This window comes from Urocitellus parryii, unplaced genomic scaffold, assembly GCF_045843805.1.
Source record: "Urocitellus parryii isolate mUroPar1 unplaced genomic scaffold, mUroPar1.hap1 Scaffold_48, whole genome shotgun sequence".
Lineage (NCBI taxonomy): Eukaryota > Metazoa > Chordata > Mammalia > Rodentia > Sciuridae > Urocitellus > Urocitellus parryii.
The window spans coordinates 932,596-1,004,684 of record NW_027554049.1 but is presented as its reverse complement, the minus strand read 5'-3'; the positions used below and the strand labels follow the sequence as shown (position 1 = coordinate 1,004,684).

Here is a 72,089-nt window from a genome sequence, read left to right as displayed (position 1 = left end):
ATCGTCAAGTGTGACAACATAAATGAGCTCTTCCTGGAAAGTGTCCTCAACAGAAAGGTCAAGGCATGAGGTGTGCGAAAATGTTTCCTTATAGCTCAGCTTCATGTGCATTGTACAAATGTAGAGAATATGATGATATGCTCAAAGTAAATCAACTAATTGCTGAAGTTATTGCTTTGTTAAATAAGCCAACAAACACATCCCAACTCGTAACTTTTACTTAATGTTCACTGACCCAGTTCCAACAGAAGAATCTCAAAAAGTGTTTTAGTTGATAGCATTTCTGTCACCATGATGCACTTTAAAAATTTTTTTCAGTTGTAGATGGACACATCTACAACTTTATTTATCTTTATTTATTTTTATTTATCTTTATTTATCTTTATTTATCTATATTTATTTTTTATGTGATGTTGAAGATCAAACCCAGTGCCTCATACTTGCAAGGCAAGCACTCTAACACTGAGCTACAGCCCCAGCCCACCATGATGCTTAATATAAAATATATAATGTGCAATATGAAATTATTGATTTTGAACCAAGGTGCTGCAATATTTGAGATACCTGGTTTGTCAATACCAATTCTGAGGGGCATCACCAACAATTTGTCACAACTAATTTTTAAAGTACTTGAGTTATAAATAATTTGTTTTTAACATACTGGTCACATAAATCGCCATGTATGGGGGGCAGGTTCAAGATGATTGAAGATTATCCTTAATATACCATTACTCTCACATTTTGAATTGCTTTCTTGAGAGAGAAAGAGAGAAGTGAGAGGTTATAGTGGAGAAATAACTATTGAGTCAAACATAAGCAATGATTAATAATTATTGTAAATGCCTCAATAATTGTAATTCAATGAAATCTTTTGATTTCCCATTCCATTCCCATGGGGTCTCCACGGTGTTCCCAGCTGGTTTGCCTCTAAGGAAAGCCAGCTGCAGAGCTGTTCTTACAGCCCACTACATCTCAGAGAAGGACAGACCATGGCGTTGGGAACCTATGTCACAGCTGAGCAGATGGAAGGGTGAGAAGCCCACCAGGAAGCCAGACAGCGACAGCGGTCCATGAAATTATTGTCAGAGACTATGCTGTCTTCCAAAAACCAAACAACCTACAATTTAATTTTATGGATATGAACACAAAATATCTGAGTAATCTAAATAATTGGCTTCCTGCAAAACTAAATTAAAACATAAAAGGACAGAGCTTCTAAAATATATTCCAGGTGGAATCCTCAATGAGGTTGGAGAATGAACAAGACCAGCAAAGGAACACGATGAGAACAGGAGAGAATGCTTGGGAATAAAAAATAAAATAAGAGACAGATGATGTAATCTTTCCACTTAGAAAACTCCAAAAGGATTAGCTGAAAATTTTTTATAAACATTTGGTAAGTTGCTATACAACTTTACACATTTTATACAATTTTTTAAATTTAAGAGTGTTTTTAATTTAAGAGTTTTTTTAATCTTTATGAATTCTCCTGAAAAGACAGGAAGTGGAATCTATATAAAAAATAAAGATAACATCATCTACAACAAAATGAGATGAGATGATATTTCTAAGGTCATCAAACAGGAAAAGGTGAGTATAAATACAAACATCACAAGATCCATTGAATTAGGAACCTGCAGGCGGAAATAAAGGAAGATAGTAGGGCCATAGTTGTTGGCCTTGAAACTAGAACAGCCCCATGATCACCAAGGTCTCCACCTTCAGCCAAACTGACCTGTAAACATATCGTCTGCAGAGACGCCATCATCAACATGCAAGAACTCAGGGAATATGGCACGGGTCCTTCCTGGAAATCCACAGGAGCATGAACTACTGTCACCCAAGCTGACGAGAGAGGACTTAGAAAGATTGGAAGGCAAACAGGCAACAGAGGAATGTGTTAAATGACACCATGGGGCTTCAAGCAGGAAAAAAAACATCAGAAGGTAGGGAACAACAGAGTGAAAGAACTGAATTCTTCAACAACAACAAGTAAAAATCAGGGAAGGAAGGAATCTATAGAAGATATTTATAAGGCATCAAATAATTACCATGCATGGAATTTTTTTATATTGAGATTCAAAAGAACTTTTTTAAATGCTTTAAACTATGAACCCGCGATGTATTTAGTGTCATTAGAGATTGTTTTTACTGTTAGACATGATAATGGCATGGTAGTTATGCTTTTCTGAGAAAGAGTCCATTGGATCTTTTAGAAATGCATAACAAAATATGATATTTGGAAATGGTTTCAAAATAACACAGGGTTGGCAGAGAATATGCACAGGGTATGGAAGTGTGGGATTGGATATGAGGTGATGTCTGTTTGGCTGATCAAGAGAATAGAGAATTATATTTATTTTAGTTCTGTTGACATTTGGAAATTTCTACAATAAAAGCTAAAGCAAACAAAAGCAGGTGAATTTATAAAAAACTACTTATAATAAACTATTCCACAAATAACCAGCAAGGTGACATAATGAAGAAAGAAAGGTACATCATTAATGAAAACAAAAATGCATAAGATATAACTAGAAATTAACTTAATCAATGCAAAAGCCTATGGGAGGAAAATGAAATTACAAAATTTGACTGGAAGACATAGAAGAACTTAATCAACAAAGAGACAGTTTATGCTCCAAATGGAAAGCCAACATTAGACTAAGTCATCTCTCCTCAAGTTTAATCCATGAATTTATGGCAACTCTCACATCTTCATGAAAGATTTCTGAACTTGACTAATGAATTATAAAGTTCACTCATAAAATATTAGATAATAGTGATGAAATTTTGAAGATAATAAAGAAGAAAGGGTATTTTTCTTACCCACTAGGAAAACACAACACTGGAGAAATTAAGCTATTACAGTGCTCTTCTGGCCAGACGAATCAATCAGTGAAATAGGATGGAGATTTTCTCTTTGAAACAGACACGGATGTTTATAAGAATTTATTATTGGGTAACATGGCATTTAAAATAAATGAGAAAAAGATGGATTATTCTATAAACACTGTTGGGACAACTGGCTCTCCACTTAAATATTTTTAAAAAGTTAGAGTCAAGTCTCAGGAAAATACTTCACAGACTGATTAAATTTATCAGTGTAAAACTTAAAACTATCAAAATATAAGAAATATGAGAAATAATTTTTGTGATTTTGAAAGGCGAAAAGCTTTCTTATCAAGACCTTCCAGAGCTCTAAGGAGAATACTAAAGCCCAAAAAGCTCTGGTATAGAAAATCACCACAATATACCATTAAATAAAGAAGAAGGTGCGAAAATAGAGCATATATATAATTTCCTATGTTTATGTATATAAAAGGGGGAAATAAACATCATATTTGCTTCTAGACACACAAATAAACTCTAGAAAAATACACTAGGCACTAAAAAATTAGTTGTATCTGTCATGGCTGGTTGGGAGTTAGAGCAATTAAAATTTTTCACTCTACAACTTTGTTTCATCTTTTTGTTTTTTGATTATGTGACTGTATTGGGCATCTTTAAACTTAGAGAAATTTTATTTGACAATGAAAATATTTTATTGTAACATATGCAAACAGATTGAACTGAACAGACAAATGAGACTAGAAGGAAACTGCATGACTATAATGTACATAAAGCTCTAAACTAAAGAAAGGACAAAATAAATGAGTAGAAAAATATATAAACAAACAATTCACAACCACTGCTCTAGTTTGAATGTGGGCCCCAGAGATCCATGTGTCGAAGGCTTAGTTCCCAGCTTGACACTCTTAGGAGAGGGTGAAACCTTTAAGTGGGAAATTGTTAAGTCACTGGGGATGTGCCCTTAAAGGGAACTGTGGGACTCCATCCTCTTCTTCTTCCTCTCTTTTTCCCATGAGGTGAGCAGCTTTGCTTCATCACATACACCTTGCCATGATTGACTGCCTCACCTCAGGCCCAAAAGCAATGAGGCCAGCTGACCATTGACTGAAATCTCCAAAACTGTGAGCTCAAATAAATCTTCCCACTTTGTAAGTTGATATCTCAGGTATTTTGTTACAGGAATGGAAAACTGACTGATACATCCCCCACAAATAAATCAGCCCCCTGAAAAATACTCAAAGACTTAGATAAATTCAAATATTAGATCTTTGTGCCTTTTAAATCCAGGAGATCGACAGTATCTAATGTTGGTGAGTGAAACAGTACTTAACACAATTGTTGGTCATGGTATAAATTGGTACAATCCACTCCAACTTACTTTTAACCTCATCTTTTGGACTAAGCTGCTCCTGCTAAAATTACTACATGACTAAATCCAGGACCATTTTTCAGTATGTGTCCTTGTCACATATTTCTCACTTTGGCTTACATGATTCCATAGTTCCATTCATTTATTCATTAAAAATATTTATGTCTTCTAATCTGGGTATGGTGGCATGCAACTATAGTCATATAGTCATATAGAGGCTGAGGCAGGGGGATTGCTTGAGTCCAGAAGTTGGAAGCCAGCCTGTGCAACATAGTGAGACCTGGTCCCCAAAACAGGTAAAAAAGGAAGGAAGGAAGAGTAGAAGAAAGAAAAGAGAGAAGGAAGGAGGTAGGAAACTTACGTATTCCAAGAATCATGTTGAGTCTTAGAGATGAAACAGTGAAACAAAACTGGGCACTCACTGCGGGGAGCTTGCAGCCCACAGACTCTGCCTCTCTGGTGTCTGCTCCAGCCTTGAAGTCCTGGGGTCCCTCCAGACTCAAGACTCCTCCTCTCCCATGCAGTGTCTCTGCCAGAGGACCCACTTCCTCACCTGTTACCAGTGGACATGGAATGCCCCACTCATCTGTGCTCCAGGGAGCCGGTGATCACTTGGGTGTTCCACAGCTGATGCAAATCCAGCTCAGTCAAGATGAACCATGATGTTACCACCTCCTTCAGTCTTCCCCACTGGGCAGCAGCTCCCCCGCCGCCCTCAGCCAACCTTGATGCCAGAGACCCCTGACCAGTGAGCCACACCTTTCTTTTCCTCAAGCTTCCTGTGTGCACAACCAGTCAGCAGACAGGTTGTCTCTGCTCTGCCTTTTGACCACAGCCTGACATCACCACTTCTCTCCCCCTGGACCACCACGCCCTGGTCTGGGTCACCATCATGTCTGTGATGGCAATGACCACAGGCCCATGTTGTTCCCCCAATTTGTTCTCACCCTCTTCCCATCCATTCTTCACCCTGGAGCCACACAGGGGCCTTTTCCAATGACAATTTGACCATGTCACTCCTCTGGTGAAAGTCCTCCAGGGGATTCCCCGTGCTCTTAGGATGAAGTCCAAGCCCATTAGAAGGCCCCACACGAGTTGGCTCCTGCCTGCCCTGGTGGCCTCCTTACTGTCACTCCTGCGCTGACAGTGCTGAAAGGGGGCAGTGACCCACGGCAGGTCTGCGTGTACTGACATGAGAGTGATCCATGCTATATTAATACGTTTTAAAGTAGGTTACAGGATGTTCCTGTTTTCTAAACAGTAAATAAATAAACGTAACTGTGGTTTGATTTACATGTTTTTCAACTCTGTCGTGTTGTGAAAATGCTATGCATTGAGTAGAATTTTGTGCTTTTGTTCTTTTCCTGGGCTAGTGACATGGGGTTCCACCCTCCCAGAGACTGGACAAAGGCAGTGAGCTATGTCTCCCAGAGAGCCACCTGATTACCAGGAAAAACACAGATACTCTGATGTGCTGTGCTGCTAAGCTAGGATGTGCAATAGATATGTGGATGAAATGCATTTTTGACTTACAATATTTTTAACTGATAATGGGTTTATTAGTACGTAACCCCTCTGCAAACTGAGGAGCATCTATTTAAATGTACACATATATAAAATTTTATATGTAAATATAAAATTTGTATACAAATTTTTATATGTTTCTATACATATGTATGGAATAGATTTGGAATGAGCACCTCCAAAATGTTAATTATGTTTTATATGAAGGGTGTGATTATGTAGGGGGAAGCCAACTTTCTATATAGAATCCTTCTGCTTTAGATTATATGATATGTATGTAGAATTTTTATAATAAAAACAACAAAAACATTTAATTCCATTTAAAGTTTTTCTTTGAAAATTGTGTATGTTTGTTTCTGAGTTATGGTTTTATGGTTAATTCCATTTAATCTTTTGGTTCACCAATAAGTCAGTAAACATGGCTATGAGATCCCTTTCCTCGCACAAGTTTTGCTGGCTGATAAGATGCATTCATATATTTAGGGATCACAAGAAGGGTACTACAAATGTACTGGTTGGTCACATCTCAACTTCCATTTCAAAATCAAAGCTAGACAAAATGATGTGCACATGAAATCAACAATATTACTCATATTAATAAGAGTATGTTGAAAGTCAATAAATCTGCATATTATAATTTTGACAGGAAGTAATTCTTATTTGTGCTTATTCCTTAATGGCACATGCTTTAAAACATATTAATATGACTTATGGGGTGGCAGTCTAGAAGCATCAAGTCTATTTTTATGCATTCAATCATTTTTCCAAAATTGGATAGGCCATATTTTCTTTGTTAAAGGACAAGTTTTGAGATGTCTAAAAGGCTGATTCCTTATTCACATGCTTATAAAATATATTTATGAATGGCATAAAGATTGCAATGTCATTTGCTTTACTTCCCTGCAAGATTTTGTGGAGATTCATAAAGATTCAGAAATAGGCCTGGTAATACATGAATATTACCATGAGTGTCAACCATCATGTGTACAGAAACAGAAGGGAGGGGAGGGGTGAAAACAGCTGGTGCTCTAACACAAAGAGGCCAGAGCCATAAGATTGACATCACAACCTCAGTACCCATTCTATGGCTGAGATCTGTAACACTGAAATTCTCCAGGTCCTTTCTGTCCATTAGAATCTAATGTCAACATTGCAAGATCAAAGATGGTACTTCAAAGTCCTCAAACAGAAGATGACACAATTTGTCACTCCATAGATAGGAGGGTCTAGCTTTCGACCTGACCTTAGTCAGGAATCTGGTGATAGAGAGCTCCCTACCTGTCTTCTGCAAAAGGCACCACAGATATTTCAAGGTCCAAATTAATACCAGCTGTCACCTGTCTGAATGCCTACAGTGATGTTGTGATCCTGGTTCGTAATTACTACGAATAATCAGCAACACAACTCCAGAGTTTAGGAGGAACACAGAGACATTTTTTTAAAAAAAATTGCTGGCTGCTAAAATTAAAAGTAAGTTTATAAGGTAAATGTGAAGTGTTGGGCATTGTGTTTTCTCACAGCTCTATCATTGTTCAGCCAATATTCCATTCCTTCTGGAAATATCATGGACAATCATTTTGTTACCAACACAATCTCTTTTCCATCTCCTCCAGCTGCTTATAACTCAGAGGAAATGGCATAGGGAGACCATATTTTTGACTTGTTTTTATTTCTATTTATGAATTTTTAAAAATGAGGCCATTTGAGTAGGGCAAGGGTGCATGCCCCCCAGAGATCTAGAGGCTGAGGCAGGAGGGTCACTAATTCAAGGCCAGACTCAGCAACTCAGTGAGGCCCTAAGCAATTTAGCAAAAACTTGTCTCAAAAAATAAAAAGGGTTAGGGATGTGGCTCAGTGGTTGAGCACCCAAGTTTAAAATCCAGTACCACACCAAAAAAATGGGGGCCATTTCAAGTGATAACAGTGGGGGAATTTGGGGAATTTGAACACATCTATTTATATGTTCCTTTGACCCCTTCTCTAGGATCCCTTTCCTCGCACAAGTTTTGCTGGTACTGAACAGCTCATCTCTGTGGTTAGCTCAGCTCTACTGTTCTCTGGGCTTGGTCAGTAGAACCCTCACCACAAGTACAAACAGGAGACCTCCAGATTTAGGAGTCTGCCTACACACTGACCCCTGGGAACTCATTCTCCTCGCCCTTACGCCACTCTCCTGCCTGGCTCTGCCTACTCTCTTTTAATGGTCTCTAAATACTCCAAAATACCTTAGTCATAGATATGGATTGAGAGTAAACAGGCCCCAGGTGGCACAGAATGAGCTACACTACGTGCTCCAGCCTCCTGCATGCTCTGGACCCACCTAGGTCATATGAATCCCAGCCAACTTCAGTCCCCATGTCCTTCAGCCAGTCTGTCTGGGCATCCACCCAGAGTCACTTTAAGATATCCATTCTTGTGGATGGACCCATCACAAGCCAGACTCTGAAGTGCTTTCGTGAGCCCTTATGTCTAAAATACATCAGGCTCCCCCAGGATTGGAAAGGAGAAAAATCTAACAGCAACACAGTACCCCCCCACAACCACCACCTCACAGGTGTTGGTGGCAGATCCCAAAACACGCACCACTTTCCAACTATGTTTAGTGTTGATCAGCCACATGGACTCCTATCAGCACCGGGGTTGGTGTAGATGATCCTAGGATTTCTAGAACCAGCCCAAGGTACAGCAGATCAAGTCACCAGGTGCTTCCGGCTCCTCCCTGGGGCCATGACATTACAGAACAATTGCTCCCTTCAACTATGGAGAGCAGAGAACACGCGTCCTTCCCACACCTCCCACCTGTGCTATGACACTGGCTTATTCCTGCCCTGACCAAAGCAGGAGGACCTGACAAGAGCCAGTGCGAGCCTCTCCATCTCAAGGCCACAGTGAAAGGAGCTATTACACATTTTTTAAAAAATTATAGCTTGATTCACTCTCTCTCCCAGTCCTCAGTTTCCCCACCTGGGAATTCAAACAGAGGAAGTAGAGAAAATGGTCTCTATTTTCATTTCCATCACGGGCCACACAGATGGGACCTGGGTGATGGATCTGGGTGTGATGTTCTGGGTGGTGACAGGATCCACTTCTGGAAACCCACCAGCCGTTGTGCAAATTGACCTGCTCAACTGAATTCATGCACTAACTTCCACTGTCTTTGTTACAACTCTCTGTCACAAGTGAACAACCTCTAATATTAGAAAAACCTTTGCTACATAGCTCTAGTGTTTACAGATGTTCGTTATTCACTACTTAAAGCACTGCAAAATGTCGATATGATGGGTGCAAAATAACACATTCAGTTTAGTTTTGACAGACTTTAATGGAGTCTTTGGAAGATGGGTTATGTTATCTCTCTCTCTTCTTATATTCTAACCATTCTGAAGAACAGATTACCACAAATAAGTTAACCTGGGCTCTGTCCTTGACACAAATTAGAACATTCTGGCACTCTGGCCTTATGGTTTTTAAGACTACATTTTGTTAATATTCTTTTCCTCAGTTAAATGTAAAGAATTATCAAATATTCATAAGACACTGATTTTGATCCTTTGCTATAAAGTGTTAAGTCTACATAAGTCCAATAACCTTCAAATCTGAAATACTAAAATATGACCTATTCTTTCCAAATGTGAACAAAGTACAAAAACAGGAGGAAAACTGCCAAATTTACAATGGGTTTGAAGACTCAGGTCAAATGGAGCCTTCATATGGCCTATAGAAAAGCCTCAATTTTGTGCCCTATGTGTATGGTGACTAGAGACTGAGCCACATAATCCCATTGCTGACACCTCTTGATGAACCAGGTCCACAATACTATCAGTCTGATTTGGTTTTAGTGTTAGTATGGGCCCAGGATAGCTGGGCTTTCGTACTCTTGTATCAGTCAGCAATTGGCCGCCTGTCACTGGGGGGGTTCCCTGGCAGAGAGGGTGGGTATAATCTCCCAACGCCTGTGGACAAGAGGCTCCTGTTAGCAGAGGGTATATTTCCAAAACTCAGCAGCAATGACCTTCTAGCTAATCAACACTCAGCAGGACGTACCACCCAGGAAAGGTGAAGTGGGCCAGGAGCCAACAGCCTCTCCTCCACAGCTATGGACCACCTCTGGTGCCAGGGTAGAGAGACAGCTGTCCCCAAATCCAAATCAAGCATTATTACTCATGTCAACGGGAGACCCTGAACATTTCATAATCTAGGATTTTTAGAGAGTACTTTTTGAGTGTAGGAAGAGAAAATAACTATAAATCATCACCCTTGGAAACTGCCAAATTTACCTATTGATTTATTGAGTCAGAAAATAGGTATTGGGTGCCTCATCTTTGCTAAGTTCAGCTTTGGAGCTAAGGGAGATAAACCTTGACCTTGCCTTTAAGTTGCTCATCTAGAGATGAGGACAGGCACTTGAACAGGTGAAGATGGCTGCGCTGTGGGTTGTCTGATGTTAGAAATATGGAAATATCTACAAAGGAGAATTGCTGCCTTAATTTGAGTTACTCTACTCTGGGTGCCAGATAGATAAATAGATTGATAGACAGACAGACAAGTAAATGTGAAGGATAAACAAAATCTCATTTTAGTGCCACAAAGACTTATTCGGGTAAGGTCTATTATCCCTACAAAGCATAGTAGGCAAATGAGGCCCAGAAAGATTAGGTAACTTGTCTGAGGTCACAGAGATGGTAAGGGACAGGTCCTATTTTCCTCCTCATGACTGACTCCCAAGCAGATGTTTTTGACTACCCCTGCTATTGCATAGTAAGCTTATTAGTGGAAAAAAGAATAGAAAAAGAACATGTTAATTATTGAACCTGTAAATCCCAAGTGTGGGGTTAACTGGAAAAAGAAAATAGGATTGTTACGGGGATTCAGGGCAGCAAACATTACATTTTGTCTGTGTCTGTGTGTGTGTGTGTGCGCGCGCACGCGTGCATGCACCCTAAACAACCAGCAGATTTGGTGAGTGGTCTTATGAACTGCTATACTGTAGTTTTTTAAAAAAGGAAGAAAAATAAGGTCATGTGCCAAACTGCTATGTGTTATCTGTTAATTCAAGGTAAAGCTCTTATATACAGTTTTTTTTCTCTAAAATAAGGACTATATTTTATCAATGTGGGTATCAATGTGTCCATGAGTACATAATGGTTTGTTATTTATACAGGAACATAAATGCACTTGGCAATTTACCCTGTGGAACAAACAATTCCCCCAAAGATCTGAGAAGAACAGAATATATAACAATATAATACAGGGGTAAAAAACATAATTAGGCAAATAGAAGGTAGTTTGTGGTCTTTATGGCTGGAAAGTTTCATACTATAGATATCATTCTCTCTTTAAAGTATTCAAAGCTGAGACTTTATACACAGTATTCAAAAAATACAGACTCATCTAATCTGATCTATCATTTTTATGTCTTCAGGAAACCAATGAAATGGTGTTTCAAAATCATCTCTTTGGAATCCAAGTTGAAGAAAGGGCAGCAGTTTAGAAAATGCACTGAGAAGTGTTTGGAAAAGACAAAATGGGACACAGAAATGAATATAGATCTGGTCATGGTTTCAAAAGATTTTTGCATGAAAAGTTTTAATCTTTAGGGATTCTAATCTTAAAGAGCTGTTTACTTTAGAGAAATGTTAATAGTCAATACAGTGGACCTGAGATGGTCAACAAGATCTTTATTCTTAACAGTAGCCATAGATTCCATCTCCATGGCCTACATAAGCAAGTCAGAAATGTTGCTTGTGGATCACAAGACGTGGCCCAACATGCAGCTTGAATGAAAGAAATTATCTCTGTTTGGGACAAGTTACGCAAATGTGCTTTTGTGATGATGGTCAAGTGGGTACCACTGGTGAGGTAGGTGTTTTGTTTTTGTTTTAGTTTGGGTTTTTGTGGTGCTAGAGATCTAACCTAGGGCCTTGCACATTGGAATGAGCTACATTCCCATCCCTGAGAAGCTGTTTTTAGCTGGTATCACTTACATTACAGCTATTCTTTAAACCTGTGTAAATGTATCATCAATACACCTCTGGGCTGACCAACAGTAGGGTAGCCATATAATCTGTCTATACAAGGACACTTTTAGTGGTAAAAGGAGGCACTACTATTAGTCATCCCAACACAATATGGGCCAACCATGCCAGTCACAAGCAAACCTGGACATGGGGCCACCCTAATTATTCATGTGTTGCAAACAAAATGAGGAAGTCTGCCAGGTTACGGGGAGAACAATGTGTGAAACCTGAATCCTCCTGATGCATCCTCAGCCTTCAAGGATGAGTAGGATGAGTACCAGACTGCACTCCACAGAGGCTCCTGGCTAGCAGCCAGAATGAGTTTTTAAACCTCATGGAGAGGGTGAGTGTGTCTGGATTGCCTACTGCATTTCTTCACCAGTTTTATTAACTTCAAAGAAACTTTGAAGTAAAAAGAAGGATCTTTATTTGTGTGAAAACCACAATGTAAAGGCAGATTCAGCAGAATTTCTGGCTTTTAGCTTAGGAAAACACTACGAGGTGAATGTGAGCCGACATTTATCTATCCAGTGGCTCTTTTCACTCCCCCATAGAAGACGATAATGGACTTAAGAGTAGACCAGCATTTCTTAACCTCACCACTATCAACGTATGGGGCTGGCTAACCCTTTGCTGGGGGTGGGGGTGGGGCTGTCCTTGCAGTGTAGGACACTTAGCAGATCCTTGACTTCTACTCACCAGATGCCAACAGCACTTTCTCCCAAGTTGTAACAACCAAAAAATGTCCCCAGACATTGTCAAGTATTCCCTGAGGAGCAAAAATACCCTCAGTTGAGAGTCTGGAATATACCATGATTCTCTTTTGGCATTCCAATCACTATCCACTACCCAAACACATGGCCTGAACTTTTCCAAGTCCTGCCATCTTTCAATTAGAAGGTTATCTCAGAAGACATGAATTCTCTCTTCCATGTATTTATTAAAGCGTCTGTAACATCCCTAGCAGGTGATCATCCAGATTCTGTTGGGTTCTCCCAACACAAGGGAGCGCATTTTCATGAGAGAATCTGCATCTCATTTTGAATATGAGAAGGTTTGTTAATGCTGAGCTGCAGTCAGCTTCCCTGTGATCCCCTCTCTCATCCTAACTTCCCAGGGGAGCTTTTAGTAGGTGTCCCCTCCCTCTCTGACCATACATCCCTTCTAACATTTGCAGTCTCCTTTCTTCCCGACAGAGCTTCTCTCTGTCTTTCCATAATACTTTCCTTAAATAAGCTACCAGTTTATCTTTCTGTCTCAGGACTTCCCCAGGATGAAAATGATACTGGTGATGGTGGAGGGTGGTAATAGTGGTGCCGATGGTGGTGCTGATGATGGTGATGGTGATGGTGATGGTGGAGGGTGGTGATGGTGGAGGGTGGTGATGGTGGAGGGTGGTGATGGTGGAGGGTGGTGATGGTGGTGCTAATGGTGGTACTGCTGATGGTAATGGTGAAGAGTGGTAATGGTGGTGCTGACAGTGGTGCTGATGATGGTGATGGTGATGGTGATAGTGATGATGGTAATGGTGATAGTGATGGTGGTAATGGTGATAGTGATGGTGGAGAGTGGTGATGGTGGTGCTGCTGATGGTAATGGTGATTGATAGTGATGGTGGAGGGTGGTGATAGTGGTGGCGATGATGGTGATGGTGAAGGTGATGGTGGTAATGATGGTGATGATAATGGTGGTAGTGGTGGTGGTAGCAGAGGTGGTGATGTTAGCCATTTATGGAGTTGTGATATGTTCTCACCCATCATAATGTTATCCAATATATCAATTAACTACCCAAAAGTTGGCCAATTTAATCTATCTAAAAATACTCTTCTGCCACTTCATGAGGCTACCCTGACTCTCTACTAGACTCCCTCTTTTAGGTTTTCAGAACCCTTCTGGAGTGGACTCCACTTTCAGAAGCCAACAAATGACCTCTACTCTTAGGCCACTATTAAGTGGAGAATATATTCTCCACATTTCCCCACCAAGAATCTCCAGTTGCCATGTCTCTAGTCCCTTTCCATCCTCCACCCTCATCCCCCTTCTACTTGTAATGGTTTGGATTCATATCCAAACCATGGTGTCCCCCCAAAGTACATGTAAGACAATGCAAGAAAGTTTAGAGGTGAAATGATTGGGTTATGAGAGTCTTGACCTAATCTATGCATTAATCCCCTCATAGGGATTACCTGTGTGGTAATGGTACACAGGGAGGGTATGGCTAGAGGACATGGGTCACAGGGGGCATACCTTTGAGGTTTATACTTTGTCCCTGGTGAATGGTGCTCTTTCTGCTTCCTGGTGGCCATGTCCAGCTGCTCCCCTCTACCATGCCCTCCTGCCTTGATGTTCTGCCTCATCTTGGGGCCAGAGCTATGGAGTGGGCTCTCTCTGAAACCATGAGCCAAAATAAACTTTTCCTCCTCTAACTGTTCTTTTGAGGTCTTTTGGTCACAGCAAAGAAAAGCTGACTCAAACACCATCACAGACAAACAAGCCTTCAACTACACCACATTGATACTTCTTTCCCAGGAGTGCCCTCCGACCACCCCTACACATTCAAATCTTGCTCCTCCTTGAAAGCCAAGTCAAAGTCCTCCTTACTTCACTTCCATTCATTCACCTTTTCTAGTCTGCCAAGCACCGTGCTGCACACTGAGATACAGACACTCAGCTGAGTCCCCAGGTGACAGAGAGTTCCCCAGCCACTTGGAACCGTTTTGTCTAGCCAATTAAGATGATTTTGTTCCCTCACCCTCTCGATCCAGGCTGGTTTGTAAAGCAGAGTTAAGAGAATGTCTAGAGGAAAGAGGAGTCACATAGACACAGAGGACTTAAGAGAAGCAAATGAGACAAAAGATGTGGGTTGGGTGTCGGGAAAGAGGGGTGTCATGTTTGAAAGTCTTTCCAACAGCCATAGTTCTCAGAGACACTTGGGAAAAAAGAATAGACTTCAGAAAAGCATCATTGTAGATTATACATTAGATAACCTTTAATGTTCTTGCTGAGCCGTGAAAATCACCCCAAATTACTTTTGGTCACTAGATTGCACTTATTTACGTGCAACAGCATAGGAAACCTGGGCTCTCTGGTTCTCAGTTTATGCTTGTTTTATATTTATCATTTCTGCTGGGACATTTTTGAGAGTCAAGGGGGAAGCCATTTATAATGATCCTGGGATAACAATTATAAACCAGACCTGTGATAGGCGAACCAAGATGCCTGGTCACCTGAGTTATAATCACAATAAAATGCAGCAAGTAAAGAAATGAGCAGCCCAGGGAATAAGCAGGTGGAAAAAGAGAGGGGGGGGGAAATTCTTTCCAACCACATGGGCCTACGGTGAACTTTCTCTTTTCCAGATTAAACAAACTATATCCCCTTTTTTAAAAAATAAATTACTGGGAGGCTGAGGTAGGAGGATTGCAAGTTCAAGGCCAGCCTGAGCAACGTAGTAAGACCCTATTTCAGAATAAAAAATAAAAATAAAAAGTGTTGGGGATGTAGCTCAGTGGTTGAACACCCTGGGTTCATTCCTTGTTATATCAAGATGTAACCTATATCCTCTCCCATTTATTTGCTAATTTTTTTCAGAGTGTTGACAAAAATCAAAACAGTGGAAAATATCAATACTTTATATCATCAAAGGGAAAGATCATCAGTCTTTTATAGTCTCTCAATACTGGACTGTGTGGGAGATACAAAAAAAGAAAAAGAAAAAGAAGAAAAAAAGCACAATAGATACACATTGTTTGAGCAATCTGGTTCCCTAGACCAGTAGCACCCATTTTCCAATTATTTCATAATGGCCTTTGAGCCATGCTCAATAGTGGGGCAATGGAACGATGTGAATACTTTCGGGGAAGCAGGCAAAGCATTTCTATTTTTGATTAATGGAGAGGAAAATGAACTAGAGACTCATTTGCCAGGCTTTCCCAACATCCCCAAACATCAGTTAACAATGCAACACATTCACACACCTACATTGCCAAGTGGAGGTAAATGCTATTTGTCTTCAGCTGTGAGAAAGAAAAATGCTCATTTCACTCTCCATCACTTTCCTCCCTCCTCCCCAATCCGCTGTTCCGATGTTACCTAGTTGGCGTGAGTAAAGAATTTCCAACTCTATTCTCTAACCAGCGGGGAGGGTCCCAGAGAAAATCAATGATATTTCTTGTTCAGTTAAGTTCATGGTGATGCAGAATCCCAGACAGAAGGAAATCTATCCTTTTATCCAGGACTTAGCAGCTCACTTGGGCAGAGATATTTTTGGTTGGGAGGAGAATTTTGCTGCAAATCAGTTCCTTGGGCCCTGGGGGGCAAGCACAGAGGAAGTGGTGCAAATTGGGAAATACCAACAAAATGTGCTGAGAAAAAATCTAAACTTCAGACAGGAATACCACCAGCAGGGAAGTAAACCTGCCATGATGATCCCAAGTGGGTCTCTTGATTTAGATGTCAGGTTGACCCTGGCTCCTTGCCGATGAAGATGTCCTTGCACCCTGACAAATCTTAGGTGCAACCTTCCCTGTAGTTGCCCCATGATACAATCGATCCTTGAGCACTCAATGTTATGACAGATGAATGACCCCACCCAAACTCCTGTTGACATTTTATCCCCATGGAGAAGTCTAGAGAAGTAGGATCAGATGGGAGCTTCCTGGGACATTTGGGTTGTGAGGGCTCTGCCTTATGAATGGAGAGATCCACTCATGGATTAATGGATTATCTTGAGAGTGGGTTTGCTGCAAAAGCCAATCTGGCTCTGTCTCTGGTATGTACCTCTTTAGCCAAGTGGTGCCCTGGGCTGCCTCAGGACTGTGCAGAGTCTCCACCAGCAGTAATGTCCCTCCCCAGATGTGGCTCTTTGACCTTGGACTTCCCAGCCTCCAAAACCTTGAGCTAAATAAACTTTTATCCTTGATAAATCACCTAGTGTGTGGTGTTCAGTTATAGCCACAGAAAGCAGAATAAGACATTGTTCAAGACATATTTCTGGGTTGTAACCAGTTTTCCTGATGGCTGATATGTTTATTTATTTATGTATATATATTTACTTAGTATAATTAAGATTTTTTTTTTGGTGGTGCTGGGGACTGAATCTAGGGCCTTGTACACGTGATGCAAGCACTCTACCAACTGAGCTATATCCCCAGCCCATTATATTTACTTAGTATAAAAAGACTTGAACATTACATTAAAGAAAGGAAGAAAGGAAAGCTGTTTCATTGTGACCAAGGTCAGGCTGAAAGACCATTGGCAACAGTTTATTGGATTCCACAGAATGACAGAAGCTTGGATAAACCAGCAGTCAAATCATATCATCCCCACATTCTCTCCAGCACCAAGAGTATTGAGTTCTACTTCAAAAGAAAAGTGAATCTTATACACAAATAAAGCTACCTTCCTGCTTCTCCATCCGAGTGTCATTGTCACCACCATAGAAGGGAACCATAAATGTCACCCCAACGTTGGGCTTAATTTGAGGACACAAATTACAACTAGGAACAACTTGCCACAAGTTTGCAGTACATTTTATCCTGTTTTGTGGCTTAACACCAAATGATTAGGTTCAAGGGTACAGGGAGTAAACCCAATGAGGTTCTGGGAGACCAGAAGTAATCTGTCCTTTTATTTTGCTCCACTAAATATTTTATTTTTGTTTAGAAGATGCATAAGTGAAAATAGCAATTTCCTTCCTGTGACTAGCCTGAGTACTTTTCCAGGAGCAAAAACAGAGTTTTCTTTTAGCTGCAGGTCAGCAAATAAAAACTTGCTTAGATATGCAACAGTGTGGTTGTATAAAGCCAGGTTGGAGATTATTTCACTTTCTTATTTCACTTTGTCATATATCTAAAGAAATAAGGATTAGACTTCAGACAGTCTTTACCTAGGAGACGTTTATTCCCATAGCTGAGCAGATTTTTTTGTTTTTGTTTTTGTTTTTTGTTTTGGGGTTAGTTTTGGGGAAGAGGTTGGTTTTGCAATTTGCGTTGTTCATGGTTTCCTAATTTAGGGATCAGTTCATAGAGAAAAGATCCAAATCAATTTTTAAGGCACTTTCAATTACTGAAAGGCCTTGCCTTTCCATCATACTAGGAAATACCTAGTTTTTTTACAAAGATTCAAACTCCTTGAACAGTGGAGTTTAATACAGCTTTATTTGGGGGGATGTCATCATGTTTTTGAGAATCCCCCAAAAATACATCCTACATTTGCCTACTTTCTTAAACAGACTAGAAGGTGCACATAATACTATCCTCAGTTATTAGAAAGGTGGCCTGTAGAAGTTTGAGGGGGAAGGACTGAAAAGAAGCAAGAGACGTATTGAATTCAATATTTGACCTCTTCCATGGGGATCACATAGACTACCTTTGGGATGTGCTGTTGTATTCCTTCCAATTCCAGTTTAGAAAGCCTCTGGAGAGAAAGACATTGACTCTGAGTCTCAAATACTCAAGGATCCATCCACAGCCACAAGGGCTCACAAAGGAATGAGCAGAGGATTCACACAAAAGGAAACCAACTCAGGTCATCATAATAAGCAGAGGAGCAAACCCAAGTAGTCAAGATAAAATAAATCAGGTAAGCTCTTGGGTGCAGGGCAAGAGGGAGGGGTACAGACTGCTACCAACAGGGGAGTGTGTTCTATATAGAAGGGAGGAAAGTGCCACTTGACTACTGCTAGTTGGAGCCAAGCAAGATTGCAGTCCTTGCTATTGCCAGCTTCTCCAACTTTGTAAAAGTGGCTAGGAAACTTGGGGTTTTGTTGTTGTTGTTGTTGTTTATGTGACCTGTCCCTGTTATTAAAATACAGCACAAAATGAACTAAAGCTGTCTCCTTTGAGTCAAAGGTCAACTGAGGGCAATTTTGGTCCATATCTAGTAAAAGACTTTGGACTCCAACACTGATATAGCTATTACTGATTCCTGTAGGTGAAACTATTCAGTGGACTCAAACCACATGTGAGCTCTAGAACTTCCATTTGGGCTTCCAGAACTGTATTAGAAATAAATCATCTCAAAGCAGTCCTTTTGATTGAGTCTCCTAATATCTCAGAAATCATCCATTTCTCTCCATATCTGTGGCCACCAATATTATATATAGGTACCTGCCATCTCAATAGCTTCCTGCAGGGACATCCTGCTTCTGCATCCCCAGTCCCATGGCCCCACCCAGTCTTTGCTCCAAGGAGCTTTTAATTACTCCATCTCTGCTCTCAGGTGACCCTGCCTTCTTTTGAATCCCTCCGATGGTTTTTCTTCCTCTTAGAATAAACTCCAAACTCTTGAGGTGGTGTACAAGACCCTGCCCCAGTCCCACTCTCTCCCTTACTTCCCTCCACCTTCGCTGGCTGGGCTGTTTCAGAGCTCACACAAGCAAAGCTCCTTTCGACCATCATCTCTGCTACACATTTTATTTTTTTCTGGAATCTTCTTCCCCTTGGTCTTCAGCCAGTTGTCCCTATTCTCCTAACAGATCTCAAACTAAATTTCACCTCCTCAAGGAAAACATTCCTGACCTCTGTAGTGGGTTGAGTTGAGTCTCCCAAAGGACATGTGAAAGTCCTAACCCCAGATACCTGGGAATGTCACTTTATTGGGAAATAGAGTTAAGGGGTCTTCTCAGGTTAAGAAGTCATGATGGAACAGGGTATGGCCTAACCCCAATGACTCATGTCCTTAAAGGAAAGGAAGATCTGGAGACCCATAGACACCTACAGACGACCACATAAAGACAGAGGTAGAAATTGGAGTGACACAGGATTGTCAGCAACCACCCACACCTAGGAGATAGACAAGGAAGGGTTATTCTCAAGACCTTCAGAGGGAGCAAGGTCCTGCCACTGCATTAATTTCAGGCTTCTGGACTCCAGAAATTGAGAAATAATACATTTCCACTGTTCTGAGCCACACAGTTGTTGATAATTTGTTAAGGCAAGCCTTAGAATCAGACACAATCACCTAAGAAAAAGTAGGTGCCTCCTGCTGACTTGCTTTGATAGAGTGTGAGCACCTTCCACAGTGTGTAGTTATTCATTGGTGAGTTTATCTGGGTCGATATGTCTCTCCTACTAGACCATTAGAGACATTAGACCAGAAACCCTAGCCATTCTCTTCACCTCCATATGCCTAGGAAGCACCTGTCTTACAGAGGATGCTCAGAAAAGGCGGGTTCCATTCTATGAATTGTGCCTTAATTTGGGATCTTGAGATGTGTTGAGTGGTGGATCCTAAAGCTAAATAGTCTCAGGTTGCTGGCCTGATACTTAACCAGTACTTTTGCCTTCCCAGAGTCATGGAATTACAGTGCTGGAGAGAATCTTAGAAATCTCCCAGTTCCCTATGACTAGCTCCCAGTGGCTTTTCAGAAGAGAAAAATGTGCCTTCTCCATATGCTACCCGCTGTCACTTCTTACAGCTGTCAGTATTGCTTCCTTCTGAACAATAGCCCTGTGTCAGTGTGGTTGCCTAGCCTGAGGGTCCAGAGTTGGCTTTCCTTCCCCTGCAGATGAAAGCACATGACTTTGACAGTTATTCACGGCTCAGTGTCATTCTTATTAATTGTAATGATAGAATTTTAACCCTGCAAATGTCCTCAGACATCATCTGAGCGATCCCATCTCTTCATTTAATTGAGTTAGAAGTCACGAGTCACATACACTTTAAGTGTAGCAAGATGGATTGTTGGAAATCACCCAATTAACCACTTCCAAGGAATTCCTCAAATATATTTCTGAGCATGTCCCTAAGGTCCACCTCCAGAGATCCGGAATCTGACCCTAGACTCTTCTGTTCACAGTGTGTGTGTGTGTGTGTGTGTGTGTGTGTGTGTGCGCACACACACACATGCAAAACATGCAATCCTGGGTGAATCTGAACCCTGTGGGTCTGGCTGAGCTTTTGATGGCCCTAATACAGCCTTGCCCTTATGCCCCTTCTGGTGCTTTCTATTGACTTCTCATCTACTTCAACCCAGAGGAAGAGCATCATTCCTCACAATACAGCAGATACAGAGATACAAACTTTTATTGAGACCTTCTTGAAGGTTCAGGAAGGGAGACACAGCACAGAAAAAAATACAGATGGTCTTCCACTTACAATGGTTCAACCTAGGATTTTTTAGCTTTTCCATGGTGCATAAGTAATATGCATTCAGCAGAAACAATACTTAGAATTTAAAATTTTGATCTTTTCCCAGACTAGCAATATATGGATTTTTATACTCTCTCCCAAAGCTCAAGAGTAGGCTAATGCCGGTCTTCTGAGCACGTATAATACAGGCTAGGCTAAGCTGAGATGTTCAGGAGGTTAGGTCTGTTAAACACATTCTTGACTTAAGGATGTTTTCAACTTGAGATGAGTTTACTAAATGTAACCCCATCATAAGTCAAAGTGGGTCTCTAAATGACTATTGCCCTCACCTACAAAATACCCAAGGCTCTGCCCAGCCTTCCTGTGGTTGCAGAATTTTGCAGGGCAACACCCCAAGTAGGAGCACTTCAGGTTTCCCTGGGCCACAGAGAAGGCAGGAACCTTCTTATAGCTCAGTCTAAAGCTCACCTCACTTTCTGGTCCAAGACTAAAGTTCCCTAGGAATTCCATTCCTTTTAAGGAAGTCCCACACCCTCCGCCATCACTATCCTCTGTAATCATCTGTGAGGGCTGCCATAATAAAGTGACAAGAAACGTGTGGTTTAAAAAACAGAATTGTGTTGCCTCGTGTACAAGGCTAAAAGTACAAGACCAAGGTACTTACTTGTAAGGTCGAATCTTTCTGAGAGCCGTGAGAGACAGCCTTGTCCTGGCCAATATCCTAGATGCTGGTGGGTACCAGCAGTCTTTGGTGTTCCTTGACTTGTGAATGCATTACACCAAATTTTACTCCATTGACACACAGATGTCTTTAATCATATTTATTTTGTACATGTCTGTCTGCATTTCCAAATTTCCTCTTCTTATAAGGAAACCAGTGAGTCAGACTGTATCAGGGTCCACTGTGATGTCTTCATTTTAACTTGGCCACCTCTGTAAAAACGCTATTTCTAAACAAGGTTTAGAAATAGTGTGAAGTCCTGGAGGTTAGGACTTCAACCTATCTTTTCAATGGAGATATAACTGAACACCTACTACCTATAATCCCAGCAAAACAAAACAATCAGACCACAGTCTAGCATCAATCTATTTCTCAAAGTTTGAGTTATTCATTTTGAAATAGTGTCTCATCAATAACCGAATTCTAGCTCATTATTTCAAACTCATTCAAATTCCTCATTCAGTTCTCCCTCAATAAGCCTTGGGGTTTGGATTCACCCAGGATTACATGTTTTACACACACACACACACACACACACACACACACACACACACACATACACACACACACACACACATATTATTTCAGCAGTATGTTTTATGTATTAAGAGCTTTGAGCTGTTCTCATACCTTCCATTATTCAAGGTCTGAACATCAGAGCATATGCTGAAGCATAAAACTGAATGGGAAACAAAGAAGAATTTCATTGTTCAAGGAAAAACACTCTCACCTCACAGAAAACAACTTAATAAAGACTGGAGAGAGAGAAGGCATAAGCTTCAGGCCTAAGGGAGTGCTTTGTCCATTTTGAGTTGCTATAACCAAATACTTGAGGCTGAGTTATTTACAAGAGATTTAAAAATATGGGATCAGCACTGGTTTCTGGTGAGAACCTCATGGCAGATGGCACCATGTGGCAACAGTGCATGCAAAGAGAAAGGTCACGTGGGAAGGCAAGAAGCAAGAGAGTAGGGAGGGGTAAGGCTCACTCTCCTGTGACAATCCATTCTTACATGAATCAATCTACTTCTATGAGATCAATCTCACTTGATGACATGAGTGTTAATCCATTCATGAAGGTGAAGCCCCCAACAGAAATCACCTCCCTTTCACCAGGCCCACCTCTTAAATGTTCCAACCACGTCATCACTGCCACACTGGTGACCAAGCTTCCAGCAGGTGACCCTTTGGGAGTAAATCCCATCAAAGCCATAGGAGTGGGTTTCTCACTTCTCATTCCAAATTTAAATCTTGGGGTTAACCTAGATACTCCCTATCTCTAGAAAGAGAGAGGGAAGCTAACTGTAGGGTAGACTCCACGTTCAGGTGCACAGCAAGCCATCCACAGATGGACACAGGCCAACCTCAGGAGCTTCCCAGAAACACAAAAGGACCATTTGCCATCATGAGATTTGATTGACAGCACAGTGACCTGACTCACTTGGGAGAGTGAGTACCAGGATCTCGGGAACCAACAGGGAGTTGTGTGGCAGAGAGACCACAGTGTTGCACCGTGGCTCCCCCGAGGGAGGAGAACTCATGGTGGTCGGAAAACAGATGCCTGAGCAGGCAAAGGAGGGTCCCTCTCTCCTCAGTTCCACCCCCTCCAGTGACCTCTTCTGATCCACTCTCACACCTCCCTTCTCCACAGCCCCCCCTTAGTAAGGAGACTGAAGCCCAGGGCCATGAATGATGAGAGCCTGTGTTTCTGAGAACATGGAGGGAGGAAGCCAGAGCTCCATCCCACGTGGGTCGGCCTGACTCCAGGCTGCAACCTGTGAGGTGCCGCTTTCCATTTGGTATTGATCAATTTCTCATGATGATCAGGAAGGTCTTGGTGGTGACGGGTGGGGTTCGATGGAGTGTCTCCACAGGGTTAGACAGGTTGACTTCCAAAAGTTTATGACCAGGAGCTTCTTCCTACCCACAGACAGAGAGGGAGCTTGTCCAAAAATGTTTCCATCAGGGTTGTGTGGGAGCTCAGCCTCACGTCGGGGACAGAGCAGGAAGCCAGCATGCCCCTGTGGTGGCTGTGTGGCTGCCAGCTGGGCTCTCTTCCCTCCTCTTCACAGAATAATCTTTGGCATTTGTGAATGTCCTTGTCTTGCTGTCTGAGCAGCACAGGTTCTAGAAGACAGAATCGCATTTCTTAGAATTACAGCTCCTGGAAATAATCATATGATAAAAGCACATTTCAGACAAATGGATCTGTTGGATTTAATTTTAAAAAATCATGAAATTCTTGAAGAGCAGGAAAGACATCTGACGCCAAGCCGGCTCTGTTAGGAGCCCTTACTCTTTCCTTTGGGTGATCTGGATGAGCAGGTGATGCTTACAGTGCGTTGTGACAAACAGCCACATGACCCATGACATTCTTCAACCTTCCTCTAGTTGGATTTCATCTTTCCAGGAAACTACTACTTTGCTACTTTTAATAAATACCCTGAAAACAGCTAATAAGGTCATTCAGCAGGTAAAATAACAAAGAAAGAGGAATGTTGACACCTCCAGGCTCTCATCTCTACATATGAGATGGCCTCCTGCAAGCTGTGCGCTCAGCCACCTGCAACGAGACGGTGGGAAACCATTGAGCTGAGTGAGCCACAGTGATCCAAATCTGAGAATGAGAACAGTCTCACAATACACCTGTACTGGGCGAGGTCTTTGGAGGGATTCCAAAATTTTTGAAGGCTTTTTTCTCCCTGCATGGAGATGCTTCAGTAGGCTTGGAGAGTTCCGTCCTCTCAAGCAAATATTATCCGGCTCATCCACCCCAGTGTCTTCATCCTGACATGAGAAAATTACTCTTTCCTTAACAAAGCCCTAACCTGAAACCGAGCAAGCCAATAAATTCATTCTGTTAGCTCTAATACCTTAAAATTAAATCCCGATTCTCATTTTCATCATAGTATAAAATAAGACTCCTGAACATAAGGGTCTCTTTAAATCTTTAAAACTAACTGTCCCAATAAGGTGGCCCCCAGACAATGTGTCTGTCTAAGGAGAACTTGAATTGTGGCTATCCTGAGCTGAGCTTTGTTATTAGTGTGCAATACAAACTGATTTTGAAAACTTATTACAAATAAAGTAACTAGCTTACTAATCAGTTTTTATACATTAAGTATATTAAATAATACTTTTCTTTATTGGGTTAAGTAAAATATATTATTGACACTAATGTCACCTGTATCTTTTTTACATTTTAATCTACATTTTAATTTGTATAGAACATAAAAAAAATTACATACGTGCTTTGCAGTATTTTTGCATGAAACAGCACCGTTTTTATTGCTTGCATAAAGGATTTCTGGTTTTCACCGTGGGCCTCAAGTTGAGAGTTGTCTGAGGTGGTTGTTCTCTTTTCTCAAGGATTCTGAAGCTGTACAGAAGTCAGTCAATTCCAGTCTGCGTTTGTCTAAATGAATTCTACAGCACAAAGAATGAACTTTAATGTGTACAAAAATTGTTTTAAATCATTACAGAGGTCAAGGAAACCCAGGATGGAAAGAAGAATAGGTCAAAAGAGCCTAAATATATGACTGATGTATGAAACAATATCATCAAAAGGGGTGACAGGAAGAGATGCTGACCCAAGTAACTTTGACCTGAGTGGAATCTCTAAGATGAACAGCAAGAAGAACTGTACATAAGCACTATCCTCTGGTCGAAAGTTGTTTCTCAGGGAGGTTCAGGTCAACCATTCTCAAACCACTCCATATGCTCACTAGAACTGGACAATTAGGTAAATGGGTGACAGGCAGTTGGGGTCAAATGTCTCACTGTTGGAATAGGAGGTGACAGAAATCCAAGGGGAGGAGGCTAGAAAAATCTATATGGTGGTAGTTTAGATTTGGAGACAGCATACAAACTCATGTTTAACTTAACATAGATATACATGGTCACCCAGCAAAATATATATGAACAGGTATAGACACACATTTTGAAATACATTTCTCAGTCATCTGAGAGTGCTAGAAGCAATGACACACCTCAGTAGCAACATGCACACCTACTGCCAAGAGTTTGGTTTCTAATAACATTGTCTAGTAATAGGAACCATAGATCCTTGGAGACATTGCTGGTTCTATAACTGGGATGGAGGTACTGTGAATCTCATTTACCTTTGTGTATCTGATTTCTAATTATCACTGCAAAGTGACAGTTGGCAAGCTGTGGAGGAATCAGAAGACTGTAATGTTTTATTAAAGTTTCAAAATATGAGAAAAAAAGATGAACCTGGAAAAATTCTTAGGCATTGAGGCAAGGAAATGTTCCTTCCAGTAAAGAGAAAAAAGGTCCACAATTATGGAGTATGTCCGTGGGAGGCACAGTCAGATGAAAACTCTCCCAGTGATCAAAGCTGGAGCAATTTGAGCAATAAAGTAGAGTAGTGTTGGGTTATAACCCAAAACATAAAGTAAATGCCAGTAAGTCCATATTGATGTAAATAAATGACTGAATAAATAAATAAATGAGGGAGAAGAGACAAACATCCTGCATAAAAGAAATTCTCCCCAAGTTACTTTCAAGGATGGGAAGCCTAACTTCCCACTCCATGTGTGGGCCATGCATAGCATCTTCTCTCCAAAGAATACAGGATGGAAGGAGAGACCAAAATATGTAACTGTGCAGTGCAGAAATGGAATGAACACTTACCTGTCCAGGTGATCAAAGTTAACATAAGCAGTGATAACTCATTCCTTAGCTCAGGCTGCAATAACAAAACACCACATAGACTGGGTGGTTGGAACAATATTCTCAGTCTTCCAGGTGGTAAGCTCAAGATCAAGGTGCCTGCAAGGTAGGATTCATTCTGGGGCTTCTCCTCTTGTCTTACTGGCCCCTTCCCTTACCCTTTCTTTGTTTGTGCACAGGAAGAGAGAACAGGAGAACTCACAGAAGTCAATCAATTCCAATCTGCGTTTGTCTAAATGCATGGATGCTATAGCACAAAGAATGAACTTTAATGTTTACAAATTAGGGAGGGACCTCCTTCATGACCACATCTAATTCGAATGGTTAGATGAGTGTCAAGTGCCAGGTCACAAAGGCACCATCTCCAAATATGACCACGTTGGGGTTTGGGCTCAAAATATGAATTTCAGGAGGTCACAAATATTTGGTACATTATGGTCACTATTGATAGTATTCCCTTGGTGTGATGTGATGAGAATGGCCCTTTGCCTCCACAATCTACTTCCCCAAACTCAGAGCATCAGTCTAGTCATGAGAATAACATATGATGAATCTCAACTGAAAGGTCCCAATGGAGAGAGCTGAGCAGTGCTCCTCAAAACTCCAAGATGATGATAAACAATGAAAACCTGAGACTTAACCAGAGCCAAGAGGACCTAAGGGGACATGACTACAAAATGTTATGTGCTATCCTGGATGATCCTACACAGAAAAAGGACATGAGGTCAAAGCAAAGGAAATCCAGATAAAGAACGAACTTTAGTAATTATAACAAATACAACATATGAATATGATATATTAACTAAAGGATAAACTGAGTGAGGAATATCTGTTGATTCTTTGCACTCAATTCACAAATTTCCTATAAACTTTTCCAAAACTGAAACTGTTCTAAAATAAAAGGTTTATTTTTTTTAAAGAGATAAATAGAAATTCTTACAAAATTATCATCCAGAATAATGGGTGAAATAAAAACTTAGTAGATTCATTGAACAACAATGAAGGCACAGATAAAGAGAATTTATAAAATGGAAAATTGATAAAAAATACACAGAATAAGACATAGTAAAACAGAGAGATGGGAAATACGAAAGTGGGGGGATATATAGAATATACACTGAGCAAGAATCACAAAATGCCCAGAATAGCCAAAACAAACTTGAACGAGAAGAACTGGACATATCACATGATCTGATTAAAAAACATACCACAAACAGAGCAATACTGCATAAAAAGATACATAACCAAACACTGCCCAAAATAAGTCCGTGAATTTACTGTCAACTGATCTTTGACCAAGGTGCCATGAAGGAGGAAAAAATTAGTCTCTTTTATAAACAATATTAGGAAAATTGCATATACACATGCAGAAGAATAAAATTAGAACTTTATCTCACACCATCCATAAAAGTCATCATAAAATGGACTAAAGATGTAAATATAAAACCTGAAACTGGAAATCTAGCAAAATAAATAAAGAAAAAGCTTTTAGGTTTGTTGTTTTGTTTTGTTTTTGTACCAGGGTTTAAATTCGGAGGCACTTAATCATTTGTATTTTATTTAGAGATAGGGTCTCACTGAGTTGCTTAGGGCCTCACTAAGTTGCTGGAACTGCCTTTGAGCTTGTAATCCTCCTGTTTCAGCTTCCTAAGCTGCTGGGATGACAGGCATGCACCTGGTCAGACATAGCTTTTTGACATTTTAGATATGACCTTAAAAACACAAAAAAAATGAAAGCAAAAATGAGACAAAGAGTGTTGCATAAAGTTAACAAGCTGAGTATTGAAACGGCCTACAGAATGGGAGAAAAATATGTACAAGCCATACATCTGATAAGGGGTTAATATAAAAAATAAGTAACACAAAAACTCAACAGCAAGAAAAGAAACAATCCTATTAAAAAATGGTCACAGTTCTGTTGGGCTTGGGGGCACACACCTGTAATCCCAGAGGCTCAGGAGGCTGAGGCAGGACTATCACAAGTTCAAAGCCAGAATCAGTAATTGAAAAAGATGAGATGCTGTCTCAAAATTTAAAAAATAAAATAAAATAAACTAGGCTGGGTATGTGGCTCAGTGGAAAAGTGCCCCTGGGTTCAACAGTACCAAAAACAAAACATGAAACCCTAAGTAGGTATGTATCAAAAGAAAATATACGACTGCCATAAGTATAGGCAAAATATGTTCAATATCAGTAGCCCCCAGGAAAATGCAATCAAGACCATAATGAGGAGCCTCACATGTCACACATAAGAATTAATAATATAGTCTCATGCAAAGTAAAAGATGACAAAAATAATAGGAAAAGATAGAGAAAACCAAAAAACAAAGTCATCACAATATATTAACAACAAATCTCTCAGTAACTGGTCAAGTTAACATACAAAATGTTACAGTTTAAAGAGGGAATATTTGATCAACACAATCAGAAAAATTTACCTTGTAGATGGATATTCATAAAACACTAAAAACAGAAATTATAAAATACACATTCTTTTAAAGCACACACAGAAAATTTTGCAAAAAAAAAAGTTGAAAGCTTGCAACATATGGTCTCTAAATATATTTCAGTTTGGCTGTAAATAAATACCAAAAAGACAACCAAAATATGCTGATCCCGAATAAGCAAAGCTTATGGCTCCCAAACCCAAGGCCAACCCTGAAGAAATTAGAGAGAAAACTATGCAAATTCTTGAGATTAGAAGAGTTGTTTAGATGTGTGACAACTGGGTGGTGTTTGGGGCCAGTGAACAAGAAACACTGAAAAGTCTGGTACAATGAAACCGAAAAGTTTTGCTCTTGCTTCTCTCTTGCCCTTTCCTTGTACAAACATAGCTTCCCCCTCACCTGCTGTGATTCGGAATTCTGGTTCAAGTGTCCACTGGAGTAAAATAAGGGCATCACTGAAGGTGATGCTAGTCAGGAACTGAGAAAAACATGTGGGGACTAATTTGCCTAGGATATTCATTTTCCCATCCCCTGCCTACAAATCTCCAAAGGTGTTCAACTAAAACTCTAAAAATAATCTCCTCCACATCCAGTTAATAGGAGTTCTAAACGAAAGAGCTATTTTAATGGAGAGAAGAAAATGGAGATAAACTTCCCAGAAATAAAAGCCCCCAAAATAAAGACTCGGATTGAAAATTCCAAGGATTCCAACAAGAAACATTAAAACAGTCGCCAACTAGACTCATTTTAGTGAAATTTAAGAAAGATAAAGAAAAATATTTCAAGAATGCATGCAGATTACAGAAGGCTATCTACAAAGGAACAGAAGGTGGATGGACACCAGATTTTCCAACAGTAACACTAAATTGAAGAGGACAATGGACTCACATTTTTCAAGTGTGGAAGGAAAGGCCAAGCTATAATTTTAATACAATAAAAAATACACTGAGAAAGCGTCACAAGCTTTTGCCATTAAAACACATAATGGAAATAGTCTTAGATGAATAATTTGAAGGAAGTATCATCGTGATTCTTGGTTCTTAGTACAGAGCACTGAGACCCTTGGACTCTCCAGAAAGATGAGACTGTCTCTTGCATGCCAGTAACTGACTGGTGGCTGGAAGACTCTAGATGGCTTCAGGACAGAGGTCAGCCCCCCAAAAGATCCAGGAATAAATAAAGGCTTGACACTTTCGATTGCTCAACCCATGGAGGTGACTGAAGGGTGGCAGATAGAAAGCACAGAAGCTTCTCATCCCTTTCCATACAACGAGCTCTATGCATCTCTTTCCTATATCATTTATAACAGATAAACACAAGTAAGTGTTCTCCCGAGTTCTATGAGCCATTCTTGCAAATTAACAAATCCCAGAAGGTGTTTGATTAATTTATAGCAAGTTGGTCAGGCATATAGGTGACAGCATACCTCTTACTACTGATATTTGAAGTGGGGGCAGTCTTGTGGAACTGAGCCCTTAACTTATGGATTTGATATTATCTCTGGCAGATAGCGTCAGAACTGAATTAAATTATAGGACATTGAGTTGGGGTCCAGGGGAGAATTGCTTGATGGGTTGGGGTGAGGGGGGACCTTATATATCTGCTCCCAGAAGTGTTACACTGAGTAACTCTGTCAGAGACTAGGAACAACAATGTGGTTTTTCTTATCTCTAATAATCATTCAAGAAATGCTGAAAATACAGAAAAATTAAAGGTAATTAAATACCTTACTGAAGTGTTTTATTTTAAAATAGATTAATAAAAATAGAGCTAAGATCAAAGTAAGAGAACAATAACATCCATGATAGCCAAAACTAAAATTCTAAATCTTAAAAGGTTATATAATATGTGAATGTAATACTATAAAATTTTAGAAGAGAATGTAGGAGAAATTCTTTTTGTCCCAGGATGAGGTGAAGACTTCTTAGACATAATATCAAAAGCATGAAACATAAAAGGAGAAAACAGACAAATTGCCTCTCATGAAAATTAAAACTTTTGTTCTACAAAAGACTATGCAGAGAAAAAGAAAAGAAAAAAAAGAAGTCACCAATTAAAAGAAAATATTTGCCAATCATATATTCAACAAGGGATTCACAGCTGAAATCTACAAACAACTTTCTAAACTCAGTAGTAAGAAAACAATTAAATCAGAAAATATTATGGGACAGGCTACATGGACTCCATCTTGCCCTGAGACTCCACATCATGTAAGAAATGCTTCTCCCAGGGAAAGCCCGGCCTCTGTACCCACCAACAATTACTTAGCAGAGCATGCCTGGCAACACAAAATGGCAATTCTTATACAATGTAAAAGTGTTCTCTCTTTGATTCCCATTTTTCTTGGACAATGAACCCTGTCAGAGATTGATTGTCTAGATGTTGTAACCATTCTTTAACTTGTACACAACAAGGGATGTTTTGGCCTACTCTCTTTTCTGCTTTTGATTTTAGATCTCATCACGTTTGTTTATGGTTTTGAACCATAGCAACAGCCATTTATGCTTTGTTATGGTTTTGGACTATAAAAGGTGAACTCAAACCCTGGAGGGAGGACAAAGGGTGTGGGCTTGCAGCCTGCCCCTTGGCCCGCCAGCTGGTGGATCCAGATGCCCAACTGGTGAATAAAGTTCCCTGCTTTAAGATTGACTCTGTGATTTATTGCAATCTCATCTTAACAAAAATAGGAAAAATTTTAAGCAGATATTTCACTAAAGAAGATAGAAGAATAGCCAATAAGTACACAAAAACATGTTCAACATTACTAGACATTAGGAAAAAGCAAACGGAAACCTAGTGAGATATCATTACATATCTGTTAGAACAACTAAAATCTAAAAATGGTGATAATACCAAATGCAAAGGAACTGGCTCTCTTGTATATGGTATATAACCCAGCAATCATATACCTGGTATTTTTCTAGGTCTAGAGAAATGAAAATTGTGTTTACCTGAAAACCTATATAGACAAGGTTCATAACAGATATATTTACAAAAGCCAAAACTGGGAACACCCCACATCTCCTTCAATAAATACTTAAACTAATTTTGGTACATCCATACCACAAAATACTATACAACAGTAAAACAATGAGCTATTGATGCTTTCAACAACGTGGATGGCAGAATGGAAAAGTCAATCTTAAAGGTGATACTCTGTATGATTGCATCAACATAACATTCTCAAAATGAGAAAACTATATTTATTTATGGAAAATAAATGTGTGATTGCCAAAGGTTAGGTAAAGAGAGGTGGAGTGCAGCAGAGTGTGACTATAAAAGGGGAATTCCTTCAGGGTGACAGAAAATTGTGTACCTGGATTGGATGTGGTTATTTAATTGATACATGTGACCAAATGTTATACAATTAAATACACATATACATCCAAATTTCATGTGTGGAAAAAAGGAAAAAAAAGGCTGGTGAAATCTCAGTGAGTTCTGTAGTCTAGTTAATTATATCACATTTTCTGATTTTGATAATGTGCTATGATTATGTAAGATATCACCACTAGGTACACGTGACTTCTTTGTATTAATTCTTGCCACTTCTTGTGAGCCTGAAATTACTTCAAAAATAAAACATTTTTTTAAAAACCTACATAAGATAAATATGGCAATATTGGCAGTAGAAACCCAGGGAGGGGAGAATGTACTGGATGTCGTGTTTTATTGGTGGAATATGTCTGTATCTATTCAAAATATTTTTAAATATTTGAAAATGTATAACTTAAAAGTATGATAAGCCAAAATATAAATAAGTCAGTAGAACCAAGTCTATCGATAATTACAACAAATGTAAATGGATTAAACACACCAATTGAAATACAAATATTGTTAAATTGAGCTTTTAAAAATCTTTATATGTTACTTACAAGAGATGCATCTAAAGTATAAGGATAAGGCCAAGATTAAAACCATAAAGAAAAAAAAGACATATTAGGTATATAAACATCAGGGAGAACCCCAAAATATCTGGCCTAATTAATTTAATATTGCATAAAATACACTTTAGCAAAAGCATTATTAGATATGAAAAAGATTGCTATCTAATGATTAAAAACATTCATTCCACTGTAAAGGACACAGAGATCAGCTTGAAGGGACTTCCCTCACTGAATAGAGGAACATGAGCATCCAAATAAAGATAAAAATGGATTACAGCACATTAATACAATAGGAACACATGAGTCCAGGCAAATGAAAGAAGGAATAAGAAAGGAAACTTATTTCCTGTAGTAGAATGCCAAGTAATAAGTTAGAAGAAATAATAAAAATAGAAAATCACCTTTTCTTAACCACTCCAGATGTGGTGATTTCAGACAGGAGCAGTGAATAGAGGTGAAAATGCTGTTGGGAGGAAGACAGAATACTTCCCCACAAAGGACTCATCAGTTACAAAGGGGGAAACAGTGAATTTAAGAGAAACCTGGCAGATATCACGATAAGTTAACATCACCAATGGGTGACATTATTCATCCCAATGAGTTGGACAGAGAACACAGCTTCCTCTCAGAGGTGATCCCACCACACATGAGTGGTCAATGCCTAAAACTTAAAACTTCAGACAGATCACAGGGAGGTCATCCTATATAAGTCCAGTCATCGTGAAAACCATCCAGGACCTGGGGTTGAGGTTGTGGCTCAGCAGTAGAGCGCTCTCCTAGCATATGTGAGGCTCAGGGTTCAATCCTCATCACCACATAAAAATAAAAAAAATTAAATAAAGGTATTGTGTCCAACTAAAACTAAAAAAATAAATATTTAAAAAACAAAAATTCAGGACCTAAAGGACACAGGAATTAAGATTTTTTTTTAATGTTAAAACATTTTAACTGCATCCCTAAAATAAACTACATAGGCTTTCTTTTCTGAGAAATTTATTTGTGTGTGTGTGTGTGTGTGTGTGAATGTGCCTATGTGTGTACACATGCTTTTTAAATATTGATTTACAAAGTGCTTAAGTTCTTATACCAATTTTTGTGACAGTTGGTAATTTTCTTTTTTATTTTCTTTAAGATGTAAATTGACGATATAATAAAGTTTATCAGTCTTTTTCAGTTCACAGTTTTATGCTTGTTTAAGGTTTTAAAATCTTTATATGTTTCACTTAGTATTTGAAAGCTTTGTTTTGATCAGTTTGGTCTTTGTATTAGACTGTTTTGCATTGCTATAACAAAATGTCTGAGTATAACTTCATTAGTAAAGGGTTTCTTTTGGATCATGGTTCTTGATGTCCAATGTTGAGGGGCTACATGGGGGAGGGTGGCCTTTCTGCTGGCAGAGTCCTGGTGTAGCAAAGGGCATCACACAGAAAGACACAGGGAGTATGTGTCTTCCAGTATAGCCACCAATATTCAGTCACAGAAGCTCCACCCTAATGACCTTGTCTAATCCTATCACTTCCCAAGGGCCTCTCATCTGAACATCACAATCAGAGGGAGCTACCACCTTCTCAATATCTCACAATGGGGATTCAGTTTAGATACATGAACCCATTGAGGGACACAGCAAACCATATACAAACCATAGCAAAGTCTTAAATGCACCTGGAGATGATTTTTTTAAAAACAATTAATTATGAAATGACTTGGAACTTAAAAAAATTCCAAAACAATACAAAGAATTCAAGTGCCCCTTCCCTTAGAGATTCCCCAGCTATTAACCTTTGACTGTTTGTTCCATTGTGGTCTATTTATTTATCACCAGTATAACTATTCCTTTTCTGAATCCTTTAAAGCAAGCAACAGATGTTTCATCATCCCTAAATACTCCAATATGTATCACTCCCAAACAAAGACACAGTCCTGTATAATTAGCATGCAGCCCTCCACTGGGATACAGATACTGGTACAAAACTACTGCCTAATTCACAGACCTCATCCAAGGTTTTCCATCTGTCACAACAATCTCTCTGCCCATTCTGCACATGGACCTGTGTGGGAATACAGGTCACATATAGTTGCTAAATTCTCTTCCGATTGTTTCAGTGTGAGTAGGGACTACAGAAATGTTCACTTTGTGATAAATCCACAGGCTGTACATCCTAACCTTGTACATTATTCTGTGTGTATGTTCCATTAAAAAATGTTTATTTTTAAGAAGAAAGCTAATTCCTCACATACATTTGAAACACAGCATTTGCTTCAAGAATTCAAATTTCTATGTTAAAATCAGGTTTCTTCAATCAACCATAGATATCAAGCCTAGATGTTTCAACTAATTTTGGAGTCTCACGACTAAAGAATGAAAAATATCACTTTATCAAGTAGCACATGCAAAGGTACACACAGGCCTTCCAAAGTGGATTTTTAATGTGATCCTTACCAACATATTTCCATAAAAATTTCACTCCCTTCTTAATTTAGATGATTGCTAAAATATAACATAGTTTTCTCAACTGGAAAGGCTATACACATTTACATTCATATTTTGATTAAAGATTTTAATTGAAAGTTTAAAAAAATGAGCAAATGAATTTTTGAGGGAGACATATTGCTAGACCCATCTATTCTAATATTGCAGAGGATTTTTTCTGACCCAGAAGACAGAGATGGAATTTCCTAGTGGCCCTGGCAATTGCTCTTGCAAATAAGTTCAAGGTGATATCTTTGAGATGGCAGTTTCTGGGAAGTCTGTTTGTGATGGATTGATGGACCAAATTGAGGAATCAACCATATACTTACTTCTCAGCCAAAACTGGGGCTGGTAAAAACCCGAACTGGAGAAAGGAAATTTAGTGCCAACCAGGCTTAGAATTAAGCATGGTCTCTTCCTAGTAGCTTTAAAGATAAAGAGTTTTGCATATGTATGCCTTAATTATGCAGACCTACTTTAGGGGGTTCCTTTCCCTCAGTTCAACATGCAGGACCAAACAGCACCAAAGTTTGCTTTTTCTTTCTTCCTTCCTTTCTTCCTCTTTTTCTTTGTTGAACAATATATCCATCTACCTAGAAAAGCTCTGGTTCGCGAAATTTCGAAGTTGAAAACAGCCTATGAGATTGCATCAATAGTCAGATTAGGTAACTGCAGCCCTGAGAAGTGTGGGAGACACCAAAGATCATCTGAATCTTGACCAAGACCTGAGTTTCTCTGTCCTTCACTGGTCTCTGAAATGTGTCTCTCACCTCAAATGTGATATGGGATGAGTTTTTCAAATTGATAAGAGTCCATGTTCTCCATGGCCATGTTTAACTAGGGATGTTACCCCAATGCTTCAGAATAGCCATCCTGAGTTGGCAACCAGGGATTGCTTTAAGCTTTAAAGAAGTCGAAAGAACCAAGTCTGCATGGAGCCTCCACTGCTAACAAAAAAAAAAAAAAAAAAAAAAAAAAAAAAAAAAAAAAAACCGTTAGCTTCTGCTTTCAACTATTCATCCCCCAAACCGTTGATGGACAGTACTAACTCTGCTGGTCTCTCACTCCATCACTTTTACGAAGACCCATATCAGCAAGGGGAGGCTAGGGTGCAGGGGAGGTAAGTCAGGAGGGAAAAGCCTGCTCAGGATCCAGCGGCATCGCGGCGCCTTGGCCCCAGCTGCACTACAGAGGACCCCCACACACACCCAGCCCTAGGTGTGCGGGGACTGTGAGCAAGCGCGGGTCACCTCGGGCAGCAGTTCTCCAGCACCCTGCTTCTCTCAGCTTTACTTAGATTTTCATTGCTGCTTCCTCCCACACCCTTAAAGACTCAAGTTCAGGGTAACAGAGATGGGCCAGGGAGAATCCCGGGGCATCCCCAGAAAACGTTTTGGAAGATCGCCGGTGGAAGACAAGGTCATTGAAGGCAAAAAAAAAAAAAAAAAAAAAAAAAAAAGAAGAAGAAGAAGAAAGAAAATAAAGAAATCTTAAGCCGCCCTAAGTCTCAGCTCTGTAAAGGTCTGACTACGTTGGGGGAGACTCAGCTTCCAACCAGCGAGGAAAGAGCAGAGCGGGCCAGGAGCGCCAGACCCCGAGGGGCGGGGCTGCAAAACCCCTGGAGGCCCCACCCCCCCGGGCAACCTGCCTCTCTACCATTGGAAGAAGTCTGGGGCGGGTCCCAGAGACGGCCCCCTCTCGCCACCAGTCCGCGGCCCGCCCCCTACACGCCCATTTCTTTTTTTTTTTTTTTCCAGCTCTTCCCGGAGCCTTGGAGCAAGCTGGGAAAGGAAACACCGGTGCCACCATGGCGCCCTGGGACGCCAGAAAGGCGAGCCCCCCTGCCGCCCCGCCCGCCGGCCGGTGACATCAGCAGGGGCGGGGCAATGTATCCTTGGCTCCACCCCCAGGGCCAGGGCTGCTACCTAGGGGTCTGTGGTTTTCCCCGCACGCGGGAAGCCACCAACCAGAGCAGGCGCTCGGCTGAACAAAGTGCTGCAATCAGACTCCCTGTGGCTCTCGCGTCAGCCCCTCACCCTTCACAGCCTGTCCCACCGCCCCCTCTCCTTATTTTGCACCTTTTCCTCCCTTTCTCTGTCTGTGCATCTCCAAATGACTGTGTATGGGGAAGCTAAGATGGGCATGCAAGTGGCACACTGACTGGAGAGACAAATTTCATGCCATATCCCCTTAATCCGTTTGCATTTCTACCTTATTTCATAGCTTGACATTCTCTCATATGCAAAATGTGGGAGAATCGTTTTCTCCCCCCCCCCCCCAGGCTTAGGGGAAAAGTTATTCCATGCCTTCTGTAGTATTTCATTAAAGAAATTAGAATTTTAAGCTTTGGTGAAGGAATTGGGAGTGGGAGACAGCGTAGAAAAGTAAAAAGAAACCCAAAGCTTAACAGCGTTTAGAAAGGAAATAACTATTTTTCATTCTCGACTGAGTGTGTCTTCTGCAGCATTTTGCACAAATGCAACTGCAGAACCATTTCGTTGCAGATTAAGTAGGCTGCGTCTGCACAGGGTCTGTGCGGGATCTTCAAAAGACAGTGCAGGTGTATACGGGTCCGGGTGTGCGTGTGCGTACGTGATGTACGTGTGTGCGTGTGTGTACGTGTGAGTGGGACCCAACCCCAAGAAACGCGTCAAGATCAGGAACAGGAATGCACACTGGCGCTTGCCTTGGAAATTTCCTAAAGCGCTTAGAGTTTGTAAATCACTAGTATCCGAAAAATTGTCAGCAGAGGCTCTCTCCCGGTGCCCTGCCCCCCCCCCCCAAATATAGGTGTCCGCGGTGTCTTGTGAAGCAGCCTTTGGCCCAGGCGGGTCTTGTGAGTGGTGAAATCCACAGAGGGCACGCTGTGTATATTTTGGGGGTCCCACGTGTGCGGCCCAAACCCCTGGGGCCTGGGCGTGTGCTCGCGTGTAGTGTGTGTGGGCGTATGTGTGTGAGTGTATGCTTGTGCCGGGGGCCGAGCTGAGTGCTCAAGCGCTCCAAGCTGCGCCCAGAGCTCAGCTGTAGGGTTGGAGAAAAAAGGGGGTAGGCAAGTTCGGGGGGGGGGGCGGGGGGCGGGAGGCTGATTGGAGCTTTTGAATTGATGGAGTTGGCTTAGCCGCTTTTCCCTCTCCGGCTTGAGCTCCTTTAAACCTCGCTGCTGCTTCGTAGGAAGGGGGCTGGATTCACTGTAGCTGCTGCAGGAGGGGGAGCAGGTTGAAACAATCGAGTAGGCGCGCCAGGACTCCCCGGCTCCAGGCGGGGAGGGGAGAGGGAGCCCCCATTCTGCGCAGGGAGGGGGCGGGGTTGGAGGGACCCAGCAAACCAGGAGGAGGCGGGGGCGGTCGCTGGGATGGGGGAAGCGGTCACCCCCAGGAGACAAGATTTCGTTCGGATCCCACATTAATTGGAGATATCTGATTAATTTGAGCTTCTGATGACTATAAATGGCGATTCTCTACTAAGGTGTCTATATTAAAAAAAAAAATCGTTCCGTGTCATCCCCCATGTCAGGCCTGCTCGTGGGCGTGAGGCTGTACTTCCTCCGCCCCCTCCTAATGGAGTGAACCATTCCCAGCTCTTCCTCTCTCTCTCTCTCTCTCTCTCTCTCTCTCTCTCTCTCTCTCTCTCTCTCTTACTCTCTCTCTTACTCTCTCCCTCTCTCTCTCTCCACCTCTCTCTCTTTCGGTCTCTTCCTCGCTCCCTCTCTTTCTCTCCTCCCTCTGCCTTCCCGGCGCATAAAGTCTCCGTCGGAACTTGTTGGCAATGCCTATTTTCCAGCTTTCCCCCAAGTTCTCTAAACTAACTATTTAAAGGTCTGCGGTCGCAAATGGTTTGACTAAACGTAGGATGGGACTTCAGTTGAATGGCAGATACATTTCACTGATCCTCGCGGTGCGAATAGGTAAGTGGTCGCCCAGACTGGCTCTCTCAACCAGTCCCTGCCAGAGGGGCAGACGCTCGGACCAGCTGGGCCTGCAGCCACCTCGGGGTGCAGAGAAACCTGCAGAACCCCGAGGGGGTGACGTTGGCTCCTGAGGACTTGGGCGTCCCGGGTTGAATTTTTCTAAAGAAAAAGAGACTCCAAACGTTCTCCAGGAAAATTGTGCGCCGGCGGGCGGTGGTTTTTCCAGAGGAGGTCCACCGTCCCCCTCGCCGTTTTCCTCCAAAGCGCCCATCAATTTTTGCTTTCCTATCTGGGGTTAGACCCGGTTCGGTGCGCTCTGGGGCAATGCATCGGCTCCTGCGATACTGCAAGATACTATTTTTGAAGGGTCGAAAGGTGAATTCAGGAAAAAGATGGCTAGCCAGATAGGACTGGAAAGTTTTATGTGCAGAAAGCGAAGATATTCCAGGGCTCCGCTCAAACTGCTGCATTTAGAACTTTGTCATTTTCCCTCCCCCTCCCCCCATATCCTAGCTGCAGCATTTACACCGGGCACCGCAGACTCGGTTCAGAAGCAAATCGAGAACGACCAGGAACTCTAGATCACATATTTTTTTATGCTTACCATTGAGGAGGGTAAACTGAGCCAAATATACTTTTTGAGACACGTTTGCCTGTTACTTTATCCAACACTGTCTGCATTTTGTACATAGGAAATGGTTAAGAAGTGTTTGCAATATGTCATGTCAGGTGTTTGTTATTTTTGTTTGTTTGGGGTTGATTGTGGACGGATTTATTGAGTCACCATTTTATGTTAAGGAATGTTGAGTTGTAGTTACACTGCCATGGGGCTTTTTAAAGTTTACATTTTTTTTCCATCCAGAATGCAGAAAACATTATGGGAGCAGGCATTAGAAAAATTCCTTTTTTGATGCTGGTTCAGAACATTAATTAACATGGCCTAAAAGTGAAAGTGAAGCAGGTTATTAATAGAATGGACAAGAGAAAAAAATAGAAACTCTTCAAACGGTTTTTTTTTTTTTTTTTTTTTTTGGAGATGGAGGGAATTGTTATCTCCTATGATTTCAGGCTGTAGCATTCTTCTTTGCAGACAAATCCTTGCAGTATTTTGGTGGGGGCTGCTTTAGGGAATTGGTTCAGGGCAAGAGAAAGAATACAAAACAATTTTTCTGTATGAGAAATGTGGAGAACACAGAATTTGGGGTTCTCTGGACATTAAAATTGATTCTTTGCAATGGGATTTTATTCACTTAACATGATTTTGAGGGATCTGGTTGTTTGTTTTGTTTTTATTCCCCAAGAACATTATAGGATGTTAGTGTGTGTGTATGCAGGATGTTGCTGTTTTCCTTTAATTCTAAGGAATGACTTAATGCTTCCAGTCTGGTTGATTTGAATATCTGACATTAGTTCAAAGAGCTGCAATAAATAAAGAACATTTCTAAAGGCAGCAAATCCCTTAAATGTTGCAAATAATTGCATGTGGCATTTTGCAATTAGCCAGAGAATTTTTAGGGAACAGGAGAGGTAATTGTTTTTGAGACAGGGGTTTTAATCCGAGAAGGTTTGTGCTGTTTTCTCAGTGGGAAATAACCTTACTTTGAGGATTAAAAAAAAATTAAAAAGCAGTTGTGCATGAGGGATGTGTTTTGAACACATGACCCTCAGACTGAAAATGACCACTTGTAGGCTATGGAGTTGAAGTTGAACGTATTTTTTCCCTAATGTCTGCCCTTTCCTGCACCAGAGCCTCAGTCTTTATTAATTCATGCCTGGGAGCTGTCCCAAATCACTGACATTTGACAAGAAAAGTGGGGGTTGGGGAGGGACGGAGAAGAGGAGAGAGTGGTGAACGAATGAAGATGCGGTGGGAGGAAGTTTGGAATGAATGAGAGGTCGAACGAATGAACGAATGGAAACCGCACAAGACAGGGACGCATAGGAGGACAGAGAAGGAGCCCGAGTCGCCTGCCCAAACTTGCAGAAACCGGGTTCAGAAAGGACTGCAAGGGACACGGTCTGCGACCTACTAGGGTCGCGTGCACCTGCAAAATCTGTCCCCGTGCACAGGCTCTGGCCTCCTGGTGCAGGCTAGAGCCCAAGGAGTCAAAGTTGCAAAACACAGAAAATTTCACGACTTCTTATTTTACACACGCACACACTCACGGTTTGCAGGGTCTTCTCTATAGCAGCACCTAGAAAGATAACGTGACAGAACGCTTCCCGCCCCCAGCGAGCCCCAATTCCCGTTTTAAAAATTGTCAGTGCGTCTTAGGGGCCTCTTTTTCGACACCGAATTTTTAGGGGTGGAGGTAAGGAGTGAGGAGAGACCTGGGACAGAGCGGGAGAGTGGTCTGTATTTTGTTTCTTCTCTGCAACGCTGTGCATAACGTAGAAGAGGATGATGCATAGGGTTGATTCCACTTTGAGTTTTATTATCACAAATATTCATTAGTTCATGAGATACTGTTAGTGTTCCATTTGCTATTATTGTAGTCGCAAGGAAGGGCATTTAATTTTTGTGGAGGTTTCTGAAGGTTTACGCATCTGCTCCAGCTGAGGTCGAAGTTAACCCTGGTCCCTTCCCCAGCGTTTCCCGTTCCGGATTATAAAACGCAAGACCCGCCTCGCTCTTCCTGCAGCAATTTGTACACCGTGAGCTCTCAGAGGTTGCTGTGGGTTCCATCACCTTCCCCCTGGTCTGCGTCTGGCCTAGCGCTCGGGGACAAGAGGATGCGTGGGGGAGTGTGTGCGCGGGGGGAGAGGTGCACCATCCTCCTGGGACACATTCACACGCGAGCGGCAATGGCCAGGACACTGCGGAGGAGGCTTGCGCACCGAATCCTGGGAGCTAGAGGCCGAGCCACCCTACATTCTCCTCGCCCCAACCGCGCAGATTTGGGCTTCTCTAGCGCTTTCCAGGAGCCCCAAGTGCTCCTGGCCGCTAGGTATCCAGTCTCAGGCTGGTTTCGTTGGCCTTAGGGTGGAAAGAAATGGCCACCGCAGCGCCCGCAGGCCTGGAGCCTGTTTCTGGTCCGGAGCCTCGGGGTTTGGTGGACTTGAGTCCAGGAGCAAGGAACTCTGTGTCGCCCGGGTTTTCTCCTCCTGTTCTCCAGCTGCCCCATCTTGCATCCCGTCCCCCCACCCTCTGACGCAACTTGGAGCTAGAGGCCGCAAGTCCCAGGAGGCCGAAAGCTGGGTGTTCAGCAGCCTGTCTGGGACCTGGAGAGGAAAGGTCTAATTCCGCTGCTGCTGTCCCGAGTGGTGGAGGGCCTTTCCCGGGATGTGAAGGGTGTGTGGGGAGGTGAGTGGCGGACAGAAGAGGTGGAACGAAGCAGGGAACCCGAGATAGTGTAGGTGACCTGGGGCCACCTGCGCAGACACATCCGTTCCCCGGCCTGGCTTGTGGCCCTGACTGCCGGGACAAATCAATCCCATTGGGTCTTGAGAAATGTAAACTGCCTTTTTCTGTGGGGCAAAAGCGAGTGCATCCAAGGGTCTCTCGCGGAACAGATTCCACGGTAGGCATCGGTTTTATAATGAAACAATCCATTTCGGTGACCTCCAGTGGCTTCCAGAGACTTTATTCATCCATTCATTCTGAGCACCCACCGAGGACCGCGCGCCCAAGGGCTATTGGCGGGAGGTGGCCTGGGTTCCAATGCTTGCCCCCAAGTCTGTCAGCCTTCCTAGGCTAGCCTCGCCCCTGCACTCTGTTGTCCAGACCCCCTCTCTCTGTCCTCAGGAATGGAGGATTACACTGCTAGAGACGTGACGGGGCTTGCTGGGGGAGTGTTGGGAGACGAAGGAGGGAGTGAGGAGACAGAGAAATAAAAGAGATGAGGGAGGTGAGAAAAGGGGGGCGATAGAAACAGAAAAAGATACAGAGCGCGATTCAGGAGGGAGCTGGAAGGAATGGACTTTCCTCTCTCCCACTCAACCCACATCCATTCACACACAGACGTTGCGCACCAGAGTCGTGTTGAGTGGATATTGGCCGGCCATCCCCAGGCCAAGTCTTTAGGTCACCTTTGACATCGGTGCTTCCTGAGGCTGGGCCATGAGAGACACAGCTCCATGGGGCAAGGCAGCAAGAAGTCGGGGACGCCCGGGCGGGCCTTGGGGCATCAGGGCAGGGTCGAGGCGCTGCTGACCGGTGTACCCTCCTCCCCCGCAGCGTACCTGGTGCAGGCCCTGAGAGCAGCAGGCAAGTGTGATGCGGTCTTTAAGGGCTTTTCGGACTGTTTGCTCAAGCTGGGCGACAGTATGGCCAACTACCCGCAGGGCTTGGACAACAAGACGAACATCAAGACCCTGTGCACATAAGTGTCCTCTCTGGTCCGCTGGGGTTCTCTTCTGGGGGCGCTGCTGAGGTCAGAGTGCCGCACCTCCCCGCCTGAGCTCAGCATACAGTGCCAGAGTAAATCTGCGCACTCTTGCCTTCTGGCTCTCACCCCCAGGCCCAGGCCTACGGACAAGCCCTCTGGTCCCTAGGCCCAGTCCTCTGGTTTAGGAAACTCCAGAGCCTGGGGTGGACTACAGAGAAAGAACCCCCACAGCGGCCTGATCCCAGCTCCCAGCAGCCTCATGGGCTCACAATGAGGTGCATGCACCCAGTCCACCTGAGAGAAGGCCTGGGGCAAGGAACCCTGCTACCAGTTCCTCATTCAGCAGAATCTCTGCTTTGAGGCAAACTTTAATTATTACCTCTCTCAAGGATAAGTGACCTGCTGAATACCCTGAACAGTTGGTTTGGGTTTGAGGACCTTTGGGGAGTAATTCTAGATTTACCTAGAGGCTATAGTCACTGGCCTATTATCTCCACTTTCAGTGATATATGGCCCTTTCAAAACACACCAAGAAAATGCAGTGCAAGTAAGGAGGCCCTGGCTTCCAGTTTCTGGGAGAAGGGCTGAAATAATATTTTATTGTATAGCAATGACTGCCCAAGAGGAGAATGTCTGGGCTGTCTGGTGACTGTGCTAAGTTTGTAGTCATTTCCTAAGCTAGAGGTAGCCATCCTCCATGCTTTTCCCGCCCCTTTCCCTATCTGCACTGTCTCCTCAGATTGCGGAAGGCGCAGGTCCAAAGGAAGGGGAGAGAGACTTCATGGCCAGGCCCAGCGGTGTTTTCTGAGATATTAGCTAGAAAGTCTGCTCCCACTAGCAAATGAGGTAACCAGCACAGCACTGTTGCAGCGGACCTGGGACATTAGAAATTTGCTGCAGACCTTAGAAATTTCCCCAAACTCTGCAACAGACACTGCCTTTATTTTTTTCAAAAACAGCTGCTTTCTGCCACCTCTATAATGACCCTTCCGATACAGTCAAGGCAAGAGGTATCCCTTATTCCCAGACTTTGAAATGACCATTTTCCAGGCTTTTCTTTTTATACTGTGAAGAAGTCTTCTCTCCCTAACTGGGAAGAGTTTATTTCAATTACAACTGAATGAAGGTCAATCATGCTACATACTTCCCTGAATATCCTATTGCCCACCTGGAGCCACAGCAGCTAAGTGGCTGCTACCTTCTTATCAGAGTAGGAACAAATACTTAATTCCAAATGTCTGGTTAAAAGTAAGAATGTATCTCCTAAGGCATGCCAAGGTTACATATAAAGGAATTACCAATGCCTCTGCCATTTTCTGGAACTTTCAAGCTATTTAAATATTTTAGCAGGACTTTGGTCCTGGAAAACCTGGAGTGAGAAGGCCCCTCCCTGAGGTTGCAGGCCATAGTTGGGCCCAGACCTCATTCACTTGGTGGTGCTAATTGTTCAACAGGATAAAGTGCACCTCTCCCAGCCCCAAGTGAATATTTTTTTTTCTCTAGGAGTGTCCCTCTTCTAGGAAGGCCCTATCCCCATCTTGGGGTACATAAAGAAAGCAGTAATTTAGAAATCCTTTGGGAGGTGCAATTACACAGGAGCTCCGCAGGAGAGCTGTCCCTGGGCTTCTTGGTGTGCCAAAATCTTGCTATGTATTACAATCCTGAAAGTCCTACACCCTGCCCTCCTTAGTCCTCATAAACTAGAGATTCAACAGGGGTCATGAGAAGACAGTCTGAACCAAGGCAACCCAACAAACATTTATATCTTCCCTATTAGCCAGAAGATAGGGTGGGAGTGCAAATAAGGATAAATCAAACACTATGGTTGCCTTCAACATGCTTACCGTCCAGGCGGGCCACAGAAGAGGGAGAGAGGAGTACATATAACCAAACTGCCTGGAGGGCTGCTGCTGTTTTCTCTGACTCCCAGGGCCAGGGTGAAGTGGGAGCCAGCTTGGAGTTACCGAGACACACAGATCGACCCAGCTCTGAAAGGAGACAGCGCCCCAGGAATTGATCACGGCTTGGGATTATATTTAGTTTCAGGATCTATTTTGGGTTTTCAGAAGAAAGGGGGACAATAAAAAATAAAGAAAGAAAGAAAGAAAAAGAAAGAAAGGTTGGATGAAGGTTGTGGGGGCGGGGCTAGGAGCCCAGCCCAGCCTGGGAGGAGGAAGTGCTGTTAAAAGCTCTGCTGCGAGAAATGACAGCAAGGGGAGGACGAAGAGCCGGGTCCTAGAAGGCTGGCAATGGTGGGCATCGTTACACTCTGAAGGCGGTGGGGGCGAGGACCTCTGGGGTCTAAGCCCACCTGAAAGACTGGAATAGGAAGCATGCAGCGCGCAGGCCTGGGGCGCTGGGGGTTGCCAAAGCGGGAGAAAGCCCTGGAGCAGGCGCCAGGTGCCAAGCACTACCACTCACCTACCTGGGCAGGGCAGAAGCAGGCAGGAGTCTCTGGATGGAATCTGAGCCGCGGGACTGTGGAGGGCCAGGCGGGAGGGCCTCGGAGGACCGAAGCAAGTGGAGAGGCAGAGAAAGAGGAAGTAGGGGGACCGAAGAGAAGAAAAACGGAGGGAAGGGGAAACCGAAGAGAGGGAAAATGAGGAGAAACGGGAAACAAAAGGCGGAGGTTGGGGTGGGAGTGGGAGAGATGGAGGGCGAAGGCGAGAGTACCACAGCGAGGAGGAGGGAGACAGAAGGGGCGAGGGAGAGCAGAATGTGAGAAGCCAAGAGGGGAGGGCCATACTTGAGCAAGTAACCCATCTTGCAAGCTAAGAGGCATTAATGGGCGGCAGCTTGCAAGGCTTCGCACTGTTTTCCCAGCCTTCCCCAAGGAGGGCGAGCAATCTGTTGGCGAAGGCGGAGGTGTGCCAGCGCAGTTGCAGCGGGTGCAACCCGGCTGCCGAATCCGCCACAGGCGAGCTAGAGGGGGAGCCACCTAGGTGAAGGGGCGCCCGAGCCGCTTTGACAGCGCTTCGGGCATGGGCCGAGGTCTGACGACGAGTCGCGACCTGGCGCAGCCCTAGAGGCAGGGCTGCAGCGAGCAGGTAGGAAGGGGCGCGCCCTGGCAGATGGGCGAGGAGGCCGTGAGAGGGGGAGTCTCCGGGGTGCAGGTCCAGGGTCCTCCCCGCGCCCCCAAATGATCCTGCTTCTTCTGTTTTGTTCTGTTCCTCGCCAGATACTAGGAGGATTTCCACAGCTGCACGGTCACAGCCCTGACGGATTGCCAGGAAGGGGCGAAAGATATGTGGGATAAACTGAGAAAAGAATCCAAAAACCTCAACATCCAAGGCAGCTTATTCGAACTCTGCGGCAGCGGCAACGGGGCGGCGGGGCCCCTGCTCCCGACGCTCCCAGTTCTCCTGGTGTCTCTCTCGGCAGCTTTAGCGACCTGGCACTCCTTCTAAGCCAGCTCCACTCCGCGCCCACCCACACTCACTCCATGCTCCCGGAAATCGAGAGGAAGATCCATTCGTTCTTTGGGGACGTTGTGATTCTCTGTGATGCTGAAAAAAAAAAAAACATTCATAATAGGATTGTGGGAAATCCTGATTCTCTTTTTTTTTCTTCTAATTTCGTTTGATTTCTTGTGTTTTAATTTGCCAAATGTTACCAATCAGTGAGCGAGCAAGCACAGCCAAAATCGGACCTCAGCTTTAGTCCGTCTTCACACAAAAATATGAAAACGGCAACTCACCCCCATTTTATTTTTAATTTTTAATTTTTTTGGCAAAAGAATCTCAGGAACAGCCCTGGGCCACCTACTATATTAATCATGTTAGTCACATGAAAAATGATGGGCTCCTCCGAATAGGAAAGAGAGGAGAGGAGAAGGCCAGGGGAATGAATTCAAGAGAGATGTCCACGTGGGAAGCATATGGTGAATAATTCACGCTCACGTCTTTCTTCCACAGTATCTTGTTTTGATCATTTCCACTGCACATTTCTCCTCCAGAAAGCAAAATGACAGATTATTGGCTTTAGATTTTTATGGGTAGGAGGGAGAGAGGAAGGGGTTGTGGCAACTCTGGCATCATGGTAAAAGGTGTGAGAAGCAATGCTGCTAAAGTCACTGAGGGGTTAGCTTTACCTGCTGTTGTTGATGCATCTTTCAAATCCACTGCCTTTATTTTCCCTCCTCTCTCGTTTTAGCTGTTACACATACAGTAATACCTGAATATCCAGTGGTATAGATCACAAGGGGGGGGATGTTAAATGTTAATCTAAAATATAGTTAAAAAAAGATTTTGACATAAAAGAGCCTTGATTTTAAAAAAAGAGAGAGATGTAATTTAAAAATTTTATTATAAATTAAATTCAGCAAAAAAAGTTTTGCTACAAAGTATAGAGAAGTATAAAATAAAAGTTATTGTTTGAAATGGGGGTGTCGCTTTGTTTCCTCCACCAAGTTCTCTGGGTACCTCAAGGGACATACAACGCCGGGTGATCAATTAACTCACGTGTTCACCAAGTCACTGGGTAACCTGAAGGCTTCAAGCAGATGCTCCTTAGCTAGGACTCCTTGCCACGACTTCCAAATTTCTCAGTCTTGAAAGGGGGGGGGATGTTTTAAAATGTATTCATTCAAAAGCAGAGGTCCCTTCTAGGTGCGGAGTGCAGAAACTGGGCTTGCCCTTGGGGGGGGGGGAGGCGCTGGGAGACGCAATGCCAAGTGGCCAGCCAGCTGCCCCCACCTCAGGTGGGTCTGAGCCCTAACCAGGATCCTTCCAGGCTGGTCCCTAACCACGATTTGCCTCTTCCTCTGCGGTGGCCAGAGGCCACCAAGTTGAGAAGCACGTGGCTGTTGCTGAGGCTGGCTCTGAACTCACGATCCTCCTGCCTCAGCCTTCTGAGGCGCTGGGATCATAGGTGTGTGCCACCGCGCCTGGCACTTAATGCTTTAAAATATTAAAGTAGCATCTTCTCTACTCAATGCCTTTCCTTCGTGATGCAGATCTACGGTGTCAGTGATTTGTGAAGATGGTCTTGAGCCCTGGGAACCTGCCTGTGTACAACATTGGCTCTCTAGAACCCTTAGGGTCATGTCCACACTTCATTGAAAAGCTTACAGAGCCCAGCACTCACTCTTTTCCACAATTCTTTCTTCACGCTTTGCTCAAGGGTCTTTCTCCAAGCCCATGCAGGTGCTGTTGCCTTAACTAGGTTTTCTTTCCCCTTCCTGTGTGCCCCCAACCCTTGACCCTTGCTCTTCCTCCTCACCCCCCTCCTGGCTTTGACCTCACCAGCCTCAACCTCCACACCCAGCTCCCCTGACCCCTTCCCACACCTATCAGATTTTTAATTTGAAACTTACTTAATGACATTTTTTCTTTAAACTATAAGAATCAAAAGAGCACATCTGTATCTCCAGCTACCTGGGGAGCCACAGTAGAAAGGTCATGAGATCAAGGTTAGAGCTCAGTGGTAGAGCATTTTCCTAGCATGCACAAAGCCCTGGGTTCCATCCCCAGCACCACAAAAATTTAACAGAGCAGGTCAGGACTGAGGCAGTTTTGCTCTTCAGCACACACCCAGAGCTTGGCATGGTGCTCACAGTAGGTCCTAAGTAATGATGTTTTGGCAGTTTGGGATGGAAGACACATAACTTCAATACCCTGTGCTCATTGATATGATAAACAGTGATAGAATTGCTAACATAGAAAATTAGAGTTGATCATTTCTTATTTACATATTAGTAAGTGCAATGGAAGAAGACTCACTAATGCCATGACAGCATTTAATAAAGATTTGACCATAGAAAGTGACTCAAACTTGAAGACCAAGGAGAAGCCAGGTCCATGAGAGAAGGGGTATGCAGACCAGACACAGGAGGCTGGGGCAGCTGTCTGGTGAGGGTTACCAAGGAAAGCCATGCATGGCTGGAGTCCCTGGGGAAGGGTGAGTGGCACAGTAGAAACTCCCTGGAGGGGCCATAGAGGCAGGTGGGCCACCCTCGTAGCTCGGGGGAGAAAGAATAGGAGTTTGGACTTGAGTGATGCTATTACAATGGATTAGGGGTTTTAGAAACATTGACTTTTGCCTGGTGAAAAGTTGGATCTTGGTGTCTAGGGTATTGAAGGATTGAGAAGAGAATTGTAGAAAATACAATTTGTAAATTTCTGTTGTTCGTAACTGAATGGATTGTGTCTCCTTCACTTTGTTACCTGCTTAGCACCCCATTGGGCATTTAAACACCTCAGGTAAATATTTGCTGAAAGCAAATGAGCATTGTTTTATTTAGGAAAAACTTTCATTCAACAGCAATATAAATTGCAGAAGTAGGAAATACATTACTCGGTGGAATCAAACTTAATCATTTTTCTTTACTTTGCAATTTGAAAATATCAAATTGGACCTAGAATATAGTCCTCTTCTTCCAGGCCTTTAAAATAACTGTGGTGACTTGTTATACACATGCAGTCATCTCATGAGAGAAATGAAACACATGTAAATTCTGTGGAAGCCTTGATGCTGATCTTATTACGGTGGTCTGAATATTTGCTTTGCTTTGTTTTGTTTTCCTCTGCAACACGTTTTATGCCCTTGTCATAGATAATTCAAACTTTAACACCAATTCAAAATCCAGAAGGGAATATTGAACTCTAGGCTCCCCGTCCCTCCAGGCCTTCCTGGGTTGTGCTGGGTCTCACTCTCACACACAAGTACACTGTGCTGTGGAAGGTGACATCACTGGAAACGCCAGCTATTTAGGACCTGTATTCTACTTAAAGTAAGGAATTGACGTTTATAACATTTTTGCCCTAAACATGTTTAAACATTTTATCCTACAGTCTTTTGTAAACATTTGTATTGGTACTACTACTACTGTTTGAGTACTGAATGTGACATTGTCACCAGTAATGTTCCGGATGTGCTGTGGTGTCTTGCAGGTGTGTGCTGCTCCCACTCCTGGGCATGGAGCCCCCTCAGCAGAGCCTGTTTCTGCTGGTGGACTCTGTGGATGAAGGGTGCAATGTCACTGAAGGAGAACAGACTGCCACCAGCTTATCTGGGACTGTCGCGGAACTGCTTGCTGGTCACCATGAGTTCTTCCCACCGTGGCTCCTGCTTCTCCGTTCTGCCTGAAAACAGAGTAAGGCTGTTCCTAAAATGTTTACTGGTAAGCATACTTACTTACTGCCATCCGATGCTTCTACTGACCAGCAACCACTTGTTTTCTTCCGAGAGTGAAGTGTGCAGTTGGTAATCTGGGTGTTGCCCCTGCTCCTTCTGTCACTGTTATTAACTGTACCCTTCTACAGGCGTGTTAAAGACAGTCTGTGGCATGTTTTAAAGCTGCTTAAGCATTACTCTTTGCAGAACTCTCTTCCTAACTGCTTGGTAAAGGACGGTGGCGCATCCTGCATGCTGACTGCCCCGGCCCTGTGGGGCTGCCTCCCTGCTGATGTCCTTTGAACTAGACTAGCATCTGAAGAGTAGTGAAGGCTCAGTGCCAGTCACTCTAGTGTTTTCCATGGTGTCTAAACAGAGACAGTTAAAAACCCTTTAGGATGTCACTTGAAATATTTCCTTTCTCTTAATCTTTTTTTGATAAGTGAGAAAACAGAGTATATAATGTATAATGAAGATGGTTTTCTTCATTTCTATTCTTTTTTCTTGATCTTTGTACTTTTTAAACCAACCCTAACAAAGTCACGATCATGCCAATAAATCATATGACATGCTTCCTGTGCCCTCTGGGAGGTGAAGGAGTGTAAACAAAGGACCTCTCCCAGGACTTGGGTGTAGCTGGGCAGACACTGACTGGGGTCATGACGAATGGGCGGTGTCATTTTTGAGCAGTTCTGAGCATTTGGCAGCATGGCAGACTCTCCTTCATCAGTTCAGTGGCTTTATCACCAGCTTCGCTCCAGCTCAGCTCCTGCCTCAGGTCCCTGCTGCCAGTGCAGCACTGCAGGCTTCCAGGGGAGCCATTATTTTGGGGTGTTGATAAGAATTGAGGGTTAAAATGAGAATGGCTAACCCTGATATCACACAACCTGCCGAGCATGTACACGGGAGTTGAAGGCCCCTGGCCTGAATTCCCATGCCCTTGTCTCCTCTTGTTCTTTAGCCCACATGTCTATACTATGTGTTTACATAGTTCACACCTACAAGACACTCCATGTACCATCTCAGCTCTACCAGGTGCTTAGCTCTGTGACCTTGCACAACTTGCTTAATGCTCCGTATGCCTGTTTCCTCATTTACAAAGTGGAAATTACATAAAGTTAAATCACAAATTACCCGTGAAGCACTTAGGATATTGCCTACCTAATACATACTAAGTGCTTCATGAATGTTGCTATTATTTTCATTTATTCACATATTTAGCCAGTGACTTTTGAACTCTAATTATTACTGTTCATAAATCTAGGTCATTGGTTTCAACTGGTACCTAGTATCTCTTCCTGGGAATAAATCTTCTATTGTTTTTCCATTATCCTATTCATGGACATTTAGATTGTTTCCAGTGTCACTGAGTGAGCATCCCTAATCAGAAATACTCCAGAATCCAAAAGCTGTTGAAATGTGGACATGACGCCACAAGTGGAAACTTCTACACCATGAAACCATTTTATCAACAAAATTATTAAGCATATTATATTAAATTACTTTCAGGCAGTATGAAACATAAGTGGATTTTGTGTTTAGATGTGGGTCCTAATCCCCACAATATCTGATTATGTACATTCAAATAGTCCAAAACCTGAAAAAATTCAAAATTCAAAAACTCTGGTCCCAGGCATTTCAGAGAAGGTATGTTCAACCTGTATTGCAAAAACTACTTTAGGAATGTGCTTGTATATGGCTTCATGTACACATGTGCTAAAGATTTAAATCTATTTAAAGTTAGAATTGGAATTGCTGGGTCATAGAACATATACATTGTGAACGCTACTTAATTTTATCAAATAATAGCTAGTGTGCTTGAAATAATTGACGCATCTACCAATAACATGAGATTTGCCATTTCTCTACATGCTCATCAGCCAACATCTGTTATTTGCAGATCCGCTCTTATCTGCTTTAAGGCATCTGCACTGATATTCTTCTGACTAGAATGTTCTTCCCTTGACTTCTTACCGCCTTCTTACTTGGACCCCTACTCAAATATCAGTTGCACACGAGCTTCTGATTGTATTTCTATTCTAGTTTTCTTCTCTCCCCGGCTACATGGTCATAAACTCACTATCTGGTTTTATTTCTTCATATATCCGATTACTGTTTAAAATCTGTCTATATTTTATACTTGTTTACTTAGCAATCTGTCTTCTCCACTATGATATAGTCAACATGAGAACAGGAATTTTTCCTTGATCCCCAACCTCCAGAACAGAGCTTGGGACTAAACTGCCATGCCTTGATTTGCAAATAAGTATCTTCTTTCAACTGTGTTTAGTGGAACAAGCAATGAACTAGGAATCAGGTGGAGCTAGATTACAGTCAGATTGTACCTATCCTCCCTTCTCTTCCCCAGTATACTAATTGTTAAAAATGGTGGGCTTTGTGTGGACATTTACCACCTCTGCTGTTGGTAAATTTTTAATTTGGGAGTAAAAGTTAAGAACATTACTGAGGTTATTAATAAATACCATAAAATTGCTTTCTGAAAAGACCATATTATATTCCTTCCTGAAAGTATGTGTGTTGCTTTCTTTGTATTTCCACCAGTATTGAGTTACATCTTTTTTTAGTACTTGTTAACTTGCCACGTGAAAAATGTTATTTTATTTGGACTTCTTGTTTACTGTTTAACTGTTCATTTATTTATCAGTTTGTCTTTTTTTTCTTTATCATTTTTGTTAATCTTTCTATCAAGAAGGTAGTGATTTTGTTATTGATTATTTTTAAGGTTTTTATTTCATATGCTTTTATTCTTTGTAACTATTTTCCTCAGTTTTTAAAAACTGTAATAATTATTTTGAAATCTGTTATATGTAAGCTAATTATTAGCCTTTATATTACATATTCTTTTATGTTTGATTATGTTATTCATATGGATATTTTGTCCTAAGTGGTGCAAAATAGGAATCTAGGATTTAAATGATTAGTTGGACCACATATTTTCTCAGCATCTTCTTGATTTCCTTTACTGTTGCTTGGCAAATTGAAAGAATTAGCCCATTCAAAACACCAAGAATTTACTTACAAAATATTTTGCAGATTTTTGTACATATTGATTCTGATTATAAAAGTGACCCATGCTTACATAGAAACATTTTATTTTTTTATTTTTTTTCATTTTTAATATTTATTTTTTAGTTCTCGGTGGACACAACATCTTTGTTGGTATGTGGTGCTGAGGATCGAAGCGGGGCCGCACGCATGCCAGGCGAGCGAGCTACCGCTTGAGCCACATCCCCAGCCCACATAGAAACATTTTAAATGACAACATACACCAGCATTGATTCCATCACTTGGAGATAAAACACTGATTGAGCACTCTAACACCTTGTGTTCTTAGTTCTTAGTGTTCCTACCTAGTTGAGCCTATGCTTTGTACCAGTTTGATTTCATGCTTTTTAAATTTAACGTTCATGAGCCTGTTAGCTATTTTTTGCTGTCTTTTTAATTGCTATTTTTATAGCTGCCTGATTTATCTGTTACATACTGGAATTCTCTTAGCTTCCTTTGGTCCCACTGTCAGGTTTGACTTTCATGTTCCCCAGCTACAGGTGCTCTTGGGGACATGTGGCAGTTGCAGTGGGCATCAGTTTCTAAGCAGAGGTGCAGATCCACTCACCACCTCCAAATAAAATCAGCCCCTGAGCAGGAGCAGAAGTGACTCAGTAGCAAAGTGGCCCACATTCTATTCCTCCGGAAATTGTGATCATTTTCAGCCTCATCTTGTAATTATTGAAAGTGCTTTAATATCAGTATACTAAATTGTATATGTTCATAATCAGGGATTACATGTGTATTTGTCAAAAGTCACAATTAAAAACGTTATTAATTTTAGTACCTTTAACTAAAATTTTTTTAACTGGTGGATTAATAATCATATTTCTGTTTTAATTAATAAATAACTTCTTATTAGTGACAAGCCTAATTTCTTCTGAATTCATATTCCCAATGTCTAGATCTGAGGGAGATTTATTTTTCATATTGCAAACATTTTGCATCTATTCTACGTAATTAATTCCATCCCTGTTTCCTCCCTGTTATCTCCATGTCAAACATTCGCTTCCTCTCAAAACTTTCTATTCCTATTTTCACCAAAACAGCAAACTTCAAAGTCAAAAAGAGCTATTAGAATCCTGGTTCTCTACTTATTCTGTGCTTTAGCTTCCTCATTTTAAAATAAGCACTCTGGTGGCCCAGGGCTGTCAGGGAAGGCATGTGTAGTGAGTGCTCCAAGTGCTTCCTTGAAGAGTGGACTCTCACAGAGCACTGTTTCCTGCCACGCCATTCTGCCAAACCTGTTCCTGTGGAGGTTGAGCCTGGGTTGTTTTAATTATGTCACATTTTAATCCTGAGATCTTAATTAGCTTGAACTAGAGATAAGTACTCATAATGGGTGATATGATCATTCTTGTGACTCAGACCATAGGTTCAGCACGTTGTATTTAAAACACTGTATAACATATAGGATACTATTTTAGTACATTTTTTATTAGTGATGTGTCAGGTGTTTTCCTTTTTAATTTTAAATTGTTTTTAATGAATTTCTGAAGTCAAAAGCACCCAGACACATAGGACAGGGTTTGGAGGCTATCACCTCATTTCACTGTGAATGCCTGTTGCTGTAAATTTCTAGGCATGTTTTAACTCCTCCTCAGTTTAAGTAGTGTTGTCTTTTTTTCCATAAGTAAAATTTGTGTTTTGAGATTATTTTTGTTGAGGATTTAATGATCACTTGTGTGTATATAAAATCATAGATTCTATTTTTTTTACATAGATTTAGGGCTGTGCAAATTTGTTATTTCCTCATGTTTCATTTTGGTAGGTTATGTTTTCTAATAAATATGTCCATTTCATCTAAATACTTAAAGCTTAGTATCACAGAATTGTCTAACAGTTTTCTCTAAAAATCAAATTTTTAATCTTTCCGTGATCTCTCTGTCTGTCCTGTTGGCAAAGCCAGACATAAGGCCTGCTTGGGCTCCTTTTTCCACACAGTCCCCCAAACCCCATAATCGGGGCTTGTTAGTAGTCCCAGGGTCATCCTTCTTCTTTATGTTTGCTGCTGCTGCCACCACGATTGTCAAACCCCCTGGGCCTCTCAGCTGGAATATCCCAGCTTCTCTGAAGGCTGTGGCCTCTACTCTTGACTGGATGCAGCTCCTCCCTGGAGATGTTGGGATGGTACTTCATAATGCAGACTTGGTCACACTGCTGCTTCACCAAGTTCATGTGCTCTGCAGCTGCTTCTTCTGGAAGGCAAATATACAGTTGTCTCAGGAATTCATGTCTGTAGATCATGAATGAAAATCATGATCAAAATGAAATCATGGTGCCCTTTAAAGAACTTAAAGTTTTAAATAGCTGAAACTAGTGTAATTTTAGGTTGATTTGAACTTTATTACGTGGCTTTGTTACTACAAAGCTAAAGGTTTTAAGCATAATTTGACCAAGTTGCATCTTAATTAGTTCAAGCTGTTTATTGGCAGTCCAAATTTTAATTATGTTAATTTGATAATGTGTAAAATAATGTAATTCAGAGGCAGTGGCAGGTGATATTCTAATTGGGTGTAAATATTCAACCCCTTAGTTGAGGCTAATGTATTTTCAGGTATATGCTGGAGCTATATCCATGATTTGTATGAAAAAGATCATGTAAAAACAAACTGTACTTGTGTGTCTGATCCTCCTCATTTGGAAGTAAGTTTAGAACATCTTCAAAAGGCACTATTCGAGCATGTCAGGCTGTGATGCTTGGTGAGGCTCCTGTGGTGGGGTCCAGAGGCCTCAAGCCACTAAAAGCCACTTGCCAATGAGAAAATGAGGTTATTTTTCTGTCATCCATGTGTTTTTGCAGAAAGAAAAGAAAACTGATTTACATACTGCCATGTATTAATAGATTTATTAGCATTAATTAGTTGATTTTTTATTAGTTTGTTGTAAATTGAAAACATTCTCTTTAAAGATAAGGCTGCTTCCATAATACTTCTCAACTGAAGACATCTGCTTTTTTGTTCTTCTTCCAGGTTTTCGAAAAATCAGTTTGGATGACCTTAGGAAGGCATACATTTTCAAGGATGTGCAGCAGTACATTCTTCATCGTTTAGACCAGGAGGAAGCTCTGCGGCAGCACCTCACGAAAGAAACTGCCGAGATGTTAAATCAACTGCACATTAAAAGCAGTGGATGTTTTCTTTATCTAGAACGAGTTTTAGATGGAGTTTTGGAAAATTTTATTATGTTAAGAGAGATTCGTGACATCCCAGGAACTCTGAATGGTCTGTATCTCTGGCTTTGCCAGAGACTTTTTGTAAGAAAACAATTTGCAAAGGTTCAGCCAATTTTGAATGTCATTCTTGCAGCCTGTCGACCTTTGACTGTCACAGAGTTATATCATGCAGTATGGACCAAAAATATGTCCTTGACCTTGGAGGACTTTCAGCGCAAGCTAGATGTCCTCTCCAAACTTCTTGTCGATGGACTGGGAAATACTAAGATCCTGTTTCACTATAGCTTTGTTGAGTGGCTTCTGGACGTGAAGCACTGCACTCAGAAGTATTTATGTAATGCGGCAGAAGGACACCGAATGCTGGCCATGAGCTACACCTGTCAAGCCAAGAATTTGACACCATTGGAAGCACAAGAATTCGCACTGCATTTAATTAATTCAAATTTGCAGTTGGAGACAGCTGAATTAGCCCTGTGGATGATATGGAATGGCATGCCTGTCCGAGACTCTCTGTCCACTTCAATACCCAAGGAACAAGAAGTGCTGCAGCTGTTGGTTAAAGCTGGTGCTCACGTCAACAGTGAGGATGATCGCACATCGTGCATAGTCCGACAAGCCTTGGAAAGAGAGGATTCTATCAGGACACTATTAGATAATGGAGCTTCGGTGAATCAGTGCGATTCAAATGGGAGAACGTTATTGGCTAATGCCGCCTACAGTGGCAACCTTGATGTGGTGAATTTGCTTGTCTCTAGGGGAGCAGACTTAGAGATAGAAGATGCTCATGGACCTAGCTGCTAGACAAGGTCATACCAAGGTGGTTAATTGTTTGATTGGGTGTGGAGCAAATATCAATCACACTGATCAAGATGGTTGGACAGCATTAAGATCTGCGGCTTGGGGCGGCCATACTGAGATCGTGTCTGCACTGCTTTATGCTGGTGTAAAAGTGGATTGTGCCGATGCTGACAGTCGAACAGTGCTGAGAGCAGCAGCATGGGGAGGCCATGAGGATATTGTTCTCAACTTCCTACAACACGGTGCTGAGGTTAACAAAGCTGATAATGAAGATAGGACTGCTTTGATCGTGGCAGCATAAATGGGACACAGAGAGATTGTGGAACACCTGCTGGACCACGGAGCAGAAGTCAATCACGAGGACGTGGATGGCAGAACCGCGCTCTCTGTCGCTGCACTTTGTGTGCCTGCAAGTAAAGGGCACGCATCTGTCGTTAGCCTTTTGATCAACCGTGGTGCTGAAGTGGATCACTGTGACAAAGACGGCATGACTCCACTGCTGGTAGCTGCCTATGAAGGACATGTGCATGTGGTGGACTTGCTTCTGGAGGGAGGGGCTGATGTAGATCACACAGACAACAATGGCCGGACACCCCTGCTGGCAGCAGCTTCCATGGGTCATGCTTCAGTAGTAAACACACTTCTGTTTTGGGGTGCAGCTGTGGACATTGATAGTGAAGGCAGGACGGTCCTCAGCATAGCTTCAGCACAAGGAAATGTTGAGGTGGTACGCACTCTGCTGGACAGGGGGCTGGACGAGAATCACAGAGACGATGCCGGCTGGACCCCTTTGCACATGGCAGCCTTTGGAGGTCACAGGTTAATATGTGAGGTGCTCATTGAACAAGGTGCTAGAACAAACGAGATCGACCACGACTGCCGGATCCCCTTCATCCTGGCTTCACAAGAGGGTCACTATGACTGTGTTCAGATATTATTGGAGAATAAATCCAGCATTGATCAGAGATGTTACGATGGAAGAAATGCACTGCGGGTCGCTGCCTTAGAGGGACACAGGGACATTGTTGAGTTGCTGTTCAGCCGCGGCGCTGATGTGAACTACAAAGACGCAGATGGCAGGCCCACGCTTTATATCCTGGCCTTAGAAAACCAACTGACAATGGCCGAGTATTTTTTAGAAAATGGTGCAAACGTGGAGGCGAGTGATGCTGAGGGCAGGAAAGCGCTCCACGTTTCCTGCTGGCAGGGCCACATGGAAATGGTGCAGGTGCTCATTGCTTCCCACGCAGACGTCAATGCTGTGGACAACGAGAAGCGCTCGGCTCTGCAGTCCGCAGCCTGGCAGGGCCACGTCAAAGTCGTGCAGCTGCTGATCGAGCATGGGGCCATGGTGGACCACACCTGCAACCAGGGTGCCACTGCTCTCTGCATCACCGCGCAGGAGGGGCACGTCCATGTGGTCCAGGTCTTACTAGAGCACAGTGCTGATCCTAACCACGCCGACCAGTTTGGACGCACAGCTATGCGTGTTGCAGCCAAAAACGGACATTCTCAAATCATTAAATTATTAGAAAAATGTGGTGCCTCTAGTCTGAACGGCTGTTCCCCATCTCCTGTTCACACAATGGAGCAGAAACCTTTCCAGTCGGTGTCTTCGAAAATGCAGTCGCTCACAATCAAGTCCAACAGCTCCAGCAGCACCGGCAGCGGGGATGCGCAGCCGTCCCTGCGCGGCCTGCCCAACGGGCCGGCACACGCCTTCAGCTCGCCGTCGGAGTCTCCCGACTCCACCGTGTACCGGCAGAAGTCCTCCATGTCCAACAATTCCCTGAAGAGCTCAAAAAACTCCTCTTTGAGAACGACTTCCTCCAAGGTGACAGCACAGACAGTGCCGATGGACAGCTTCCACAGCCTGTCCTTCACGGAGCAGATCCAGCAGCACTCGCTGCCGCGCAGACGCAGCCGCCAGCCAATCGTGTCCCTGTCCTCCACCACGCAGTCCCTGGGACAGAGTCACAATTCCCCGAGCAGTGAGTTCGAGTGGAGTCAAGTGAAGCCCAGCCTGAAGTCCACCAAGGCAAATAAGGGGGGGGGGGGGAATCGGAAAATTCCAGCAAATCCGGGTCAGCTGGGAAAATGGCGAAGCAGAGCAATTCTTCACAGCCAAAGGTCTTAGAGTACGAAATGACCCAGTTTGATAAGAGAGGACCCGCAGCCAAGTCTGGGAGGAGTGTGCCCCCTAAACAGACACCAGCAGACGCCCAGTGCAAAAGCCTGGTGCCCTCCGCCCAGCAGCAGCTCCTGCTCCACCAGCAGGGTGGGGAGCAGAAGAGGAGAAACGGGATCCTGACCAACCCCAACTACCACCTCCAGAGCAACCAGGTGTTTCTTGGTAGGGTGCCAGTCCCACGGACAATGCAGGACCGAGGGCACCCCGAGGTGTTGGAGGGCTATCCCTCCTCAGACACGGAACTCAGCCTTAAGCAAGCCTTGAAGCTTCAGATCGAGGGTGCCGACCCCAGGTTCAACTACAAGAAGGAAACGCCGTTGTGAAAGGTGGGACCTGGTCGGCCTAAAGTATCTGCACCCCGAAGTTAGCTCCCTTGGCTGGGTGCTCCCCTGCCTCCTCAGGGCCACTCCACCTTCCAGTCTCCCAGCCAGACCTGCCCTGCCCCCTGGAGTGGAGTCCTCCCCACATGTCACCCCGCCCCCCCTCCCTGCAGGTGACCAGCAGCGCATAAGCCTGGCACAGCCACATTCATTCTCCCACTGTGTTCTCGGTTGGTGTCCCCACCTGAATTGTAGGCTCTGGGAGGGTTAGTGCTCTGCCCACTGCTATCTTATGTCCCTGGATTAGTGTCTGAACAGTCTAGTTTCCAGGAGGAAGTGGACATGCCTTGCGTGTTCAGTTACCCCCTCTTGGGAGATGCTGATAGGTGAGGCTGTTCTGTATATTCATCTTGCTGCTTGGAAGAAGAGTGTTTGTAATGCATAGTAGATAGTTGGCCAATACTAACTCTGTTCCTCACTCAGAAAGAAGTTTACTCAGTAAAAGGTAGTTTGTTATTATGACAGATCTCTTGAGAATCTCCCAAAGTCATATTTTCACATACTGAGCAAAGAATTGAGAGGTGGGAAGTGTATGGTTGGCAAGGTAGGTGTGTGGAGCCCGTTGTATTCAGGTAGAACAGTACTTTTTAATTGTAAAATCTTTCCCCTTCCCACAAAAGTTACTTTGTTGATTATATAGAGGAAGTTGGTGGGAAAATAGGTCTACAGTTTTTATGTTACAGATATTTTTTTCAGAATCCTATTTCCCATGTTGGAGATAAATCTGAAGATTTCATTAGAAATCTGTTCTGGTTCATATTAAGCTACATTGATCCTACTTTGCTTAACTGATTTTCTTCCTTTAGCAAAATTATACTCTAGCAAATTGCAGTCTCTTTCTTGCTTCTTTTGTTTTTGGGACTATCTTCCAATAATAAACATCCTTCAGTTTGAATTTATGGATGACCAGGCAAATGTCACTCAAAAATAATCTGTATAAAATAGATAATTCATTCTCTACTGTAACTTATTTTAAAAATAGGTACAGCCCTCCAGCTGTCATTCTCGTCTTTTGTAAAGGCACAAGTATAAACATATATTAAATACAGTAAACCACATGAACTAAGGTAGATGTATTATGGAGCCTTTTAAATTAAATAATGAGTCTTTAGATTATTAAACTTGTACTTTATGTGATAAATATTTATAGTTAGATTGATATGCATATTCTTATATAGAGTCTTAAAACTATATGTAGTTTCATGGTAAGTGTAATGTGGACATTCACTCTTTCTTATTTAATGTTTGCCTAGTTCCTGCTCTGAGAGTCAGAGGCTTTGTGGTTGGAGTGGCTCTTCACCTTCCGGGATAAGAACATAAACCGCCAATGGTGTGCTGAGAGAGAACGAAGAATGTGCTATCTGCAATACAGTTACCTTAATTACTGTAATGTGCCTAAAAAGTAAGGCTGCCTTCTCAGTGTAACCCTCTGTGCTTAAGAACTTTCATTTTGTGTGCTTTGTATTCACTACACAGAATAAGCACTTTTTTAAAAGATGCAGATGTATACTACAGTTCCCTGATAAAGCTGAAAACAATTTTGAATAAAGTATTTTAAGTTAAGATTTGATAAATGTGCATGTGCCATGGTCAAATATATACGAAAGGCAGTGTTTTTTGTATTTATTTTCTTTTTTGTGGCAAAAGAACCTTATGCGCAGTGTTCCGGTCACATTCGCATTGTAGTGCGTGGCCTGTTTCCTGTATTTTTTAAAATGTCACTCAATAAAATGAATCTTGCAACTGTTTTATGTTCACTGTCCCTTCAGCATTGGCTAAAATGAGTTTCTGTATGAATGCCACATCTTGGTGAAAAAAAATTTTTTTTGACAGATTCTCAAACAGTATATAATTTCTAGTACTTTAGGGAGCTGCTCCATGTAGTTTAAATCTGGATTGTCCCAGTAGGATGCTCCCTATGTCTGGCCCAAAGTGTCCAAACGAGCAAACAAGTCGGCAGAACAGAGTTCCATTTCCTTACGGGATGCTGTTTGCCTCCCGCTCGCTGTCATTCCACCTCCAAGACCGCAGACTCATTCCCAAGGCATGAAAATTCTCAGGGACAAAGTCATGCCTCAGTTGCATGTGTGCGCAGAGGGAGGTGCACCTGTCTCTCGTCTGAGGGTAGAATTTTTGATCCCTGAACAATTCATTGACTACCCTCATCTCTTCTTTGAAGCAAAACAAAATGTAATTTATCGTGTGAAGGTTTATGTGGCTTCTCTCTCAGCTTCTCTACTTTTAAATCACTGCATGACCACAACAGCCCTTCTCAGAATCAAGTGGGTCCATGCCCTGGCTCAGTTGGATGGTGATGATTGTGGTGTGTTCTGTCAGTCCTTCATGGATGATGCCTGTAACCTTGTCATAGCACATGCGTATTTCTTATTATTTAACAGAATGGTTGGATCTGCACTTTCCTATCCATGTGCTCTTTCCTATGTTCTTTGGGCAGTTGCATTCAGGATGGCCAGGTGGCAAGATGAAGGGAGAAGTCTGTGACTAAGGAAAATAAATTTGGTGCCGATGAGCATGTGACCCACAGCCCTAGCCTCCTGGAGGCCCTCGACACCAGTGGGGCCAGAGTGGAGGGACCGTGCATCTGTCTGGGAAGGTCAGCATAATGATTTGGCAACCACAGATGTGGATTGGATCTCTGGGTGAGTCCTGTTAGTCCTACAGACCCCAGAAATTCTGTGATCTTGATAAAGAGGAATGAGGAAAGAGAATTTGGAGACAGCACAAAACCTTTGCTACTACTGAAGAAAAAAATATTTCAAACATTTGAATCACAGAGATCAGTGGTGTCATCGTAGATGAAGGACACATGTAATGCTTTGTTCATGGGAACAGAAATGTACAACAGACGATGAATGTTTCCCACTTGAATCTGTGTGTAAGGCTTTCTTGCTTTTGCTTTTTAAAGTCAGTACGACCCATTGGCCTGTGTCATTCATAAATCATAATCAGAGCAAGGAGAAGAGAAGTTCAATTGAAATTAAGGTGACATGGCAATATTGATAACTCGAATGTGAATGTTTCAAGTATCAGACTCTTGTCCCTATGGGACATATGTTAAATACACTTAATAGGACTCTTGCAAAGTAGCCTTAAAAGTGTCAATGATGCTATTAATGCCAACATGCTGTTATTGGAACCGACTTTCCTCATGTCTCATATAGTACATTTGCATCACTTTAAAGTACAAAGCTCTCATTTCTTATTAGGTGTATTTTTCTTCAGAAAGAGAACCTTGAAAGCTGCCAGTTTTTCTATTAACCTTGAATTATTGAAATTGTATTTATTTAATATTATTGTTTTTACAAAATTGCACCTCGTGGCCAAAGGGCAAAGAGATGGCTCATTGTGTTAGGGATTTTTCAAGGAGCTAAATGTCTTCACATCCATCCTTTATACATTTGGAACAGTTGGTAGGAAGGGAGCCAGTTGGAAAAATGTGATTTTCCTAAGAATTCCTCTGGATGTTTTTTATATAAATGATGTTTTGGAATAGAATGAAAGGGACTCAGTGTTATAAGAATGATAAGGGTGCCGGAGGCGCCCTGCTTCACTTATTTGTTTCTGTGGGGGAGTTCAGACCATAAGTGAAAAATGGCCTCTGCTCCATTAAAAAGTAGGAACAGTCCTGCAAATATGAAGGTCCTAAATAGCTATTTTTGAAATTAAAAAGTTTAAATTTTGTAAATCAGCTGTTGCTACTCCATGACTTAGGATGCCATGTGCTTAAAACATTTTTATTGCATTCCATCACACCATCCCTGAAGCCAGAGTGATGGTACGGGAAGTGAGAAAGTACAGGAACGAAAAATGAAAACCTAATGTTTCTAGGAAAGGTTTGGGGAGGAAAATTGACCAGAAATCAGTGTCTACTACAATGCACAGCCAGTGTCTCGTCTGCACCCACCCAGAATCCTCACCAAAAACCACTCCTTCGACAGCAGAAGTCAGAGCCTCTCCGTGTTTTGGCTGTGCAGGTGTTCATTCTGCTGGACGTCCTCCATTTACACTTTCTGCAGATATAGTTGCAGACAAATGCTTTCTTTTTATTTTTCCCTTGGTTTGGGGTATGTAAATAGCCTAAAATGTACATTGAATTTCACATTGTAAAAGTTTTATTTTATTCCTTGTATTATATTATGCAAAAATCCCTATGTATATGAAAGTGCATAATAAATATATTTGCATTACAGAAGAGATCTTGTTTTAATTTTGTTATTGAACTAGTAGAATACCCACAATGTAATTGTAATAAAAAGAACACTTAGTTGTTTAAAGTTAATATTTTAAAATGTTGAGTGAATTAATTTGGGAATATTTTCAAAGAAAAAATGAAATGGACACTGTCCAAAGAGAGAAAAACAAAAATATTTAGCCTTTATATTGTCCCAGAGCTTCTATAACAATTTACTCTTCTTTTCCCTCCCCGCACTGAGACATTATATCTCACAATGTCAAATGTGATACCTTCGAGAACTGCAATAGTCAAATAAATTGTGTACACATGCACTCCTTGGTTGTTAGAATATCACAACAACCTTATGCTGAAGAGTTTTTAAGTTTTTTTGCAAAAATGACCATTTTACAAATAGTATCTATGTGCTCGTCACTCAGAGAATTTGAGTTCCAGCCTATTGCCCCTACCAGGACACAAACGTACCCGTCTGCACTTCCTGTAAGTATACATTTCCACCTGTGTATGTGAGTGTACCTTTTCCCCACATCCTCACCAACACTTAATATTATGTGTATGCTTGATAATTGCCTTTCTGACTGGAATGAGAGGAAATCTCAATGTAGTTTTTCAGATTGTACAGATCTTCTAGCCCTCAAAAGAAAGGCTTCAAAAAAGGCTAACGTCATTTTCTATTTAGTAATTTTATAATTCTAGTGTTCTGCAATGATTCCTGTAATTGCATTCTATATAAACTTGTTTGGTTAATAAAAGCCTTAGTCCAAATGTGTTTAAAAACAGAACTTCTAAACACAAATGGGCAGTGTACATAGAAGAGTTCATTAGTACATTAAAGCCATACATAATTTTGGGGTTCATTTTTATATAATCATACATGGAATAAAATTTGTTCCAATTCAGCCCCCAGTTCTTAACCCTTTCCCTCTCCATCTTTCCACTACTCTGTTCCCTTTCCTCTACTCTACTGGTGTTCCTTTTATTTATTTGTAGTTTTTAAAAAATAGTGCTTTATAGATACACATAAAGGGTGGAATTCACTCTGGTATATTCATCTGTGTACATTGCATAATTTGGTCCATTCCACTGTTCCTCCATTTTCCCATTCCTTGTCCCTCCTTGTGAAGCCCCTTCTTCTACTTTACAGATCTGTTTTCATGGAGTCTCCCCTTATTTTGGTCTAACTTCTGCATATGAGAGAAAACATTTGACCTTTGGCTTTCTGAGTCTGGCTTCTTTCATTTAGCATGATATTCTGCAGTTCATCCATTTACCAGCTAAGCCTTAATTTTATTCATCTTAATGGCTGAGTAAAACTCCATTGGGTATATATACCACATTTTCTTAATCTATTCATCTGTTGACAAGCACCCAGGAATTGTGCTACTGTAAACATTGATGTGGCTATATCACTGCAGTATGCTGATTTTAATTCCTTTGGATAAATACTGAGGAGTGGCACAGCTGGGTCATATAGTGGTTCCATTCCTAGTCTTTTGAAGACTCTCCATACTGCTTTCCAGAGTGCTTGTATTAATTTGCAGTCCAACCAACAATGTGTGTCTTTCCCCCACATCCTCACCAGCACTTACTATTATTTGTTTTCTTGATAATTGCCTTTCTTACTGGAGTGAGAAGAAATCTCAATGTAGTTATATGATTTGCATTTCCCTGAATGCTGGTCATTTGTATTTCTTCTTTTGAGAAGTCTCTGTTTAGTTCTTTTGCCCGTTTATTATTGGGATTATTTGAGGATTTCTTGTTCATTTGATTGTTCAGTTTTTGAGTTCTTTATATATTCTGGCTATTAGTTCCCTGTTGTCTAAGGAGTAAGTGGCAAAATCTCCCCTTCTGTTGGCTCTGCTCTGAGCAGAAGCTTATTGAGTCTTGGTTTTCTTTTGTATGCTTTAAGAGTCTTGTTAAGGCAGACAGTGCCAATGCTTATATGTTGGAGTGTTGGCCCTATGTTTTCTTGTAGTGGTTATGGAGTTTCTGATCTAATCCATAGGTCTTTGATCCATTTTGAGTTAACTTTTGTGCAGAGAGAGGGAGAAAGAGGGAAAGAAAGAGAAGGATATCTAGTTTCATTGTTCTACACATGGATATACAGTTTTTCTAGCACCATTTGTTTGAAGCTACCTATTCTCCAAAATATATTTTTGGCACTTTTGTTGAGTAGCAGATGACTGTATCTATGTGGACTTATTTCTGTGTCTTATATTTCATTGGCATTCATTTCTGTTTTGATGCTAATACCATGCTGTTTTTGTTACTGTGGCTCTGTAGTTTCATTTGAGGTTCTATATTGTGATACCACCAGCATTGTTCTTCTTACTCAGGACTACTTTGGCCATTCTGGGCCTCCTATTCTTCCAAATGGATTTTAAAACTTTTTCTAGTTCTATGAAACTAGTTCATTGTTAATTTTATGGGGATTGCACTGAATGTGTATCCTGCTTTTGGTAGTATGGACATTTTGATAATATTAATCTTGCCTATTTGAACAATGGGCGATATTTCCATCTTCTAATGTCTTCTTTGAATTTTTTCTGTGGTGTCCTATAGTTTTCATTGTAGAGAACTTTCACCTCCTTGGTCAGATTAATTCCTAAATATGTTGTTTTATTATTTTACTTTATTTTATTTTTTTATGTTATTGTGATTGGGATAGTTTTTCTGATTTATTTTTCTGCAGAATCACTCTTGGAGTATAGGAAAGCAATTGTTTTATGAATGTTGATTTTGTATCCTGCTACTTGACTGAATTAATTCAGCAGCTCTAGAAGTCTTCTAGTGGAAATTTTTTTTGGGGGGTAGGGATCTTCTAAATATAAAATCATGTCATCAGCAGACCCACATAAATTGACTTCTTTTTCTATTTTCACCCCTTTAATTTCCTTCTCTTGCCTGATTGCTCTGGCCAAAGTTTCAAGAACCATATTGACTAGAAGTGGTGAGAGTGGACACTCTTGTCTTGTTCCTAATTTTTAAGGAAATCCTTTCATTTTTTTTTTCATTCAGTATGATTTTGGTCTTGGTTTGTCATATATAACCTTTACCATGTCGGGATAAATTACTTCTATCCCTAGTTGCTCTGATGTTTTTAACATAAGTGGGTGCTGGACTGTGTCCAGTCCCTTTTCTGCATCTATTGAGATAATCATGTGATTCTTGTCCTGAACTCTATGTGGTGAATTACATTTACTGATTTGCATATATAGAACCAATCTCGTATCTGGGGTAAAACCTACCTGATCATAGGGTACTATCTTCTTAATGTGTTTTTGAATGGAATTTGCTAACGTTTTTGTGTCTTTGTTCATGATAGATATTAGTCTGAAGTTTTCTTTCCTTGATGTGTCTGGCTTTGGTATGAAGATGACGATGCTAGATTTATAGAATGAATTTGGAAGTGTTTCTTCCTATTCTATTTCATGGAATAAATTGAGGAGGATTGACATTATTTCTTCTTTAAAGTTCTGGTAGAACCCTAATGAGAATCCATCTGGACCTGGGTTTTTCTTTGTTAGTAGGCTTTTAACTGCTGCTTCAATTTCTTTGCTTGTTATTGGTTTTCTCGATATCATCTCTAATTTATTAATTTGGGTCTTCTCTTTCTTTTCATTGTTTGGCTTACAACTTTATCTGTTTATCTTTTCAAAGAACCAGCTCTGTTTCATTGGTCCTTTGTATTTTTTTATCCTCAATTTTATTAATTTCAGCTCTGATTTTAATTATTTCCTATCTTCTACTGATTTTAGAAATAGTTTGTTCTTTTTCTAGGGCCATGAGATGTATTATTAGATTTTTTATGGGTAACTTTCTTTTTTTTAATGTAGCAACTCAGTGCTGTAAACTTCTCTTGTAGAACTGCTTTCATACTGTCCTAAAGATTTTGATATGTTGTATCATTGTTCTCATTTGCTTGTAAGAATTTTCATTGCTCCCTTGATCCATTCCTCATTGAAAAGTATTATTTAATCTCGAAGTATTAAAATGTTTTCTGTTTTTTATCTTGTTATTGATTCCTAATTTCATTTCATTATAATCTTACAGGATGCAAAGAATTATCTTTTTTCTTGTATTTGCTAAGATTTCCTTTATGCAAAAAGAAAAAAATAGACACACACACACACACACACACACATATTTCAGAGAAAGCTCCATGTACTGCTAGCGAGAAGAATTTAGATGTCATTGAAGGAAATATTCTATAGATATGTGTTAGGTTCATTTGATTAATAATGTTTTTTATATCTGAAGAGTTTTTACTTAGTTTATTTCCAGGGGGCCCTATCTAATGCTGAGAGAGAAGTGTTGAAATCTTTTCGTATTACTATATTGTGGTCTTTAACCCAGGGACACTTTAACCCATTAGACCACTTATTTTGGTCTAATTTATTGGTAATGTTATACACTGAATTTCTACATGCATCTTGTATTTGGATTTCACTAAGCCTCATCCTCAGCCCATTTTTTTTTTAAATTTTTAGTTTGCTAACAGGGCCTCACTAAGTTTCTGAGGCTAGCTTTGAACTTGTGGTCCTCCTGCTTCAGCCTCTCTAACCATTGGGATTACTGGCATGCACCACCACACCTGGCTCTATTTTATTCTTTATATTGACAAGGGTTTTGCTTTATGTGCATAGGTGCACCATTGTTCGGGGCATAAATATTTACATTGTATTTGTTGTTGGATGGTTCCATTAACCAGTATGAAATGACCTTCTTTGTCTCTTCTGATTTGGCTTGAAGTCTACTTTCTGACATGAGAGTAGCTACCTCTGCTTGCTTGTAACTTCCATTTGCATGGTGTATTGTTTCCAATCCTTACACCTTCAGTCTATGGAGAACATTGCACATCTCATGAGTCTCTTGTGAACAACATACAATTGGGTCTCCTTGTTTTTAAACCAAATCAGCGAATCTGTCTATTGATTGGAGAATTTTGGTCATTTATATTTGATGTTATTATAGAGATAATTTTTATTTCATGACATTGATTATTTTTAATGCTTAATTCAGATTTTTAATGCTTAATTCAGTATGATTTTGGTCTTGGTTGACAATTAGTTGACAATTCTTTTATTGCAAAATTACCCATTTGCTGGTTTTTATTTTTGCTTTTTATTTCTTCTATAGGAAACATTTTATTTATTATGTTTTGTGGTGCAAGCTTAGTGGTCATGAATTATTTTAGTTTTTGCTTATCACAGAAGGCCTTTATTTCATACACAATTCTGAAGGTTAGTTTTTCTGGACATAAACATCTTGGTTGGCACCCATTTTCATCATGGCTGTGTATATATTATGTCCCCCCAAGGCTGTGGCCCCTTCTCAGGAAGTTAGTGAAGGATGCACAGTTTTGTTTTGTGACAAGATTTTAAAAAATAAATCAAATACTTTGAATAGAAAACCAAATATCCTTTCCAGTTGAGCCAGTGAGAGGGCTCTGCTATGCCACTCACCCTCCTGGGCACTTCATCTTAAGCCTCAAGTTGATCTTACTGGACTTGTTTCCAAATTGTGTTAATAGGTCTGAAATAGAGCTCTGTGTTACCTTAGGCCCAGGGATGGCCAGGTGCGATTGTCCTTTAGCGGATCTTAATGCAGGTTGTCAACTGACAGTCCTCTCAGGTCCTTCAACCAAGAAACAGAGGTTCAGCTTTGTAAACTAGTGATCCCCTCTCTCTGGAACCCACAGTTTGGTGCCCCCTCAAGGTTCTTGTTAGAGTTTGTCCTGTAGGATGTAAACAAAGCATGTGTCCTAGAGTCACCAGATCGCACCTGTCACCCTGTCGCACCTGTGTAGGTGTCACCTGCCTGTCCTCTGTTCTCTGGTCTCCTGGGGCCCTCCAGACCAGCACTCCTCTCCTCCTCTGGCTTCTCCCACTCCACCAGCCGGTGGCAGAGAAGGAGCCTTAAGGCAGCCCCGGCCTGTCCACGCAGCAGCCTGCACGTGGCCGCTGGCTCCTTCTAGGGCACCCCAGGGCCTGACCAGGCCCGGCCCTCCCTGCCAGCTTCAGGGTCACCCCTTCCTTGGAGGGAGCCACAGCTCGGCGTGGACACGAGCCCTGCGCAGATCCCCTTCCCCCGACCTTGGCTGTGGCTGCTCTTCAGATTTCGGCCACCACACCCCGCTGGACACCGGACACCGCCCGGGATGCGTGGCTACTGTCAGACTCTGCCATCAGGGCTGCATTGTCTCCCACCCATGGGAACTGCTGTCCCACCTCCTGCCCGAGACCACTACTTTCTAGTCACTGTCACCCTCTGTGTCTTGACAGTCCTTCCCTCTTGTGCCAAATCCCTCCTCCTCCTGGGCGAGGTCTGAACTTACCTGAGCGCCCCTCAGTGTGTCCCCACCGGAGCCAGTGCCCGTTACTGCCCTGGGGCACTGCCTTTTCACTCAGAGCAGCTGCGGGCAGCCAGAAGCCCTGCATCCTGCTATTTTAGGCCACTTGTTAGAGCAAACCCTTGGCTTAATTGTGTTCAAACAGGGACCCGACTCTCAGTACCAAATAGTCTATATTTTCTTATCCCTGCCTCCCCATCTGTTCTATTCTCTCGGATTGTATTGAATACAGCAGGAAAACAAACCAATTATTCACCCTTACTCATTTGGACATTTATGGTTGATGACTTAATGGCTCTTAGTAGATACCCTGCCCTGACCTCTTTGTGTTGGAGACAATTAAGCTGAATTCAGTGGATTCTTTTTAAGAAGAATTTAGTAGCTGTCACTGAAGTCCAGAAAACAACCTGTTTCTCCCTGAGTCATCGGCCTGTGCAGAGAACCGGCGGTTTGCAGGATTGCAGGAAGAGGGAGCGTGGGTGGGTGGCAGGTGGCAGAGGGCTCCCGCCCAGCCCAGCCGCCCAGCCCCGCTCCCCAGTGCCCAGCCCCACTCCCCAGCACCTGAGATCTGCGGGCTCGGTAAGAATAGGCTGTGATTTGAGACCTGTGCTTATTCTACTGATATAAATTTTAATAAAAATGGGAACAGCTAGATCAGTTGAGAAAATAGCTCTCTAAAAATGAACTAAAATTGGTCGAATGAAGGAAGAAAAGATGTACCAGGATGGAAAATAAAATGAAGTGTGATCTTAAAACAAAAAATACCCTGAAAAGGCAAGTGAGATGAGAGGATTAAAAGCAATCAATGAAGACTATGATTTTGCCTGATTTTAAAATCCTGGACAATATCTTTATCTTATTTGATTTGTGCAAAACAAACAAATGAAACACTCTTTATTAAACCTTGCATTGAATTTTATTATTTGGCTTTGATTTGTATTTCCAACACTTACTGTATCTCCTGATTTCCTTGTTAAAAGAGATAAACAAGAAAAGTCTGATTTCCACCCTCAGAGGATGTATATTCTGCCTCTGTTGAAGAGAGTGGAAATCCAATACCTACCAGAGTTTGGATGGAGCCCCTGTATGAATGGACACATTGCCTCCTTTGTTTAGTGCAGTGTATTTCTAGTAGTCAGCTGGAAGGCAGCATTCAGCAAATACTACTTTAATTAGTGAATGAGCTCTGAAAAGGGTTTCTAACCAGAGAGGAAACACAACAAAACCTAGAAATTTAGAGTGCTTTATTTACATCTTTGGTAGTGAGGCTTCTGATTGACAGGATAGGGTTAACCCCGCTATGTGGAAAGACCTCCATAGCACATGAAAACCCAGGACTACCCAGGCAGTGAGACTCCACCTCCCTAAGATGCTGGATGATCCTGTTAGACTTCTCCCAGTGAAAAGCACAGAAAACACTTTAAGTCAAAGAAATGTATTTATGGATGATAGAAGCTCATGCAGTTTATAGGAATTGTGAAGAGCTTGTGTGG

The 72,089-nt window shown here is 42.0% G+C and overlaps 1 protein-coding gene and 1 pseudogene across 1 annotated transcript; both read left to right on the top strand.

The window, feature by feature from the left end:
* Positions 1-38,922: 38,922 nt before the first annotated feature.
* Positions 38,923-46,715, top strand: LOC144252603 (neuritin-like; annotated as a pseudogene).
* Positions 46,716-50,205: 3,490 nt separating this feature from the next.
* LOC113178563 (ankyrin repeat domain-containing protein 50-like) lies at positions 50,206-59,974 on the top strand. Its single transcript, XM_077794824.1, is given in 4 exon segments — positions 50,206-50,428; positions 56,460-57,450; positions 57,452-59,510; positions 59,513-59,974. Coding segments are annotated over 4 exon segments (3,717 nt in total). The 5' UTR covers positions 50,206-50,223.
* Positions 59,975-72,089: the final 12,115 nt, after the last annotated feature.